At 36.6% G+C, this 64,972-nt stretch overlaps 8 protein-coding genes and 1 long non-coding RNA gene across 11 annotated transcripts in view; 4 read left to right on the plus strand and 5 right to left on the minus strand.

The window, feature by feature from the left end:
• LOC109724732 overlaps positions 1–6,174 on the plus strand; it is an 8,271-nt gene extending 2,097 nt beyond the window's left edge. Inside the window, exons 2-3 of the long non-coding RNA XR_002220057.1 lie at positions 5,300–5,389; positions 5,511–6,174. This is a non-coding gene — a long non-coding RNA (uncharacterized LOC109724732). The remainder of the gene's footprint in view (positions 1–5,299; positions 5,390–5,510) is intronic.
• LOC109724715 lies at positions 8,187–25,748 on the plus strand. 2 transcript variants are annotated; one of them, XM_020253639.1, is made up of 5 exons: positions 8,187–8,366; positions 22,661–23,347; positions 23,847–24,047; positions 24,841–25,036; positions 25,208–25,748. In XM_020253639.1, the coding sequence occupies exons 1-5, from the start codon at positions 8,211–8,213 to the stop codon at positions 25,393–25,395; spliced, it is 1,428 nt and encodes a 475-aa protein (XP_020109228.1). In that variant the 5' UTR covers positions 8,187–8,210; the 3' UTR covers positions 25,396–25,748. The 2 variants fall into 2 exon arrangements, with proteins under 2 accessions (XP_020109228.1, XP_020109220.1); XM_020253631.1 differs by lacking the exon at positions 8,187–8,366 and adding an exon at positions 21,554–21,636 and having other exon boundaries at positions 22,481–23,347.
• Positions 28,118–28,651, minus strand: LOC109706827. The gene has a single exon (XM_020227835.1). The coding sequence runs from the start codon at positions 28,649–28,651 to the stop codon at positions 28,118–28,120; it is 534 nt and encodes a 177-aa protein (XP_020083424.1).
• LOC109726856 (probable E3 ubiquitin-protein ligase RNF144A-B) lies at positions 31,405–34,631 on the plus strand. Its single transcript, XM_020256677.1, has 2 exons — positions 31,405–32,528; positions 34,029–34,631. The coding sequence occupies exons 1-2, from the start codon at positions 31,513–31,515 to the stop codon at positions 34,105–34,107; spliced, it is 1,095 nt and encodes a 364-aa protein (XP_020112266.1). The 5' UTR covers positions 31,405–31,512; the 3' UTR covers positions 34,108–34,631.
• On the plus strand, positions 35,193–38,545 carry LOC109726845 (probable E3 ubiquitin-protein ligase RNF144A-B). 2 transcript variants are annotated; one of them, XM_020256658.1, is made up of 3 exons: positions 35,193–35,559; positions 35,655–36,670; positions 38,439–38,545. In XM_020256658.1, the coding sequence occupies exons 1-3, from the start codon at positions 35,524–35,526 to the stop codon at positions 38,515–38,517; spliced, it is 1,131 nt and encodes a 376-aa protein (XP_020112247.1). In that variant the 5' UTR covers positions 35,193–35,523; the 3' UTR covers positions 38,518–38,545. The 2 variants fall into 2 exon arrangements, with proteins under 2 accessions (XP_020112247.1, XP_020112254.1); XM_020256665.1 differs by having other exon boundaries at positions 35,670–36,670.
• LOC109726863 (ethylene-responsive transcription factor 1-like) lies at positions 40,176–42,814 on the minus strand. The gene is made up of 3 exons (XM_020256687.1): positions 42,422–42,814; positions 40,720–41,535; positions 40,176–40,427 (listed from the first exon to the last, which is right to left on the minus strand). Exons 1-2 carry the CDS (start codon positions 42,690–42,692, stop codon positions 40,760–40,762), a joined length of 1,047 nt encoding a protein of 348 aa, XP_020112276.1. The 5' UTR covers positions 42,693–42,814; the 3' UTR covers positions 40,176–40,427; positions 40,720–40,759.
• Positions 45,500–48,522, minus strand: LOC109704723 (subtilisin-like protease SBT1.5). Its single transcript, XM_020225498.1, has one exon. The coding sequence runs from the start codon at positions 48,247–48,249 to the stop codon at positions 45,850–45,852; it is 2,400 nt and encodes a 799-aa protein (XP_020081087.1). The 5' UTR covers positions 48,250–48,522; the 3' UTR covers positions 45,500–45,849.
• On the minus strand, positions 52,798–59,808 carry LOC109705024 (AT-rich interactive domain-containing protein 4-like). Its single transcript, XM_020225790.1, has 15 exons — positions 58,988–59,808; positions 58,694–58,885; positions 58,399–58,452; positions 58,051–58,139; positions 57,414–57,687; positions 56,943–56,999; positions 56,788–56,819; positions 56,502–56,637; positions 55,922–56,095; positions 54,635–55,225; positions 54,133–54,270; positions 53,941–54,039; positions 53,736–53,836; positions 53,566–53,656; positions 52,798–53,307 (listed from the first exon to the last, which is right to left on the minus strand). The coding sequence occupies exons 1-15, from the start codon at positions 59,111–59,113 to the stop codon at positions 53,179–53,181; spliced, it is 2,283 nt and encodes a 760-aa protein (XP_020081379.1). The 5' UTR covers positions 59,114–59,808; the 3' UTR covers positions 52,798–53,178.
• LOC109705033 (alanine aminotransferase 2-like) lies at positions 61,687–62,980 on the minus strand. Its single transcript, XM_020225797.1, has 6 exons — positions 62,929–62,980; positions 62,667–62,717; positions 62,385–62,450; positions 62,217–62,278; positions 62,033–62,111; positions 61,687–61,957 (listed from the first exon to the last, which is right to left on the minus strand). The coding sequence occupies exons 1-6, from the start codon at positions 62,929–62,931 to the stop codon at positions 61,763–61,765; spliced, it is 456 nt and encodes a 151-aa protein (XP_020081386.1). The 5' UTR covers positions 62,932–62,980; the 3' UTR covers positions 61,687–61,762.

Genomic DNA, 64,972 nt, shown 5'->3' on the forward strand with positions numbered 1-64,972 from the left:
GGTTGCAAGCAATAAAAAGTTAATATAACAACTAAATATTAATGGGAAGAATTGAGATAATTTTTAAATATTCACCTTAAAAAAAAAAGATATATTGAATGATATAAAAATATTTAATAGAAAAAGAAAACATTATTTGTTAAAGATAAAAAAGAATTAAAAATTGTTTTATTACGTTTTTTGTTTTGTATAAGAAAAGGAGGAACCGAATTTTTTTTTCCACCAAAAAATAGGTCTATTGATTGGTCGAAATTTGAAATATGTGCTTTTATATATATAGTGTTGCACGAGTACGCTTATACAATCGTTGGCATCTGTCGCAGATGATGATACTGCATCGTGGCAGGTGATCGAATGCTTTGGTTCTGGTGAGAGGCTGTAGCATACTCGACGCCTCACCGGAAGCCATTTTGATAGATGTCGTGGTTCCCCAGGATAGCACTGAGAACTACACGACAGTGTTGGCGGCTATAGATACAGCACCATCGAGCAGCGAACACCGATATATCATTTACATTCAGAGAGGGACGTATAATGAAGACGTCTCCATCGAGAAGCCGAATGTAGTTTTCATAGGCCCAAGCTATGGCTAGGGTATCACATAATCACTGACCCAGCTGTGGTTGCCAATTTTATAATCACGCTGTTGATCGAGGGAGACTCATGGTTGTCTTCTACTAGGATTAGTTATAAGAGTGGATTGTAGTGAGATAGATTAGAGTGTGGGTGGGTCAAGTGGCTAGGGTATCACATAATCACTGACCCAGCTGTGGCTGCCATTTTCATAGTCACGCTGTTGATCGAGAAAGACTCATGGTTGCCTTCTACTGGGATTAGTTACAAGAGTGGATTGTAATGACATAGATTAGAGTGTGGGTACTTCTATAGATTTGAGAGCTGAGCTGGAGAGAAGAATATGATATCAGAAGATTATTATTTAAGTGAGAAAATATTTTTTGCATAAAAGTGTCCTTTTTTTTTTTTTAGAGAGATAGGTAACACGCTACCCGCTTCGTTTATTTCATTTAGAAATAAACTTAGCTGGAAATATAAATCAACTTTGTATAAGTGAATGTGAATATATTGGCTACTATAATAATCTGCAATAAAACTACATAACAAATACTATATTACTATTGTTTTGTGATTGTAACTGACAATTTTATTTTATTTTTATACTGTGGTGGAAAGCAAGGTTGGTTGTGATATGTTAGAAGCGAGGTGAGAGTGAAACTGGGCCGGGTTGGAATTGGAATAGACATGGCTCAAGTAAATTGAGTATATTTTGAGCCGGACTTTGGCTAAAAATAAAATAATATAAAAATGAAGCCCGATCAAATATTGGGCTTTGGTTAGGGCCATGTAAGAGGCACACATATATATATATATATATATATATATATATATATATATATGGAGCTTTAAATATAAATTAAATAATATAATATCGAATTATTAGAATAATGTTCTATCAGTGCAGTTTTGAGGGCTACTAGGATACATTATACGCCCACTCCTACAAGCAATTCTACCGAGAATGCCGCATCACCGACACATTAGACTTCATATTCGGGGATGCAAATGCTGTGTTCCAGTTCTGTATCATTCTCGCCCGTCATTCTCTTCCTGGCCAGGCGAACACTATTACTACCCAGGGCCGTGATGACATCAGGAGGAACACTGGTGATTCACGCTACAGAACTGCAATATTTCTGCCGACTCAGACCTAGCTCCGTACATCGAGCAGATTCATAGTTGTTTAGGTCGGCCATGGCGGAACTTATCCAGGACCGTGATTATGGAGACCTACATCGGGAGCTTGATCTGGCCCGAGGGGTGGCTTGAATGGAACGGTAGGTTTGCCCTCGACACCTTGTACTATGGAGAGTACACGAATTCCAGGCCGGGTTCAGGACTGCGTGGACAAATCAAGTGGCTAGAGTATCACATAATCATTGATCTAGCTGTGGCTGCTTATTTCACGGTCGCGCGGTTGATCGACGGAGACTCATGGTTGCCTTCTACTGGGATTAGTTACAAGAGTAGATTGTAGTGAGATAGATTAGAGTGTGGGTATTTCTATAGATTTAAGAGCTGATCTAGAGAGGAGAGTATGATATCAAAAGATTGTTATTTAAGTGAGAAAATATTTTTTGCATAAAAGTGTCCATATTTTGTTTAAGCGAATGTGAATATATTGGCTACTATAATAATCTGCAATAAAACTACATAATGAATACTATATTACTATTGTTTTGTGATTGTAACCGATAATTTTATTTTATTTATATATTTTGGATGAAAAGCACGGTTGGTTGTGATATGTTAGAAGTGAGGTGAGGGTGAAATTGAGCTGTGTTGGAATTGGATCATCATAATTCAGGCATGGCCCAAGTAAATTGAGTATATTTTGGGCCTGATTTGGACTAAAAATAAAATAAAATAAAAATAAAGCCCGATCAAATATTGGGCTATATATATATATAATTATTATTAATACACACACATTATATATACTAGTTATAGTACACATGCGATGCACGTCATATTTAATTAAATTAAAGTTATATTTATATTTTAAATTTAAATAATTATTAATGGTTTAAGTTTATTTATCAATTAATTTTTTTTCTAATTTTAATTTTTTTAATGTGTGTCCAAATTTTAAAAATTTGAAGTAATTCAAAACTTTAAATTAAGGAATTCAGATTTAAATTTATGAACAAAACTCAAAATTTTAAGTTAATTTTGAATCTATAATTTGAATATAAATAGTTATTAGAGACATTGATTTATTTATCATCCCATCTAATTTTAAATTTGATATATTTTCAAGTTAATTAATTATTTCGATTTGAAATAATGTTTACACCCAAATATTGAAATTTTAATTAATTTTAAATTTTGGATTAAAATATTAATTCACATTTGAAATTATAAACCAAATTTAAAATTTAACGTTGATTTGATAAGCTTATTTAAATCATTTTATTTTTCAATGCTAATTTTTTTTAGTTAGTTAATTTAAAGATAGTGGATACTAAATATTTCAATGTGTGTTGAGTGAAGATTTTTGTTTTTTGATTATTATGGAATATTCTTTTATAGGGCACTTATGAAAAATATTTTACGGCATATATCCATGACAGAAATTTGGATAATTTTTTCTATTCCCGCAAATGGAATGCAGTATTTTTTTGTACTAAAAAATATTTTACTAAAAAATATTTGTCTACTTTAATAATTATCTCAAATCAATATAAATTTGTGAATCATATCAATCTACAAATTTTAAATTATAAATTATAAATTCATATGTTATATTTTATTGAAAAATATCTTATATTTTAAATATTAGTAGATAAAACTGAGATTATTTTTATATATTCAACTTTTAAAAAATATGATTAAATATTATATATGCGGAAGGTATTACATGATTGGATATTATATAGGTGGCGAATATTACATGTGAAAAAAAAATTTTAAAAATGCATAGATTGTGAATATTATAAAATACGATATAATGTGGGTGGCGGTTATTAGGATATAGGATATGCATATAAAAAGTTAAAGTTGATGCTGACAAATTAAATAAAAAAAATGACAGATTCGTCAGTAATTGGATTAGATCAAATGACTAAGAAGTAATATATTTTATGATAATTTAAAAATAAAATAAAAATTATACAACTGTCATTTATTTCATTAAAGTAGGACCAGCATTTTGGGAAAAAAAAATAAAACTCCCTTAAATTACTATTAATACACACACACACACACACATATATATATATATATATATATAATTAAATTATTATTAATACACACATTATATATAAACTAGTTAAGTGCACGTGCAGTTCACGTCGTACAAATATAAAAAAATAAAATTTTTATAAATAAATATTATAGATTCGATATATAATATTTAATCATTAACAAGATAAAACGACAGAAATAAAAAGTAAAATCACAATATCATAAAAAAAAGAACACAAAATCCATCACGGTGTCATGAAAAAAAAGAATACAAAATCTTTCACTAAACTATCTGAAAATGTCACTATCATTTTATTATTTAATAGATAAAAAAGTTGAAATAAAATGTGAATTTTAATCATTACTTAAAAAAATTCGGTCTCCCTCCCAGTCATGCTTATCTGCAAAGTACACTGAAAGTAAAAAAAAAAATAAAAAAAAATAGTTTTATTTCTTGTGTTTTTGAAATAGGTGGATTAAGTACAATTTTATTTGCAAAATTTGTTGCTAAATAAATTGATCATGATAAACAATTTTAAAATACTACAGAAAGATAGATATCCAATAGTATAGAAAGACAATGTTACAAAAAAATTATAAAACATATACATGCATTATATATATCCTTTTTTTGTAAATAAAAATATAAATATATATTTTTTGGTTTGACTTGTTGACCGCATCCCACAAGGGTGCTCCCGGCAGCCCAATGTGGGGTTGCCTCGTATGGCCCCTAAGGGGGCCGTACATGACCCCTCATGACCGCAATGGGCTTCCATAGTCAGCCCCCAATGGGGCTTGCTTTATGCGGCTCCTGTAGAGGGATCTTTATTGAGGCGGTGCAATTTCATCGATTTCGGTTGCCGCCGTACAAGCGACGCCGTTCCTCTGAACACTGGTCTCGATTGAGGCCGGCCGACATCACGGTTAACACAAATCAATCAGTGAATATATTTATTTATTTTTCTTTAATGAAAAGGAATCTAAAGGAAACGAAAATCCGACAAAAAATTCGTCTCTCATACCACATGTTGAAACTTTATAAGAAACTAAGATCATATCTTCTGTCATGATTTCGATTTCAGTACCCAAATTGTCAATAACAAATTTTCCTCATGGTTCATCCTCGTTCGCGATCTGCAATAGTCTAATTTTCTTATTCCGGAAATGGAATCGTCACAGACAATTGGATTAGGTTTAGACTGGAACTCCCACATGTTACATATTTATATATAATTTAACATAAGAATGTTAAATCACGTCTATTCTTCAAGGACGTATCCAGATATATTATAATCGTAAGATCTAGCGTATCTTTATAGATCGACTTAAATAGATTCACTGTATCTTTATGGATCGTCTTGAATATATCACGTGGGCCACATCCAATAGAGTTAACACACTAGCTACTAATTAATTTGAATTATGATCATTTTAAATTAAACCTTGGATTAACTTGTTCACACCTCCCACGAGCTAGCTAGGGCATTGCATTAATGCATTGATGCTCCATTCACAACTGACCCTTTCATAGCAGGTAACACATGTCACCCTCTCAAAGCATTCACCTTATGGACGTTCCCATTCTTCTTTTGCTCACGTTAGTCGCCATTGGCGCTACACGCATGTAAGCTCTAAATCCTATCGTTTTTTTTTTTTTAACATTTCTATTTATTTTCAAGCTGGAATCTTTATATGTTTTTTAAGATATTGTATAATCTGTAATATTCACCATATTATTTGCACAGGTACCATAGCATCATCGATCATTGAAAGCTCCCGTAGACGATGATACCGCATCATGGCCGGCAGTCGGAAGGTTTCCATGATGGCTTCCAGTGAGAGACCACACCACACTCCACAGCTCACTGGAAGCCCTTCCATAGATGTGGTTGTTTCCTAGAATGGCACTGGGAACTACACGACAGTGATGGCAGCTGTAGATGGAGCGCCGCCGAGCAGCGGACATCAATACGTCATCCACATTAATTCAGAGAGGAACGCACAATGAATACGTCTCCGTCGAGAAGCCGAATGTAGTATTTGTGGGGGACGGGATGGAGGTGACGGTGATCACCGGCAGCCACAGTGTGGCCTATGATTGGTTGACGTCTGACAGCGGCACAGTTAGTAAGTATTTTATTTTTATTATATTTCAAGTTATGATTCATAGCTTAGGGCTTATAGTTTTGGAATAGTAGATATCTCATCAATGTGAAGGAGAATTGTTAAATTTTTTTTTTTTTTTTTGGGAATATTGAATTTTAGAATGTAAAAGGTGTATTGAATTTGAAGAATAAGATTAGGGATCGATGGAATGCAACTATTATGTAGATTGAGTTTATTAGGATCATAAATTGTAAGTTTTCGTTGATGATTAATGTTAATTTTTTCCTGTTGAATTTGATTAAATATTATTGTTTCACCAGTAGAATATAATTCATGAGATTGATGATTATATCCCCAATTCTGTACTTAGGTTAGTGGATTTTCGGCAATATTTCAGGATTGTGTTTTTTTTTTCATCTAAGCTTATACTGATTATCACTTGCTTACATCTCCAATTCTTTTTTAAATAGTATTATAATTTTGTGAGGTTGCTAATTCTGATTTTATATTTGCTCGCTGCCAACAGAAGCATATCGAAATTCATGATAGAGCTCCTTCTCATCGCCTCATCACTCTCTTTCTTTTTTGTTTTTTTTTTTTTTCAATATACACTTTTATCTGAGTGTTGTTGCATTTGTAACATGTTTGAATTATTTTGGATAAATTGCATTGTTACCCCTCGAACTTTTGGCGAAGTTTCACTTTACTTCTCGAACTCCTAAAATGGACATTTAACCCTCTAAACTCTAATATTTCATTCATGTTACACCTTCCGTCAGTTTTCCGTCAAGCTCCGTTAACTGGAAACTGACAAAAGGGGTAAAACGAATGAAATATTAGACTTTAGGATGTTAAATGTCTATTTTAAGAGTTTGGGGAGTTAAGTGAAACTCGCCAAAAGTTCAGGAGGTAGCAGTGCAATTTACTCCTAGAACTCTTGACTGTAAATTATTTTATTATAATATGTTACTTATGGATTAACTACTAACCCTCAAGTTAGTGATCATACTTGATTTTGAATTTATATATATTTTTTATCGTAAAATAAATCATACAATAATTTATTCTACATTTTATTGTAATAAAATAAAAGAGAAAGAAATTAATTAGAGTGGCTTAAAGATTAAAAAAAAGAGCGATACTAACTACCTACAATGATAAAAACACACTACTGTTCTGGTGTATTCGCTAATATGGTTGATTTACAATAGGTGTCTTCACCAGATATAGAGATTTTAATTCTCAGTTAATTTTTTGTAGTACTCGTTTGTCCCTTTTATCTTTAGAAGAATTATTATAAAACATTATAAAATATTATTTTATATTTTTATATTAAAAATTTTTAATTGGCAGAAATGAAGTACAAAAATTTTATTTGAGGCTTCAATAAAATTACATTGCATAGTTTCATAACAAATAAGTGCATTTTCTAATAAAATATTATTTTATATTTTTATATTAAAAATTGTTAATTGGCTGAAATGAAGTGCAAAAATTTTATTTTAGGCTCCAATAAAATTACATTCATAGTTTTATAGAAAATAAGTGCATTTTTTATAACAGTGCTTCTAAAGATGAAAGGGACAAACAAGTATTACAGAAAATTAACTGAGAATTAAAATCTCTATATCCTAGTGAGGACATCTATTGTAAAATTAATCATATTAGCGAGTACACCAGAACAGTAGAGTGTTCGAGCATTGTAAGTAGTTAGTATCGCACTTTTCTTATCGGTAAGCCACTCTAATTTATTTTTTTCGCTTTTATTTTATTACAATAAAATATAGGATAAATTATGGTATGATTTATTTTAGGATAAAAAATATATATAAATTCAAAATCAAGCATGATCACTAACTTGAGAGTTAGTAGTCAATCCATAAGTAACATATTATAATAAAATAATTTATAGTCGAGCCCTACAGAGTAAATTGTACTGCTACCTCCTGAACTTTTGGCGAGTTTCACTTAACCTCCCAAACTTCTAAAATAGACATCTAACACCCTAAACTCTAATATTTCATTCGTTTTACCTCTTCTGTCAGTTTTCGATTAACGGAGTTTGACGAAAAACTGACGGAAGGGATAACATGAATTAAATATTAATGTTTAGGAGGTTAGATATCCATTTTAGGAGTTCGAGGGGTAAAGTGAAACTTCTCCAAAAGTTCAGGGAGTAATAATGCAATTTACCCAATTTTTTTTGAAAATCTAAAGTTGTGCATACTGATATACTACGTAAACAATTTGTATATAATTTGTGATTCTACTCCATAAATTATGCCTTTAAGAAACAGCTCTCTCATAATCTGCAGGAAAGCTACCTCGGCAATCTAGTCATGTCAGCACCAAAAGATTTACTCTCATATGCTTCGCTTACTAAGCTGGGTAAACAGAGCCATTATGATGAGGATTTCGATTTTGAATTTTGGGGCACCCCTCAAAAGAAAGCTGAGCCATCACAACCAACATCCTTAAGGCAAGATCCTTATCAGGTACCCCTCAATTTTGCATTGTTGGCCAAACAGAGTACATGGTGTCTATTAAATCACCCGCTCAACATGCAAGCCTTTTGCTGTGAAATGGCTAAATTACCCACATCTTGTCAGATGACTTTTTTTTTTTTTTTTTTTTTCCTCCAGTGCTGTGGGATTGAATTGATTATATTACATAAGAGTTTCATATGCTGAGCATGTTACTTAAGTAAAAAGATGAGAGACTACGTTGCAAATATCATGAAAGGAAAAGGCCTTTTCACCCATTTTAACCGTTATTTTTCATGTATAGGTTTAACTGCTCTCTTTCTCAAAATTTGGAGCCATCCGAAATTGACTTCTATATGCTATTTCTAATGCTGCTTCAATGACTTTTGAATTGCAGGTGGCCAGATTAAATCCCGAAAAATCTATTCCTCAGGCAATACTAAGAGGTGCAAATGGGCTGGCTATTCTGACCGTTGTGAAAGCTGGGGCACTTCTGACCTATAAACTAGGTACTGGTCTAGTAGTTGCTCGAAAGTCAGATGGGTCATGGTCCGCACCGTCTGCCATACTCTCCATTGGTTTAGGATGGGGTGCGCAGGTAAGGATACGGTAAAATGTTTGTTTTGTCTCCCCTCTTTTTATGAATGAGGTGTTGATGGTACTTTGTAGTCAAGATTTCTCTTCTTTAAGAACCACTCCTATGATGTTAAAATGAACAATAAGGAAACAAAAGAAAGAATCTCGAATGACCTCGTTGTTGAGAATTTTTGTGCAAATTGTATCTTGCTAAAGATGCTATTTGATTTTTGTTATCTCCTTTTGTTGCAGAGGATATATGTACTTCGCAACTCTTCCTNAGATAATTTTTATATATTCAACTTTAAAAAAATATAATTAAATATTATATATGCGGAAGGTATTACATGATTGGATATTATATAGGTAACGGATATTACATGTGAAAAAAAATATTTAAAAAATGCGTAGATTGTGAATATTATAAAATACGATATAATGTGGGTGGCTGTGACACCCCAATAGTCCCACATCGGATGGGAATGGGGTTGTCATTGGGTTTATAAGAGACTTAGACACTAGTAATAATAACCGGGCTTAAGCATTTTGGGCCGGTGGTTTGGCCCAATGAGTTATTATTGCTAGTGGGCTGGGTCGTTACATTTGGTATCAGAGCCGATTCACCAGCTGGACATGTGTGGCGAGTCTCGGCTGAGCCCTATATTTGCACGGCGTCGCACAATTACAAGAGCATAGCCAGGAATCAGGTTTGCAAAAAAAAAAAAAAAAAAAAAAAAAAAAAAAATTCAGACGCTTTTCTGCTACCTTTTTAACCTAAAGGGACCCCGGGGCGTGACAGTGGCGGTTATTAGTATATAGGATATGCATATAAAAAGTTAAATTTGATACTGACAAATTAAATTAAAAAAAATGACAGATTTGTTAGTAATTGGATTAGATCCAATGACTAAGAATTAATATATTTTATGATAATTTAAAAATAAAATAAAAATTATACAACTGTCATTTATTTCATTAAAGTTTTTGGGAAAGAAAAAAAATTTAAAACTGCCTTAAATTACTATTAATATATATATATATATAGAGTGGGCTGGTATGCTTCTGGAAGCACGGACCCCTCTGTGCTTCCAAGTTGTTTTCGATGTTCGGACTTTCGAATCGACGATCGGCTCTGTTAGAGTTGATCGTGAGTATTTGAAGTACCTAGAAAATAAATTTCGCGATTTTTCGATATGATTTGCCTAGTGATCGAAGGGGCTCAAAATCAATAATTTTAACGGCCGTGGTGAGCCGTTTGCAAGTTTAACGGTGTAGAAATATCCAAATCACATGAAATTTTGATAGAAAATTCTTTATACCATATAAAACAAGATCAATAACTTTGATCTAAAATTTTAATATCATATCATCATATTTTGTAAGATTTTTATTTTCAGCCGTTGATTTTGAGCCCNTGTGGGTGGCGGTTATTAGGATATAGGATATGCATATAAAAAGTTAAAGTTGATGCTGACAAATTAAATAAAAAAAATGACAGATTCGTCAGTAATTGGATTAGATCAAATGACTAAGAAGTAATATATTTTATGATAATTTAAAAATAAAATAAAAATTATACAACTGTCATTTATTTCATTAAAGTAGGACCAGCATTTTGGGAAAAAAAAATAAAACTCCCTTAAATTACTATTAATACACACACACACACACACATATATATATATATATATATATAATTAAATTATTATTAATACACACATTATATATAAACTAGTTAAGTGCACGTGCAGTTCACGTCGTACAAATATAAAAAAATAAAATTTTTATAAATAAATATTATAGATTCGATATATAATATTTAATCATTAACAAGATAAAACGACAGAAATAAAAAGTAAAATCACAATATCATAAAAAAAAGAACACAAAATCCATCACGGTGTCATGAAAAAAAAGAATACAAAATCTTTCACTAAACTATCTGAAAATGTCACTATCATTTTATTATTTAATAGATAAAAAAGTTGAAATAAAATGTGAATTTTAATCATTACTTAAAAAAATTCGGTCTCCCTCCCCGTCATTGCTTATATTCAAAGTATACTGAAGGTAAGAAAAACAATAAAAAAATAGTTTTATTTCTTGTGTTTCTCAAATAGGTGGATTAAGTATAATTTTATTTGCAAAACTTATTGCTAAATAAATTGATATGATAAACAAATTTAAAATACTACAGAAAGATGATATCCAACAGTATGAAAAGACAAGGTTACAAAAAAAATTATAAAACATATACATGCATTATATATATCCTTTTTTTTATAAATAAAAAAAAAATTGTTTGACTTGTTGACCGCATCCCACAAGTGTGCTCCTGGCAGCCCAATGTGGGGTTGCCTCGTATGGCCCCTAATGGGGCCGTACATGACCCCTCATGACCGCTTCAGCTTCCGTAGTCAGCCCCCAATGGGGCTTGCTTTATGCGGCTCGTGTAGAGGGATGTTTTTGAGGCGGTGCAATTTCATCGATTTCGGTTGCCGCCAGATAAGTGACGTCGTTCCTTCGAACGCCAGTCTCGATTGAGGAGGAACGACAGTCTCGATTGAGGCCGACCGACATTATGATTAACATAAATCAATCGGTGAATATATATATTTATTTTTTTTTAATGAAAAGGAATCTAAAAGGAACAAAAATCCGACAAAAAATTCGTCTCTGATATCACGATGTTGAAACTTTATAAGAAACTAAGATTGTACCTTCTGCCATGATTTCGATTTCAATACCCGGATTGCCGACGACAAATTTTTCTCATGGTTCGTCCTTGTTCGCGATCTGCAAAAAAACGGAACGTTTCGAGTATAATTTTCTTATCCCCGAAAATGTAGTCGTCATAGACAATTGGATTAGGTTTAGACCGGGACTCCCGTATATTACATATTTATATATAATTTAACATAAGGATATTAAATCCGTCCATTCATCAAGGACGTATTCAGATATATTATAATCGTAAGATTTAGCGTATTTTTATAAATCGACTTAAATAGATTGACTGTATCTTTACGGATCGTCTTGAATATATCACATGGGTCATATCCAACAGAGTTAACACACTAGCTACTAATTAATTTGAGTTATGATCATTTTAAATTAAACCTTGGATCAACTTGTTCAGATGATTCCTCCCACGAGCTAGCTAGGGCATTGAATTAATGCATTGATGCTACATTCATAACTGACCCTTTCATAGCAGGCAACACATGTCACCCTCTCAAAGCATTCACCTCATGGACGTTCCCATTCTTCTTCTGCACACGTTAGTCGCCATTGGTGCTACATGCATGCATTCACCTCATGGACGTTCCCATTCTTCTTCTGCGCACGTTAGTCGCCATTGGTGCTACATGCATGTAAGCTCTAAATCCTATCCTTTTTTTTTTTCTAACATTTCTATTTATTTTCAAGCTGGAATCTTTATATATTTTTTAAGATATTGTATAATCTGTAATATTCAGCATATTATTTGCACAGGTACCCTAGCATCATCGATCATTGAAAGCTCCCGTAGACGATGATACCGCATCATGGCCGGCAGTCGGAAGGTTTCCACGATGGCTTCCAGTGAGAGACCACACCACACTCCACAGCTCACTGGAAGCCCTTCCATAGATGTCGTTGTTTCCCAGGATGGCACTGGGAACTACACGACAGTGATGGCAGGTGTAGATGCAGCACCGCCGAGCAGCGGACATCGATATGTCATTCACATTAATTCAGAGAGGAACACACAATGAATACGTCTCCGTCGAGAAGCCGAATGTAGTATTTGTGGGGGACGGGATGGGGGTGACGGTGATCACCGGCAGCCACAGTGTGGCCTATGATTGGTTGACGTCCGACAGCGGCACAGTTAGTAAGTATTTTATTTTTATTATATTTCAAGTTATGATTCATAGCTTAGGGCTTATAGTTTTGGAATAGTAGATATCTCATCAAAGTTGTGTGGTACGACCATAAGTGTCATGGGTAGAAACTTGAGGTAAAATTTATATCTTTTATACCTATACATTATTTCTCATAAACTTTGCCACATGGCAAAGCCTTCTTCATTCTTGTCTTCTTCCCCCTCCTTGCCTTCTTCTTTATTCCTAATGAACGAATTTATCATCTTTTATCTCCACATGATATTTCGCCTTCCCACGTATTTATTTTTTAATTAATATGTTCATATTTATTGTCATTTAAACAAATTAATTCTATAAAAGAAATAAATAAAATAAAATATGTATTGCTGTGATTAAAGAGGAGCTCGACGCTAACAATTGTGGCGAATGAGAAGTGGGAATCAGGATTCGCCTTCCCGATATCGACAGCGCAATTAAGATGTATATGTATATTTACTTATATTTATAACATATTAGCTAAATATCTTATTTTGATAACTAATGTATCGGCCCAAAATTTTTTCGGACTTAAATTTTTTAGCCAAGCTGAGACCTAAAATTATAGTTTTGATACCCAAAGTCCGGCTCATATGTGGCCTATCAACCCGGGTCTTTTTTAGACCCAGGCCAAAATAGGCCCAAAGTTATTTGGGCCTAAATTTTGAATTCCAGTGCTAGCCCAAAGTCAAATTTAAGGGGTCGAGAGCCCAAAGTCAAATATCAATGTAATTAAGAGGTTTATTGCGATTGGTCTCTATGTGAAACCTATGAGGCTCTGAATTAAGCTGGATTAGAACTCCTCAACAAATGGTACAAGGGCTTATAGTTTTGTAGTAGTAGGTATCTCATTAAAGTTGGTCTGATGGATTAAGATTAATCAGCTAAAACATTGAAATTGGTAAAATGAATTTGAACCGACGCAGGATGAAGGGAGAGAAGAAATAAAAGATGAAAAAAAAGTTATAATCCTGAATATCATAATGACAATTTACTTCAAGCTACAAAAATCATAGCAAATATGAGAACTAGCATTTTATTTTAACGCATAACAAAGCGCAATTAACTACTACGTACCTCGTTCAACTCCACTGTTTTATGCTCCAACTTGCGCTTGGTGCATTAACATGTTTACCCCGCTTTTAAGAAATTCGGCGATATCAAGTGCAAGGTAACTAATAAGAGAAGCTAAAGCATCCTCTCTAGGAATCAAAGATGGGATGTGACCGTCATTAAAAGAGCTCTCACAGGTATCTGGGGCTAAAGAAACACCACCCAAATCAGATGCCGCGCTTGAGAAATCGCCGCTCTTGATCTCAGTGATGGCCAAGATTGCATGTTCTATCCCCGAGCTATATGTTTCATTGCAGTCATTCAAGGCCGCTCGTTGCCAATGCGAGAGGCTTTGGTTCTTCAACAGTTGTTGTACTACACCCAACGTGTGAGTGTAGTTCTTGATCGTCAACTCCGATGCGATGATGCCAAGCTGTGATAGATTGGCGGTGTGGCTCTCGGAAACTACTTGAAAACTTGTAACGCAGAAGTCGTAGCTTTGATAGGGATCGAGCTCGTGTATTCTCCTGCAGTTTTCTTCCAACGAAGCCGATGAGAACGATGAGTTTTGGAGAAAGAGAGCGAGAGCATAAACAATCAAGAGAATGGTCTTCATTGTATTTCTTCTTCTTTTGTATAGTGGTGTGAAAAAGTAGTTTCTCTTCCTAGTATTTATAGAGTTTTGAAACTTTTCTTTTGGAAATATTTTTTTTAAGGCTAATTTTGGTAGAAAATAATAACGATTCTTAGTATTCCAAATATATCTCTCTTTAGAGAGAATTTAAAGAAGGTAATTTTTATATCATATGTTTAAAAATAGAATGCGTAAAATTTATTTATACACCCGGTGCACCAAATAGTATCATTTCTTTCTATGTAGATAAAAAATCTAGATAGCCCCTCAAGTATAATTTTTTTGAATTGAGGCCCACTCAAATTCTAATTTATTTTAATGCACAACGCAGCGAAATTAATTACTATCTAGCTTGTTCAGCTCCACTGTGTTATGCTCCAACCTGCACTTGTTGCATTAACTTGTTTACTCCCTTGTAAGTAATGCAACGATATCAAGTGCAAGGCAACTAATAAGAAAAGTTAAAGCATTCTCTCTAGGAATCATAGATGGGATGTGACCCTCTCTAAAAGAGTCCTCACAAGTATCAGAGGCTAAACCAACAGCACTCAAAATAGATTGCGCGCTTGAGAAATCGCCGCTTTTGATCTCGGTGATGGCCAAGTTCGCGTCTCCAATCTCCGAGGTATATGTGTCATTGCAGACACGCAAGGCCTCTCTTTGCCAATGCGAGAGGCTTTGGTTCTTCAGCAGCTGTTGCACTACACCCAACGTGTGAGTGTAGTTCTTGATCGTCAGCTCTGATGCAATGACAGCGAGCTGCGATAGATTGGCGGTGTGGCTCTCGGGAACTACTTGAAGACTTGTAACGCAGAAGTTGTAGCTTCCATAGGGATCTAACTCGTGTATTCTCCTACAGTTTTCTTCCAACGACGCCGATGAGAGCGACCAGTTTTGGAGGAAGAGGGCGAGAGCAGAAACGATCAAGAGAATGGTCTTCATTGTATTTCTTTTTTCTTGTAAATTGGTGTGAAAAAATAGTTTCTCTTCCTAATATTTATAGAGTTTTGAAAGTTTTCTTTAGAAATCATTTTTTTAAAGGCCAAATTTGGTAGAAAATAATAACGATGCTCAGTATTCGAAATATCTCTCTTTAGACAGAATTTAAGAAGGTATTAATATTTTTCCTTTTTTTTTTTATCTTTCCCTTTTTTCTGTAGTAAAGATGAGAGCCAATTATATAGAAAAAAACATTAATTAATATAAATCTATGCAAATTTTTCGCCAATTATAATATTCTTTCTTCTTTTAGGTACTATGTTTTTTCTACTCTAGAATATTTCAATATGTTTATAAAATATATTTCTATTTTTTTCGACATTTATGCCTCTCTCTCTCCTTCCTACGTTCTCTCTCTGCTTCTTCCCGAAGCATTTCTCTCCTCTCTCTCTTTACTCTTCTCCGATGTCTCTCTCAGGTGCCACGTGGCGCCCTCTCATTACGCCTCTCTCTCTCACCCATGCACCTCTCTCCACCTCTTTTCGAAGTGTCTCTCTTGCCTTTCTCTCTGCCCTGCTCTGATGCCTCTCTCCCTCTTTCCTATGCCCCTCTCGCCTTCTCCCCAAAGCGTCTCTCTCTCCCTCTCAATCTCTACTCCTCTCTGCTGCCTTTTTCTCTCTCTTTGTAAAATACTTTTATAGATTTTGTTCATATGGCAAAATTAAAATCAAGTTAACATATTTTGCCTAGTTTGTTCATTTAAATCAATCAATGTTTGACTATAAATTTGTAAAATGCTATGTTGGTTAGATTCTTGGATCAAATATTTAAGATTACCAGTAAACTTTTTAATTTGTATCCAACCTTTCTGAAGCTTATGTTTAGCTTAATTTGTTCATATGGGAATGATAGTTTGTGAACAAGATGCAAATTTTGTTTCTCGAAAATGTACAAAAAAAAAATTTCTCACATAAAACCTTTTTTTAGTTTTTTTTGGCCATTTAGTTTTAAAAAAACTAGTTTTTTTGAAAAAAAAATTTTTTTTTTTAAATTTTATGGAAAACTCTGTTTTTCGATTTTATTTTTAAGAAAACAAAACACTGGTTTCATTTGGTAAAATATTAAAAAAGAAATTTTCAAAGAAAACCAGTTTTTTTTTTTTAACAAATGCGCGGGAAACTTAAAAAAAAGTTTTTCGTGAAAAAAATCTTCTATTGGATTCTTTTTTCTTTTTTTCACTATCTTTTGTGAATCAATATGATCCGTGCCAGGCCGGGCCGGCCTGGCTCTCTGGGCTATTAAATGTACTACCATATATGTGGGCCAATTTGCAGGACTCAGGGCCGGGCCTTGGCCTGGCACGGCTACTGTATCATCTGCGTTATCTGGGCCGTGCTGAGCTGATACTCTAAGGCCCGTCGGCCCGGCACGGCNGGCACGGCACGAATGGGCCGTGCCTGCCGGGACGGTACGGCCCAAATATCAAAAATGTGCTAGGTGCATAGGGAGGGTGCTGGGTGCATAACAGCATAGGCCTATAAGGCTATATGCTATAAGCCTATAACAGTGATTGACCCAACTTGACCCAACGCCCAAGATTCATGGCAGACCCTTGGGAGGTGCGCCAACGGCCTTTGAGCCGTTGGATTTTTTTAAAAAAGAAATATTTTTTTTGAAAAAAAATATATTTAAATATGTTTATTTAAATATAAGTTTTTATTTTTTAGGTTGTTTAATGTAATTAATAATATAATTAATAGGAACTTTATATATTTTTTGTTATTATTATTTTTTAAATACCAATTTATTATAATGTTAATACAATGAATTATATAAATCATGTAATAAATTTGTTATTATTTCATGTAATTATATAATATACATTATAATAAATTGTGTTATTTGCATGTAATATATAATTACATGCAAATAACACAGTTTATTATAATGTATATTATATAAATAATGTAATAGGTGTATTAACACAATTTATTATAATATACATTATAATAAACACAAGTCAGATTATGGAAAAAATAATTAAGAAAGCAACAAAATTGATCACATGAAATTTTAAGTTCTAAGTCCTAACACTCATCAATACAACAAGCTTCAAAGCTTCATACATGTCAGCCTTATTATTAACTATTATTGCTTAATTTCAGCTTCTCACCGCAGTACCGCACGCAGAAACCAAAAGCACATCAACCAAATCAGAATTGAATTAAAAAAAATAATAACTAACTGACATAAATTTAGGAAAGAAAAAAAAAACTTTAGTGATCAAATAAACAGAAGATTGCAAAATCTATGAGTTAAATCTCAAATTGAGCAAAAAATGTTCTCTAGCTAAACAATCTACTCTAACCATCCGCATTTGATTAAACTAACAATGGATCCAGCTACAGAATCAGAACTCGAAATTGGACAACCATTTACATCAACTAGGCTCTTAACGCATTTCGATCCTAGAAAACAAACATTTACATGCAATTAAAATTGAAACGAATAAATAAAATCCACTTCATTCCACGCAAATTTAGCCCTAATCCAAGCAGTCGCACCTCCACTGGGGAATCAAATCACAGCGTACCTGTAAGGAGCAGCCCTAGTACGATCACGAAACCACGATTTCGCGACGATCGATCCATTTGAGCTCTCCTCTCCCCAAATCTCTCTCTCTCTCTCTCGCTCTCTAGCTTCGAGATGCTTCGATTTGAATTATATTTCTTAACACTATGAAAAATGACCCTCGAATGGGTATTTACACGATTTACTTCAAAACAAAAATCATGGCAAATCACAGAATTAGCATTTTATTTTAACGAATAGCACATCGAAATTAATCACTGCCTCGTTCAGCTCCACTGTATTAGACATGCTCCAACTTGCATTTGTTGCATTATCATGTTTACCCCCCTGATCTAAGAAATTCAGCGATATCAACTGCAAGGTAACTAATAAGATAAGCTAAAGCATTCTCTCTAGGAATCATAGATGGGATGTGACCCTCTTCAAACGTGTCCTCACAGGTATCTGAGGCTAAAGAATTCACCATCCAAATGAGATGCCGCGCTTGAGAAATCGCCGCTCTTGATCTCGGTGATGGCTAAGATTGTGTATTCTATCCCCGAGCTATATGTTTCATTGCAGGAATACAACGCAAGGCCTCTCTTTGCCAATGCGAGAGGCTTTGGTTCTTCAACAGCTGTTGCACTACACCCAACGTGTGAGTGTAGTTCTTGATCATCAGCTCCGATGCGATGACGTTGAGCTGCGATAGATTGGCAGTGTGGCTCTCAGGAACTACTTGAAGACTCGTAACGCAGAAGTCGTAGCTTCGTTCCGGATTGAACTCGTGTATTCTCCTGCAGTTTTCTTCCAACGAAGCCGATGAGAACGACAAGTTTTGGAGGAAGAGAACTAGAGAAGAAAAGATCAAGAGATCATGGACTTCATTGTATTACACTTATTATTATTATTTTTTATATAATTGGTGTGAAAAAGTAGTTTCTCTTCCTAATATTTATAGAGCTTTGAAAGTTTTCTTTCGGAAACTCTATATTTTTTAGGCCAAATTTGGTAAAACATAATAACATGCTCAGTATTCAAAATATCTCATAATTTAAAGAAAGTATTAATTTTTTTTTTTTCTGCAGTAAAATGATATCCAATGATAAAGAAAGACATTAATATAAATTTACGCAAAGTTTTTGCCAATCATAATGTTCCTTTTCTTTTTAGGTACGTACCATGTTATTTTTACTCTAAAATATTTTAATATTTTTATTAAATATATATTTATTTTTTTTCTATACAATATATTTTTTGACACTTCTACGAGCTAGTGGTATTATCTCGTTATGCATCTGTCTCTCTCTCTCTCTCATTCCTATGCCCCCTCTCTGTTTATTCCCAAATTAAGGCGTTCTCTTCATTTACAATTTTTGTTTTAAATGCAGCGCGCTACCTACTTTATTCGCTTAACAAATGATATTTATAATTTAGTTTAAAATTATTTTTTTTGTAAATCAATCAAACAACTGCCTTTGTTACTCACTGGCGAAGCCACGTTCGAGACCACGCTTCAAATAAAATAAAACGAGCCCTAAATTAGGACTTGATTATAGAAATTAGTTGATTAAACTAAAATATCGCATTATTTTAATACGATGATAAATAAATATTTATTCAACTAAATTAAGTTGTCGAACTTAATTATAAAAATTTAGAAAGTTCGCGCCAGTAGTTCTTCTAGATTAATGTTTAAGTACTTATAGAAAATAAGACTCCATTTGGCACTAAATCAGAAGAAAATTTAATTAATTTATAATTCAAAGCATTCTAGTATAACAGGATTTTGGATTGAAAATTCTATTCAAAATGGAAATAAATGGATTAGTTTAATTTCAACTTTTCATTGCTTACTTTCCTATAATTAAGTCTTGTACCATAAAATCTTGTCATTAGTTGCACGCATTTGATAAGTGTACTATAAAATCTTGTCATTTTATATGTACGGTGGCGTGCAACTAAAAAATATATTCACAAAATTTTATTATTTTATTATTTTATATATAAGATGGCGAGGTTAATCTAGTATAAAAAAAATCTTATTTGAAAGGTTATTTTTTTTGTCTTTGTTTATAGTTACTCTTTCAAACTTTCCAATTACAATGCGGCAAATTTGGTTGCATGTAGCTGCAACTGTACTGCATTTGTAACTGTATGTAAATACAAATTTCGTATTTGGCTTGATGTATTTAACTCCAACTGCTGCAGTAGGAATTACAGGAGGAGGCCCAACTGCAGCAGTTCGAACTACGCCCAAATTAGCCACAGTTCCAACTACAGCAGTTGGAGAGAGCAATTTTAAATTAAAGGTATGCTTACCTCCTTAATATTTTTTAAACAAAAATTATTTTTTCTTTTTTTACATTGGAGGTAATCTCATCATCATATATATAAAATAATAAAATTTTAAGAATTATTTCTTAACTGTGTGCAACCAAACAAATTATTTATACTTGCAACGCTTTCTACTACATCGAACCAAACAAAATTCATGTAGTTATAACTGCTGTATTTCCAACTGCATGTATCTCTAATTATACTGCATTTATAATTACATCTAACTAAACGGTCCCTTACAGTAAAGCATGTTTAAGTAGTTCTAGCGGTAATAATTATCAAGATTTAAATACATTCAAATAAATACTTTATTCGAATCTATATATTAATTGGGGAAAACTTCACTAAACTCCCATGTGGTTTCACACTTTTTCATTTTAATACCATGTGGTTTAAAGTTTATCAAGTTAGTATCCTGTGGTTTCTCACTTTATCACTTTAGTACCTTGTAATTTAAAGTGTATCAAGTTAGTACCATGTGGTTTTGCACTTTATGACTTTAGTATCCTGTGGTTTCACACTTTATCACTTTAGTACTCTGTGATTTAAAAAATCATAGGGTACTAACTTGATACAAAATTAAAACCACAGGGTACTAAAGTGATAAAATGCAAAACCACAGGGTACTAACTTGATACACTTTAAACCACAGGGTACTAACTTGATACATTTTAAACCACATGGTACAAAAGTGAAAAAAATTGAAACCATAAGGGGGGTTTTTGAAGTTTTTCCTATTAATTGTAAAAGGCAAGTGGCAAAGGATTTGGTGGTCAGTACTCGGTACCAAGTTCAAATCCTAGTTGATTCATATTTTTACCTAAGTTTATTTGTAAAATGAAATAAACGAAACGGGTAGTCTGCTACCTATCTCTCAAAATATATATATATATATATATATATATATATATNTGGTCAGTACTCGGTACCAAGTTCAAATCCTAGTTGATTCATATTTTTACCTAAGTTTATTTGTAAAATGAAATAAACGAAACGGGTAGTCTGCTACATATATATAAATATATATATATATATATATATATATATATATATATATATATATATATATATATATATATAAAATTGCTCTGATGCGCCGGGGCCAGTTATATGCGGATCTACCCGATAAAAAACACATTCCAACCCGGAAAAAAAAGTCGGGTCAATTCCCATCCGGGGGAACTCGTGCGGCCCCGTTCTGCAGGTTTTGCTTTCCCCTTCTCCCTCCTCACGAGCTATCGGAGAATCGCTGCCCCAATTCGAGGTGTCGAAGATAAATTTTTCTAATTTTCCATGTTAATTTCCCTATACAAATCCCTTTACTGCGATTCTATAAGCTTAGATGATGCTATTCTCTTGTTAATTTGGAGCTTTGTGTAATCTAGGGTTTGCCGCAGATTGGATATAGAAATTTTATTTGTTCTGAAACGGGATTATAATCATGTTAGTGTGTTGTTTTGTAATGTGAAGGAGAATTGTTTTTTTTTTTTTTGTGGGAATATTGAATTTTAGAATGTAAAAGGTGTATTGAATTTGAAGAATAAGATTAGGGATCGATGGAATGCAACTATTATGTGTTAGGATCATAAAGTGTAAGTTTTCGTTGATGAGTAATGTTAATTTTTTCCTGTTAAATTTGATTAAATATTATTGTTTCACCAGTAGAATATAATTCATGGGACTGATGATTATATCCCCAATTCTGTACTTAGGTTAGTGGATTTTCGGCAATATTTCAGGATTTTTTTTTTTTTCATCTAATCTTATACTGATCATCACTTGCTTACATCTCCAATTCTTTTTTAAATAGTATTATAATTTTGCGAGGTTGCTAATTCTGATTTTATATTTGCTTGCTGCCAACAGAAGCATATCGAAATTCATGATAGAGCTCCTTCTCATCGCCTCATCATTCTCTTTCTTTTTTCTTTTTCTTTTTTTTCAATATACACTTTTATCTGAGTGTTGTTGCATTTGTAACGTGTTTGAATTGTTTTTGAAGATCTAAAGTTGTGCATTCTGATATACTACGTAAACAATTTGTATATAATTTGTGATTTTGCTCCATAAATTACGCCTTTAAGAAACAGCTCTGTCATAATCTGCAGGAAAGCTACTTTGGCAATCTAGTCATGTCAGCACCAAAAGATTTACTCTCATATGCTTCACTTACTAAGCTGGGTAAACAGAGCCATTATGATGAGGATTTCGATTCTGAATTTTGGGGCACCCCTCAAAAGAAAGCTGAGCCATCACAACCAACATCCTTAAGGCAAGATCCTTATCAGGTATCAGCTGAGCCCAACTATGCTGATGGATATGATTCCGCCGAAGAGTATTGCACTTCTTTTCCTTCCAAAACTCAACCGGAGGTGAACTTGAAGAATGTTTTGGGTGGGTTAGTTGCCATTCTCACTGGCAGGAATAAGAACAATGGTGGCACCCAAACTCCACCGAGTTCTAGCTCAAATATGTCATTCTTGGGATCTGGAAATGATGGAGACAGCTTCTTGCATCCATCGGTGTATATACCTAGCGCTCCGCCATTGCTAGAAGCAGAAGCTATTAACTATAGTACGTATAGATCAGTACTAGAAGCCGAACCACCAGAGTGGCTTCCAGATAGCTACACTACTATCTGCATGCAGTGCTCTGCTCCTTTCAGTGCTGTTACACGTGGAAGACACCATTGCCGATTTTGCGGAGGCATATTTTGTAGAGCATGCACAAAGGGGAGGTCTTTGTTGCCGGTGAAGTTTCAGCAGCGGGACCCTCAGAGAGTGTGTGATGCTTGCTATGATAGGTTAGATCCTCTGCAGGGGTTATTGATTAGCTCTATAAGCAATGCTACACAGTTGGCGAAACATGATGTTATTGATTGGACATGCGCAAGAGGGTGGTTGAATTTGCCTGTTGGGTTGTCGATGGATCATGAGATTTACAAGGCAGCAAATACCCTGAGGAGTTATTGTCAGGTGCACCTACTCTGCATGTGGTCCTGCTCTTCTTTCGTATATAATTCACCAAAAGTTCCTATACTTCCAGGAAATTGCAGCTTAATGGCCATACTCTTCACTAAAATATTAATGCCCTGAACTTTCCTGTATACATCAATTTTGCATTGTACATGGTGTCTATTAAATCACCCGCTCAACATGCAAGCCTTTTGCTGTGAAATGGCTAAATTACCCACATCTTGTCAGATGACTTTTTTTTTTTTTTTTTTTTTCCTCCAGTGCTGTGGGATTGAATTGATTATATTACATAAGAGTTTCATATGCTGAGCATGTTACTTAAGTAAAAAGATGAGAGACTACGTTGCAAATATCATGAAAGGAAAAGGCCTTTTCACCCATTTTAACCGTTATTTTTCATGTATAGGTTTAACTGCTCTCTTTCTCAAAATTTGGAGCCATCCGAAATTGACTTCTATATGCTATTTCTAATGCTGCTTCAATGACTTTTGAATTGCAGGTGGCCAGATTAAATCCCGAAAAATCTATTCCTCAGGCAATACTAAGAGGTGCAAATGGGCTGGCTATTCTGACCGTTGTGAAAGCTGGGGCACTTCTGACCTATAAACTAGGTACTGGTCTAGTAGTTGCTCGAAAGTCAGATGGGTCATGGTCCGCACCGTCTGCCATACTCTCCATTGGTTTAGGATGGGGTGCGCAGGTAAGGATACGGTAAAATGTTTGTTTTGTCTCCCCTCTTTTTATGAATGAGGTGTTGATGGTACTTTGTAGTCAAGATTTCTCTTCTTTAAGAACCACTCCTATGATGTTAAAATGAACAATAAGGAAACAAAAGAAAGAATCTCGAATGACCTCGTTGTTGAGAATTTTTGTGCAAATTGTATCTTGCTAAAGATGCTATTTGATTTTTGTTATCTCCTTTTGTTGCAGAGGATATATGTACTTCGCAACTCTTCCTTCCTCTTTGATTAGAAACTTTCTCAAGAGATACCTTGAGCTTTGCTTCTGCCATGTTTGAAGATTTAGGGGATAAATTATAATTTTAGTTAGTGCCCTGCGTAATGCAACTACCTAGTGCCTTTCAGAACTGAAATGAGATGACAAGAATAACAACTCTAGTTTATTATGTATCAAGCTGCCAGCATGTGAAAATGTCTCGCACATTTGAAAAGTTCAAGCTATGGAGAGCCAAATTGGCATTCTTTATGCCGAAGACTAACATCCAAACAATCTGATTGGAGAAATTAAGTTTTGTGATGAGTTTGATGAACACATGTATGCCAAATTACTGCTATTGTCCGCCACATGTTGGTTTGTGTTTTTGCAGACGTATCAGAACAATGCCATATTTCTGTGTTTTGCATTTAGGGCTTGACCATCCATCAGAACTATTTAGCCCTTATTCTGAGAATGTTTCACTTTTGTAGTGTCATTGGTGCATTCATTTCTTTCTTCTTTTTTTTTTTGATATCGATTACTTGTGTGTTATCTAGATTGGTGGTGAGCTGATGGATTTCATTATCGTACTTCATGGTTCTAATGCTGTCAAGACATTTAGTAGCCGCATGCATTTTTCCCTCGGGGCAGGTCTAAGTGCTGCAGCAGGACCTGTTGGCAGAGTCTTGGAAGCAGATCTAAGAGCAGGGGAGAAAGGGTCCGGAATGTGTTACACTTACAGCTGTAGCAAAGGTAACGATATGCTAAAATTAATGACTATTTGCAATGAAATAAGCCCATTGCCTGTGGATGATGCGACCCTGCAATAAAGTTTCATCGCAGTTGCAACATGACATTATCTTATGCATATTATCGTATTTTGAATATAATGTGATAATTCTATCTTGGTTTGATCCATTATAGGTGCTTTTATTGGAGTTTCAATGGAGGGGAACTTTGTTGCAACTCGGATGGATGCCAACTTGCGCTTTTATGGGGATCCATATCTGACCACCACAGACATTCTTATGGGGACAGTAGAGAGACCGAAAGCTGCCACACCTCTCTATGTCGCCTTGGATGAACTGTACTTGAAGCTTCAGCAGTGTTAGCTCTTGGTGCGATATCTTTTTCAAAACCGTCTACTGAATCTCTGGATTTCTATGTGGTTGTTCATTATTTGTTGAGCTTCAGTCACTTCAACTTTCGATGGTCAAATATGTAATATAAGAGACTAGAGGTGGCAAAATAAAGGAAAGGAGTAGTAACTGTAGGTTGGTAATACCGCAAAATTACTGCAAGAGAGACTGACATTGATTGAATAAATAATATAATGTAGTTTTTATTGAGCAGCAACAGATGGCCTATGTACATATTACAAATGGATGTACATGTAGCAGAATTAAAGAATCATTCTGTACAGTTTAAGAGCTCCCAAGATTTTAATTACAAAGCAGTCCAGTGACATCGGTGCAATTTGTAGTTGTGCTCTTGTGCATACTTAGAGAACACTTCTGAGAGAAATGCGGGAAGCTCGACAGGAGAAGATCCTGCAAATAATCAACCAATTCAAATTCACATTAATTTCTAAGTTGGAGTCCAAAACAAGAACTTTTTGTTCATTACCTGATGCATCTTTACTATATGTACTCCTTTGCCAACCATGATGTCACTGTAATTCATGCTGATCCTGCAATCAAGTGAAACCTGCATGATAATAGAAAACGAAACGATGTGATGATATGTTCTCTTCGAAAGCCTCAAATTCCAGAAAATGAAGTATATTTCACCTTTAATGTTGGTAATGGAAAGTTCCAGACATGCGGTCGAGCTCGAATTCGGCCGGTTATTCTGATCTCCATGTGATCACCATGCAAAGGAATACTGGCCAACTCCTCGTTGAGAATTCTAGTGATGTGCAATTGGTTGTACAGGGCATGCATCAGAACAGTCAAATTCCGACTATTCGGTGGCTGATAAAACGTCGGAACCTCGATCACGGCTATTGAACTGTTCTTGTAAGAAACTCCGAGCACCGAAGAACTGTATCTAATTCCGAGCTTATTAGGGTTTTGCGTGGCAAACAATAGGGAAACCACCGAACATGAATGATTTACTTCCTTGTCAGAAGTTGTATCATACTTGAAGGGATCTAGTTGTATGGAATGGAGATGGAATATGGGCTTCTTTGGCTTCAGAAATAGTAGTATTACCACAATTGCCGCAGCGAGTATCACCAAAGTTAGAAAGAGAACAGAGAGGAAGCAACAACATTTTCCTGTCGAAGAACCTCGGTCATGGCTCTCCATATAGCTTGAACAAAAACCCTCTCTATTCTCTATGAGTTGTGAACCATTTTTTGAATTCATTCTCTTCAGCTCTTTCTCTCTCTAATCTCTATGCAATGAGACACTAAGCTATGTAAGCTTAAGGGTCCACTGATATGCCATAGTTGAAGGTAAGGTGATGGCTTTTCCTTGGTAAATAAGCCTTGTGCAAGCATCTCTATGACTTTATTCTTTTCTTTCTATGGTGTTTGAGAAGCTCCTTTTAGAGGAGTATCTCTTGGAAACTAGATGACTTCTTATGATGGACTACTTCCTTTGAGAGATAAACAAACTAATATCCTCTTGTATATAATGTTGTAAAAAATAACCATGTGTTCATACATGAGAGTACTGCTGCTGGAGAAAGCACAGAGAAGTTACAGAAATGAATTGCTTTTGATTACCACAGGTAGTAAATTACTAAAATGTTCTCACCTTTTGTAAGAAAATTTTGATTCAATTATACAGCGGAAGCTAATTAACAACTAAGAGATCCTGCCTGCAAGCATGAAAATAGAAATAGTAACTCAAGATCAATAACTTTATCTAAGGACTCTAAATTATATGAAATTTTGATAAACTTAGATCAAATTTCTAATAATTGGATTAGTATTATTAACCAATGGGGACCACTCAACCCTTGGGGTACCACTCAATCCTAGAGAACCGCTATCATCCCAACCGTAGAATATTTAATCCAAAGGCTAAAAAATCGGAAGCACCAACTACTTATACTTCCGATATATAGCACATATTACAAAATTAACATCCAAGTTAACATATTTTGCCTAATTTGTTCATTTAAGCCAACCAATATTTGACTTTAAATCTGTAAAATGCCATGTTGGTTAGATTCTTGGGTCAAATATCTAAGATTACCATTTCACTACAAGAAAATCAACATTTAAGGGAGTACGTTCTTTTAGTATTTAGCTATGCTTACCGTTTAAGAGATAAGCATAAAAATAATGGAACCCAAAATTTTTTTATTTAATATCATTCTAATTTCTTATATCCACTCTAGAATGTGGGGTGTAAAATGCATGCATACACTATTTTGCTTTATGCAAAGCTAGCTTAGCATGCATTTTATTGTATTAAATCTTATATAACTATATAAATCTATTTCTTAGTACGAAATTGCTTATAGCACCATCCAAAATTTATCTAAGGACTCATAAACTTTTCTCCAGGATATGTAGCGAAGTGTTGATGCTAGTGAACAAATTTAGGTTTCATTTATAGTATAAAAATAATATTTTTAGCCATTGCATTATCAAACTAGATGTAACACGGACCAGCTATTGGGCCACTGAGACAATTAGAATAATAAGATACAACACAAGGAGCAAAATAACCGGGTTAAAAATTTTATCAAATTTCTCTATTTGGCAGGGCAAAAGGAGAGAATAAATGAAAGGGAACCAAAATTCGAATACCGTAGCAAATAGCTTAAAAGAAAGTTAACATCATTTTATTTTTGAGGCACACACAACACATAGAAAAATTATCCTTTATAATTAAGCAACACAGCGAGATCACGCGCAAGAGCACTGATAAGAGAAGCTAAAGCATCCTCTCCAGGAATCAAAGACGCCTCATGTCGATCACTAAACGCACTCTCGCAGTTGCCTGGCGCTCTAGCGGCGGCCTGCAGTAGACCTACCGCGTCTTCGGGGTCACCGGTTTCGAGATCAACGATCGCAATGTCCGCGTGCTCGATCTCCGAGCTGTACGTTTCGTTGCAGGCCCCCAGGGCCTCTCTCTGCGAATGCGAAAGGCTTTGGTTCCCCAGCAGTTGTTGTATCACGCCGAACGTGTGAGTGTAGTTCTTCTTCGTTAGCTTCGACGCGATGAGCGTGAGCTGCGAGAGATTCGCGGTGCGGCTGTCGGGATCGACTTGAAGGCTCGTGACGCAGAATTCGTAGCTCTCGTTGCGATTCACCGCGTGCAATCTCTTGCACCCCTCGTCCAAGGAAGCTGATGAGTTTTGGAGGAAGAGAACAAGAGCAGAAACAAAGAGAACAGTGATGATCTTCATTGTTTTTTTGTTTATTTGGTGTATAAAACAATATAGTTTCTCTTCCGAAAATTTATAGAGTTCCTTTTTTTTTAACATATTGAAGACACTGTATATTAATTGGAAAGTTTTCTTTAGGAGTATATTTTCATTGCCAAAATCTTTTTCTTGATTCTTTCATTGAAACCAAATCTCAATAGACAGAAAGAACAACGCACAGTATTAGTATTTTCCCTTTTTGTATTTTTTTTTTTACATTAATATTTATGTTATGCCAATCATAATATTAGATTTTAAGTGGGTAAAAAAATAAAGTTAGAGCTGGTAATGATGATCAATGTAATGAAGTAACTAACGTATAAAAATCATAAAATTTCAAAATTTACCAGTACGTATTAAGTAGTTTAATATGCAGACCTTTTAAGAATTACAAAATACATCTAATAAATTAGATTTTAATTTTGATAAAAACATATAAAAGTTTATTTGAACTATGGATTATTTTGATTAGGCTATCCAACTTTTTAAAATTTTGACTTGAGTTGAATTGGCCGGTAGCAATTTGACTTTCAAAATTGAAGATAATTATTTATTTTAATTAATTTAAAGTTATGAAAATTACCTTAAACATATATATTAAGCCTATAAAGGTAAATGATGTACTCAAGCTTTAAAGCCAAATTACCGTTGACTGACTTAAATCAAATAAATTAAAAAATTAGATAGTAAAATCAAAATTTGAAAGGTTTGGTACGTAGCCAAAGTAAAATAACTTGTAAGTTGAGGTAGCTCTACACGTTTTTACCTTTAATTATTTTTGAATGAATGGTTTTAGAAATACGCTATATATATAGAGAGAGAATGATATTATACTTTTATGAATATAGATTCCTTTATAGTCATAAGTTTTCGATCGTTAGATTTATTCATTTGATCGTTTTCATTCGTTAGATTACACTATTTAACCAACCATCCACTCACCCTTAGAGAGGAACCATTATATATCATTCTAACCGGGGACTAAAATTTATAAGTATAAAGAGATTTATGTATACTTCAGTAGTCCTAACATGTAATAATTATTTTAATTTATTTCAAATCAATATAAATTTGTATATCATATTTATTTAAAAATTATAATAAAAATTATATTTTATAATTTATATGTTATATTTTATTAGAAAATATTTGCATATCTTATACTGTTCTTTCAAATTTTAATTTTAATGTAAAATAGATGGATAGGAATATTATTTTTTAACAGATTGAATCTAATCGTTCACTTTTATTTGAAATATTTTTTAATAAATTGATCATAACCGTTTGTAAAATTGGATATATAGATAGATAGAAATTCTATTTAATTTTTAACAAATTGATCATAACTATTCGTTTTTATTTGAAATATTTGTTTAGGAAATTGATTATAAACGTTCGTAGGAAATATTCTTTTACTATTTTTTTGATTCCATCTGTTATTATAAGAATTTCTATATATTTATATATATATATAGTATAGATATAGATATGAATAATTTTAAGATAAATTATAGGGTTGAGATGACACTAATCTCCTAAGATTTAATATTAGTTCTTTTAGAATTTAGTAGATAGTTGATACAATAGCATGATTTAAAAGATAAAATTAATTAAAGGACAAGTCTAATGACCAAAAACCTAATAGGATTAGGTGCTTCGTGCTATTAAAACTATCCTAGTCGAACTGTGTCTTTCTCTCTATATAAAAGATCTACCTATACATCGTGGGCAGTAATCTCTCAACTTATTTATGGTTATGTCGTGCTTGGTCTACGACGTCGTCTTCTTAATCCCTACCATAATACTATCACCACCTTCTGCGTGCAATGAATCCCCTCGGCCCCGTCTTCTCTCTCGTCTCTGTTCCCCTCGGCCCCGTCTTCTCTCTCGTCTCTGCTCTCTTCGGCCACCGCGACGACGCTGGCCCCGCGCATGCCAAAGATGAATATCGAGTTCGGTTTCGATTTCTCAATCTCTCTGTTATTATTATTCTTAATAAGGGTGCAATGATTGGGACATTACAATCGGAGTTCTCAAAATTACTATTTGGATATTATTTGTGGAGTGAGGCTACTATGTTTCTATAAGTACGGAGTTTTCTGTGCTTTTAGGTCGTTTTTGATATTGAGATTTTCGAATTGACGATCGGCTCCGTTAGACTTGATCTAGAGTATTTGAAGTACTTAGAAAATAAATTTTATAATTTTTCGATATCATTTACCTAGTAATCGAAGGGACTCAAAATCAATAATTTTAATGGCCATGGTGAGCAGTTTGCAAGTTTAACGGTGTAGAAATATTCAAATCGCGTAAAATTTTGATAGAAGATTCTTTATACTATATAAAATCTTTGATCTAAAATTTTAATGTTATATTATCACGTTTTGTAAGATTTTTATTTCTAGTCGTTGATTTGAGCCCCTTAGTTCACTAGACAAATGATATCGAAAAATTGCAAAATTTATTTTCTAGGTACTTCAAATACTCTAGATCAAGTTTAACTGAGTCGATCGACGATTCGAAAGTCGCAATATCAAAAATAATCTGAAAGCACGGAAGACTCCGTACTTCCAGAAGTATAATAACCTCACTCTTATTTGTGATATGTTTTTAAAAACTTTTACTGGGCCCATGGGCCCATTATTTTTTTTTTGTTTTATTTTTTAAATTTTTGAGAAATAACTAATAGATGCATGGGAAATCACCACAGAAATTTATACAGCAGGGTAGACAACTGAAAGGATAAAGCAGCATAACAAACCTTTCGGCTTCCCCGTTCCGATCTCTATAAATTAATTTTGAAATGATTGTAATTCAAATGTAGACTACTTATATAGTTTCCAATGGCGCAGAGGCCCGAGCCTATCGACGTGGAAGCATACGACCACCGGGTCCAAGACCCGGTCTACGAGATCGTCCCCAACGACGACGATGCGTTCGCCGAGGATCTCCAGCTCCAGGAGATCATCATGCTGTCGACCCAGCCCACTAGCACTAATAACAAGGACGGCGAGCCCTCGAGCTCCCGGTCCGGGTCCCTCTGCGGGATCTGTTGGAACACCGGGTGCACGCACTCCGTCTCGATCGAACGGTCGCGAGGCGCCGATCAAACCTTCCGCGTCGCCATCACCGGCGACTTCGACAGCGAAGCGCTCACGAACCTCGTGAACGCCATATACGACGCCGCGCATCGCCTCGCGGGGGAGAAGGGGAAGGGGAAGGAGAAGGTAGAATTCGGAGAATCGTCGTCGTGGCCGATCGTGGTTGAGGAAGAGGTGGCGGCGCCGGAGTTCGACTGCGGGATCTGCATGGAGTCGCTGCCCATCGCCGAGTCGTTCGGCGTCGAGAATTGCTCGCACATCTTCTGCGCCGAGTGCGTCGGCAGCTACATCGCGGCCAAGGTGGAGGAGAACGTGATTTATATCCGCTGCCCCGATCCGGAGTGCCGGGACGGGTTTCTGGAGCCGGAGCTGTGCCGGGGGATCATCCGGCTCGAGGTTTTCGACCGGTGGGGGCTCGCGCTCTGCGAGGCGGCGGTCGGGGCGGAGAAATTCTACTGCCCGTACAACGACTGCTCGCGACTGCTGATCGGCGATGGCGATGGCGATGGCAAAGGCGGCGACGCGGGCGCGATAACGGATGCGGAGTGCCCGCACTGCCTCAGGATCTTCTGCGCGCAGTGCAGGGTGCCGTGGCACGAGGGGGTCACGTGCAAGGAGTACCGGAGTCTCGGGAAGGACGAGAGGAGCCAGGAGGACCTGATGCTCCGGCGGCTCGCGGCCAACAAGAAGTGGCAGCGCTGCCCGCAATGCAAGATGTTCGTCGAGAGGATCGACGGGTGCATGTTCATGACCTGCAGGTACGTAGCTAAACCACATCATCTTTGTCAATTTGTGAGTAAAATGATCATTAAATTAACTCATTAGTATTTTTTTTTCCAAGTAATTGACCAAGATTTAATGCGGTGTAGAATGTTTAATGGTTATTTTGGAAAGCTAATGGTAGAGTTAATGGTTTTTTAACTTGATAAAATAGAGTGAGAGTTTTAAGTGGGGTATATCATGATAATTATGTCAAATTAGATTAATGTATAGATCATCAATTTCCCCACTTCCAATAATAAAAATCAATTTTAGTGCACTAAACTTATCACAATCTTATTTTCCTTTTAAGTTGTTTCAAATTTCAATCCTTACTAAGGGGTAAGATTTATTCATCATTTTTGAATCTATAAATAGTTTTTTTTTTTTCCCCTGAAAAATATAGATATGATGATCTAAGTAAGATTCGCCTTTATATACCTAACACTAGAGAAGCATCCCAAAGTGCAAATACTCAACCTTCTCCCATTGGAAGAGTAGTGGCTTTACAAATCAGCAAAAATGCTCTTTAAATTTATCTATTAATATTATACGTAGTAATCATAGTCAACAAGTCAATAGCTTAGTCCATAATCTGTTATTTTTATCTTTCTTCCTACTCATTGCTTGGTACCTTCTTGTACTTATAATGCTTCGAAACTAAGAAATCCATTTTTAGTATGAATACAGGGACTGCCACTTTTTTCAAAATGATGATATTTTAAGGTGAAAACGTGGAATTTATGTGAACTACAGGCTATTTTAAATTGACTATCCAACTTTTTAATTTATTTAATTTGAATCAGTTAATAATATTTTTGATTTCAAAATTTAAGCTAATTACTTTACTGATTTAATAGTTACCAAAAATTATGTGAAGTATACTAACTAAATTTGTGAAGATAATTGACGCATTAAAATTTAAAGCCTAAGTGCTGATAACTGATTCAAATCAAATAAATTAAAAGATTAGATAGTAAATAAATTTTATGAAAAGTTAGGAGGTATAAATTAAAATAATTCATAGTTTAAGTAAGTTTTGTACGTTTTTACACCGTATATTGATTTAGCCCATGCAAAAGTATCCATGTTCAGTTTCTTCTTGTGAATTTTGTTTGATACTGTGACCAAGATCAAATAATAAGGCCTTAGAATCATCATCTCGGCGCACAAATTAAGAAGCACATAGAATGAAAATAAATTGCATGTCCAGCAATAAATAAAGGTAGGAGAATATGATTGTGTGCATTACTTTGGTAAATTCATGGATCCTATTTGGACCTGAGCCAATACCCTTATGCCTATAAATGTTTGATACATTTTCTCCTGATCAAGTGCATGCAGCAAAGCAATATGCAGAAACATAGTGTCTACATTCATGTTTGTTCTACAATGTATTAAAGATTTCATATCATGAATACATGATTTAACTCACAGATCATGCATTGCTATAGAGTTTCAGAGCCCTACTAATCCTTCATTTGCTTTTTGATTTGAAGATGTGGATATTGCTTCTGCTACGCCTGCGCGTCTCCGATGTCGAAGACAAGCCATTACTGTGCCAAGTGTAAACGCTAATTTGGAGATCCAAAGGTCGAAAGTTTTAACAAAAACTATCAAACTTTATTTGATTTTTTTTTCCCTTGCCCCTCTCTGCAAGTACAAAATATTTAATGTTATCAGTTACCTTAGCCTTGTAAGTATATTCGATTGTTAAAGTTTTGGATTTTTTTTAAGATGGTTTGCACAGAGTGGGGGCTTCCTATTTAACTTTTCCTATAGAAGTTTCATTTTGTTTTCTTCAAGCATGCATGTTTATGCTATCCAAATTGAGGAATGAGTGTAGCAATGTGTGTTGGATCCTTGAACTTCTAGTTCATGAAGCTAAATGACTCCAAATAAATAATTCTGAGTAATTGCTCGTTTTGAGTTTTTGATTTGGTTTTTTTTTTTTTTTTGACATGGGTGCTTGAATTGAGCCACTTTAGGGTAAAAAAGGTTTTTGATTTGGGTTTTGCGTCCACTAATACATCTATGAAGATCCAGATGGTTTATTGGCCCTGCATAGCAGCTCTTCTTTTTTTATTTTGAGAGATAGGTAGCATGTTTACCCGATTCGTTTATTTCATTTAGAAATAAATTTAGCTGGAAATGTGAATCAACTAGGATTCGAACTTGGGACCTCGGGTACCAACCATCAAGCCCTTTGACACTTGTTCTAGGGACGGTCGGTAACTGATTAAAAACTTGATAAGCTTTTGCTATGGCAGTAGAGTTCCCAAAAAAAAAAAAAAAAAATTCTAGCTTCTAGTTTTACAATAAAATTAAAAATAAAAAGAAAACTGAATTTCCAATAAAAATAAAAAGAAAAGTACTCGAGGAATCTTCCTGGACTTACACTATTTTTCTTTTTGTGCATGGATCTTTCCACACTTTCCCACTTTCTAAAAAGCAGAACAAACTATTATCTGGATCCACCATAAGAAATTTGGAAAAGCAAAATTACTATTTTTTTTAGTTAAATCTAGTAACCAAATAGATAAAAAGTATTCCTTCGATTCTTCGAAAAACTGTGAGAAAAAACTTTTAAGAAATTTTTTTTTCATGAAAACTTATTTTTTAGTTTTCGCCCTTTTAGTTTTTTTTAAGAATAAGCCTTTATAATTTTTCTATATTATATAGAGAACTAATATTTTTACTTTTCTAAAAAAATCAGAAAAACGAAACTGCTAGTTTTCATGAAATATGAATAAAGTTTTCAAAAGTTCTTATTTTCCTTCAATCAAATGGGCAAAAAAAAAAAAAACAAAAAAAAGGGCAAAAAATTAGAAAGAAAGAAAAAATTCACCACACTTTTCGGGGGACCAAACCAACCCCTCAGAGAGAAAACTATTATTTAGGATATAATTTTTTAAAACTTTTACTGTGGTCATGGACTCATCGGCCCATTAATCCTTTTTTGTTTTATTTTTTTAAATTTTGAGAAATAACTAAATGATGATGCATGGGAAAATGGAGAAAACTGAGAAGGTAAAGCAGCATAACAAACCTTTCGACTTCCCCGTTCCGATCTCTATAAATTAATTTTGAAATAATTGTAATTCAAATATCTACTTCTTATATAGTTTCCAATGGCGCAGACGCCCGAGCCTATCGACGTGGAAGCATACGACCACGGGGTCCTCGTGGATGCCAAAGACCCGGTCTACGAGATCGTCCCCGACGACGACCGTGTGTACGCCGAGGATCTCCAGCTCCAGGAAATCATCATGCAGTCGACCCAGCCCACTAGCACTAATAACAAGGACGGCGAGCCCTCGTGCTCCCGGTCCAGGTCCCTCTGCGGGATCTGTTCGGGCACCGGGTGCACGCACTCCGTCTCGATCGAACGGTTGCGAGGCGCCGATCAAATCTTCCGCGTCGCCATCACCGGCGACTTCGACGGCGAAGCGCTCATGAAGCTCGTGAACGCCATATACGACGCCGCGCATCGCCCCGCGGGGGAGAAGGGGAAGGAGAAGCTACAATTCGGAGAATCGGCGTCGCTGCCGATCGCGGTCGAGGAGGAGGAGGAGGCGACGGAGTTCCACTGCGGGATCTGCATGGAGTCGCGGCCCATCGCCGAGCGGTTCGGCGTCGAGAATTGCTCGCACATTTTCTGCGCCGGGTGCGTCGGCCGCTATGTCGCTGCCAAGGTGGAGGAGAGCGTGATTTATATCCGCTGCCCCGAGCCGGAGTGCCGGGACGGGGTTCTGGAGCCGGAGCCGTGCCGGCGGATCATCCCGCGCGAGGTTTTCGACCGCTGGGGGCTCGCGCTCTGCGAGGCGGCGGTCGGGGACAAGAAATTCTACTGCCCGTACAACGACTGCTCGGTATTGCTGATCGACGATGGCGAAGGCGGCGACGCGGGTGCGATAACGGATGCGGAGTGCCCGCACTGCCACCGGATGTTCTGCGCGCAGTGCAGGGTGCCGTGGCACGGCGGGGTGGCGTGCGAGGAGTTTCGGAGTCTGGGGGAGGACGAGAGGGGGCGGGAGGACCTGATGCTCAGGCGGCTCGCGGCCGACGCGCGGTGGCAGCGCTGCCCGCAATGCAAGATGTTCGTCGAGAAGACCGGCGGGTGTATTCTCATGAGCTGCAGGTAGGTAGCTAAGCCACATCATCTTCGTATATTAATTCAGTAGTATATTTTCATTCTTATCAGATATTTTTGCATTTTTGCAAGGTTTTATATTTATAGAGAAATTGAATATATATATATATATATATATATATATATCAGTAATTGGCCAAGATTTAATGCAGTGTAGAATGTTTAACGGTGATTTTGGAAAATTAATTAATGGTAGAGTACGTAAATGATTTTTTTCCTTGATAAAATAGAGTGAGAGTTTTTAAGTAGGGTATGTCACGATAATTATGTCAAACTAGATTAATGTATACATCATCAATTTCGGTAGTTTAATAAGAAATTCGATAAATGATTTTTAGAATTTACTTACGTGTGTATAACTGTATATATATACATACATTATTTAAAGCATCAATTATTAGCTTCAAGAGGAAGCATTGATGACTTTTTTGGGTTAAGGAAGGAACTTGGAGTCAATGGTAGTCAACTAAATTAGGAGGAAACTTAGCATCTTTCCCCACTTCCAATAATAAAATTCAATTGTAGCGCACTAAACTTATCACAATCTTATTTTCCTTTTAAGTTGTTTCAATCCTTACTGAGTAGGGTGTGAGCTTTATTCATCACTTTTGGGTCTACAAATAATACTCTTCTTTTTCTTAATAATATATAGAGATCGATGATGATCTTGTAAGATTCGCCTTTATCTGACACTAGAGAAGCATCCCAAAGAGCGAACACTCAACCTTCTCCCATTGGAGGAGTAGTGGCTTTACTAATCAGCAAAAATGCTCTTTAAATTTATCTATTAATATTCTACGTAGTAATCATAGTCAACAAGTCAATTGCTTAGTCCATATATAATCTGTTATTTTTATTCTTCCTCAAAGCTATTCATTGCTTGGTAACTTCTTGTACTTATAATAATGCTTCAAAACTAAGAAATCCTTTTTTAGCATGAATACAGGGACTGCCACTTTTTTCAAACTGATATTTTAAGGTAAAAATGTATGAAATTTATTTTATCTATAAACTATTTTGATCGACTATCAAAATTATAATTTTACTATCGAAGTTTTCAATTTGTTTGATTTGAGTCGGTAACGATACTTTTGATTTCAAAATTTAAGCTAATTATTTTACTAATTTAATAGTTGCAAAAATTATATGAAATATATATACTAACTAAATTTGCAAAGATAACCGACGCGTTCAAAATTTAAAGCCTAAGTGTTGTTGACTGATTCAAATTAAACGAATTAAAAGGTTAGATAGTAAATAAATTTTATGAAAAGTTAGGTATAAATCAAAATAATTCATAATTCAAATAAGTTTTGTACGTTTTTACTGTATATTGATGTAGCACATGAAAAAGTATCCATGTTCAGTTTCTTCTTGTGAATTTTTTTTGATACTGTGACCAAGATCAAATAATAAGGCCTTAGAATCGTCATCTCGGTATACAAATTAAGAAGCACATAGAAAGAAAATAAATTGTCTAGCAATAAATAAAGGTTGGAGAATATGATTGTGTGCATTACTTTGGTAAATTCATGGATCCTATTTGGACCTGAGCCAACACCCTATGTCTATAAATGTTTGATACATTTTTCTCCTGATCATCAAGTGCAGCAAAGCAATATGCATAAACATAGTTTCTACACTCATGTTTGTTCTACAATGTTTTACATCATGAATACATGATTTAACTCACAGATCATGCATTGCTATAGAGTTTCAGAGCCCACTAATCCTTCATTTGCCTTTTGATTTGAAGATGTGGATATTGCTTCTGCTACACTTGCGCGTCTCCAATGTCGACGGCTAGCCATTACTGTTCCAAGTGTAAACGCTAATTTGGAGATCCAAAGGTGTTTCGATATATTTAGTATCTCATGGTATATTACGATCCTCTATATTATTATCATATATAGAGTAGAATTATATAATATGCAATCATAATTGTAATAATATTATAGTAGGCAATGTTACTATAATAGACCTATATCTCTTTTACTATATATTTTCATCAGTTCAATCCAAGAGGGTATGCTTTTTTGCCCTTCTTAAAAAAAGATCCCAAGTTTTAACAAAAACTATCAAACTTTATTTGGTTTTTTTTTTTTCCTTACCCCCTCTCTGCAGGTACAAAATTTTTACTGTTATCAGTTACCTTAGCGTTGTAAGTATATTCGATTGTTAAAGTTTTGGATTTTATTTAAAATGGTTTGTACAAAAGGGGGGCTTCCTATTTAACTTTTTCTATAGAAGTTTCATTTTGTTTTCTTCAATCATGTTTATGCTAATCCAAATTGAGGAATAAGTGTAGCAATGTGTGTGTTGGATCCTTGAACTTCTAGTTCATGAAGCTAAATGACTCCAAATAAATAATTCTGAGTAATTGCTCGTTTTGAGTTTTTGATTTGGCTTCTTTTTTTTTTTACATGGGTGTTTGAATTGAGCCACTTTAGGGTAAATTAGGTTTTTGATTTGGGTTTTTGCGTCCACTAATACATCTATGAAGACCCAGGTGCTTTATTGCCCCCTGCATAGTAGCTTCTTTATTGCAGCGGATAGAAACATTCAGAAAAGCAGACATTTACAGATTAAAACTTGACAAGCTTTTGCCACGGCAGAAGTTGAAAATGCATTTGTTCCAAAAGAAGAAGCTCTAATGTAGCATCTAGTTTTACTTCAATGGAATCTCTCGGAAAAAGCATCTGCATCTTTTCTGGCGCTCAAAATTGAAGCTTCTGATTTGGGTACTAAAAATCCATTTCAATTCTGACTGCATCGGAAGTCGAAAGCAAAAGCAGAAACGATACCAAACAGAGACATTGAAGATATTTATCAGTCCAAAATAAATAAAGAAGTGCCACTTGCAGTGTAAAAGGATAAATACAGCCCTGCACTGCAACTTCTGAATGAGATAAGGTTACAGGGGCAAGTTGGTTGCAGAAAAGTCTAAACAAGCACACCAGAATAGTTTCATCTCAACATCCTCATAATGTAGGTTCATTGCATTTGGAGATAGGATAACAAAAAGAAGATCACAAACAACCAAAGATGTACCACTTTTTATAATGCTTCATTTACTTTAGCCTAACTTTGCCTACAAAATGGGCCCAGAAAATGAAATAAAGATGGGTCCCCAGTGCAAAGTCTTGATTATCTTATCATATTTCCGTACAAGGCCACATAAGTTCACTGACCACTAATCAAGATATAGAATAATAATAAACGCGCAAACCAAGTCATTATTCGGCTAATGTTCAGTGGCCAAGTTAGGTTAATTTGGACACATGAAGTTTCATGTCAAGTTTATCGAATCAATTTGTGCTGTCAAATCATAAGATAACCTAATGACACCCTAAAAGACAATTCCGACAATGTTTTCGCATAGCTGATATTTAAGAATAAAAAAGAAACGTTTCAGCAGAGGAAAACACAGATTGTTCAATGAACCAAATTGGCCGCCTTCGCTTTCTATCTACTACGTAAATTCTAAGAGATCTAAAAAAAGATTGCTCTGCAGGAATATTTTCACAAGCATCTTATAAAGCAATAATAGAGATGCATACATCCAAAAGCAGTTTCTCAATCGGTCCACAAGAAACCAAAACAGAAAAGGAACCAATTCCAGGACAATCCAAGGGAGTACAAACCAGAAACAAAGTACTTAAAAGATGATACATAATCAAAGTTCCACATGATTCATGATTCCTCATACTAACCTCCATTGTTCTCCGTCTCACCATCGGCATTCCTGAAAAGAAAACGAGTGGGGGAAAAAAAAGAAAAAAAACTTATCAACAGTTTGACGAATGAAGTCTAGAAATTTTGTTGTGTCGAAAGCTGAAAATAAGCTTTTGAGCTAGCTTCAAAAGTAGCAGCTCTAATTCGAAACTTCTACTTGAGAAGCTATTCACAGATTTTTCCCAAGAAGGCTTACTTAAAATACTGGTATGGCATTCCATAGAAGCACCAAATGGCACCCAACGGACATATAGCTCCATTTTAAGAATACAGAAAAAGAACTAAAAAAAGAGATTTCTTACGCTTATTTACAGAACGCTAATTGACAGAACCCATGATCCTTCAGTAAACACTGCTGAGAGTGCGCAGGTCATCGAAGCCCCAAAGATTGGCATCAGTCACTATATCCTGAGTCACATCGTTACTAAGAATGCTGCCGATTGAATCATCTGAGCTCTCCTCAAAATAAGGCAGTTGCAGAAGCTTGATGTATGATTCAAATGCATTTGTATCCTCAAAGAGTTTTACCGATATGTTCGCCTCATTGACAGGCACAGCCTCGCCAATACTACTCTTCATTTTCTCTGCCTCATTCTCCCAGTCATAGTATGAATCAAAAGAGTTACTTCCAACATCGGATAATGGTGGTGAAACAGGTTTTATTGCAGCGAAGCTGCTTGGGTTCTCAGATAGCTCAATGATCGGCGCCTTTTCTTCGATGAAGTCGAAAGTCGAGAAAAAGCAGCTATTTGGGTCATTTGGATGATTTAAAGCCGGATTGAGGTTAAGCTTCTCTGGCGGAACCAAGTTGGATGAGCTTATGCCAGTAGGTTTTGGAGAGCACTTTTGGGCACTTGAGGGTGACTCATCAGGAAAGTTCACCTTGGCTTTCTTGCCACGGATCCGACGCGCTTCTGCATCGTAGGCCCTCGCAGCTTCCTCAGGAGTGTTGTATGTTCCTAGCCAAACACGGACGCCTTTGCGAGGATCTCTTATTTCAGCAGCCCACTTACCCCACGGGCGTCGGCGAATCCCTCTGTATTGGTTCTTCCGCTTCCTTTTGGCCGATTTAGCAGCAGGCCTATGGTACTCAACTGCTTTCAGAGCAGCTGGTGCATCTACAATCCAACAACAACACAGCTACAAATTAATCAAAAGCTTTAGAGGGGAAAAAAAAGCCAAATTTTGGATAAAAATGAACCCTTTTTTTTTTTTTTTTTTCTTTCTCTTCTCTCAACACCATTAAATCAACATATGAATGCTAATATATCTCTAAAACAAACCATGTTCGATTGCGCATTTTGAGTTGTTTCTTCTTGCGACATTGGTAACAACTTCTCAATCCATAACAAAGCCCAACTAGAGGGAATCACAACTTTAGAAACACAAACCCATTCCCCATTAAACCAGTAAAGTCTAAAACATTAGTGAAAACAAATATTTCAGCTCACACACAAAAAAAGTTTCAATCTTTTGATTTTTTAAAGGAGTACAACTCAGGAGAAGCAACGCCCTTTTATGGACGTATAATAATAGGAGGAAAAAAGAGAGAGGAAAAGATATATATAAATAAAAAACAAAGATACTAAAGATCTGATTTTTTTTTTTTTTTTTTCATGTTAGCATGTGTTCCGATCTTTCCTAACGCCATTTTATGATCTATAAGAGGAGGAAAATATGGGGAAAATGGTACAAATGCCACAAAAAATGGAAAATATATTAAGAAATAGCACTAAAAACCCCCTTTTTTTTTCATGTGGGCACCTCGGAAAAAGGGGGATTTATACGCAGAAAACTCCAATCTTTTCTCACTGCGGATAACTCAGTAGAAGCTACGCCCTGTTACAATAATCTATAACAATGGAAGGGGAAAAAAAGGGAAAAATTCCAAAAATATACTAAAAAACAAAAACAATCCAACCTTTTTCAATGTATATGATCTATAATGCGAGGGAAAAAGAAAAAAAAGGAAAAAATCTAAAAAGAAAAAAAATACATGGATACCTCGTAAAAATGGGGCTTTGAAAGTGTCGACGAAGAATGGCTCGTCCTCCGAGACCTCGCCGGGCTCGTCCTCGAACTCGGCAAAGTCGGCATCGAAGTCGAAGTCGAAGTCGGCGTCAAAGCCGAAGTCGGCGCCGACTTCGGCCGGGTAATGCTTCTTCCCCTCCTTCTGAGTCGTCTTCTTAAGACCCGGCCACATAAAGTCGGCGTTGGTGAGGCCCCGCGACTGCGCCGCGGGGACGTAACCGGAGATTATCGCTCCGCCACACATTTTTGCAATAGTATACAACAGGAGTAGTAATTATAATGAAAGAGAGAGAGAGAGAGAGAGAGAGAGAGAGAGAGGCTTCTTAATTTGAGGAGGAGAAAGGTAGGTTGGGCTGGGGTTTTATAGTACTTTGGCTTTGAGAGAGAGAGAGAGAGAGAGAGAGAGAGAGAGTGTAGCCTTATAAAAGATGTACATCTTACACTCTTTTCTTCTAAAATTATTATATTTTTTTTCATCTTACACTCTTTTCTTCTAAAATTATTATATATTTTTTTACAATTTTAGTAGAAAAAATTGATAAAATTAACGAACTAATATTAGGAGTAAAATTTACATCCAAAGAGTTAGATGTATAAATAGTATTGCTCTTTAAGCATACAGGAGAAAGCAAGATAAGTGCTTTTGATCACTTAAAAGTAAATATATATATATCAGTGTTTTGTAAATTGCTTGCATAAATGATTCAGATCCTTGCCTTCATGTACGTTTATGAATAACCTACTTATAAAGATATAATTATAAAGATTTATAGCAGTACTCAGATAGTAGTATGATTACAAGTGAAATATTTATTAGAATATTGTCTTTACAATGAAATATTTAGAATATTGTCATTACAATTATTATTATTTTTTAGAAAGACATGCAGGGGAGTGAGGATCATTCTTTTGTTTTACTTGATAAAAAAATCAGTTTCGCATCAAGCTCACCGAATACTACTGTGCAAGCAAAACAAGGTTGGAAAAAAAAAAATTTCTGTGTGAGACTATACAGAATATATGATAATTAATTTATTATGATACACAGAGCATAATATTATATAAAAAATAAAAAAAAATTTTATTATTTTTTACTATATGTAATGTAATCTTTTTATCATTTCAAACGGAACACATTATAGTGGGTGGCCTTCCTGTATCAGTAGAGAGAAAGTCTACTGTAACATATTTGTACCATCAATAACAAGTCAGTTATTTAAAAAAAAATAACAAAAATATTTTTTAATTTATCATAATAGGACGTATCAACCCATGGGAGGTAATATATTCTATTAGTTGGAGATGCCACGTCAGTAATATATCCGGTAGATTCGAATTTTGTTTCATTCGTATGTTCCTCTTTTAGAAGAATGGTTTATCTAATTATTATCTTCATAATAGTTAATTAATTTCGTGTGGAAATTTTTGCTCTAATACGACAAAAGAACGTGGGCCTCAACTGTGAGGCCACAATAATTTCGAGTTGGTGTGGGGCGCCCATGACTCGCCCGCGTCACGGTACGAGGCTCGAGAGTGACATATGATTGGTTGGATTTATTATTGGCATAACGCTATTGTTAGGAACATTGAATGTAAAGCATACGCGCCATTGCTCGTCACTCCGCTAATAAGGTTTTGGGCGCACTGAGAATGTATTTTTAATTTTATTTTCCAATAATGTTTGTTGATTCGCGCACGAATACAAACAAGATTGATCCAATCAAATTCACAAATTGTGCGCGTTACGAAATACCTTACCAGCTGGATTATCGGTGGACCCGATGATTGCTAATAGTGTTGGGACACCTTTCCACATTTTGAATTATTCTAAAAGTACTCCTATGTTTATCTTATAATATGACAAATATATTATTATTATATCTATCTAATTATTAATTACTATACTCCAAATACCTAAGCGCAATCATTATATCCTAAATTTTATATTAGAATCCTTCTACATATGTAATATCAACTCATCAATAATATAATAGAATATCCAAAATTAAATACCCCGAAGCATTTCTCTTGAATTATTGTCTTAAAAATGTGTAATCTGCTTCTGATTTTAGTTAAAAATTTGAGATAAATAAATCATTGGTCTCAAACTGCTATTTCTGAATCCACACTCCTTTTTTTTTTTTTTGGGTTGATCCATTATTTTACAATGTAGGAATGGAGGGTCCAACATGGAAACTAAGTTGAGACCTCTTTGGGCCTATATCTATATCATGGTGCTAAGCTCCCAACCCAATTGTGCTGTTTTAGAGACCAAAGCCGGGTCGAAATTAAGCACATTGCAATGGGCCTTTTTTAGACCCGATCCAATTCTAGGTCTATCATATTTTTAGAAATATACGTCAATAATTTTTATTTAAAATTTATCCAACCAACTACTCTAAATAATAATGATAATAAAAATAGATTTAATTAGAAGTGACCGTGGACACTAATTTTTCACATAGAATAAAAAGTACTATCAGGAGAAAAGGAATAATAATAGCACTATAATACTAATTCTTTTTCTAAAATAAAAAAAGCAAGTAAAACTACATAACCATCATTATTCCAGTAAAAAGTGCTGTGAANTAATATTTAATCCTTTTTACCTGTTCAGTTACTGTTCTTCTACAAATTCACAGCACTTTTTACTGGAATAATAATAGCACTATAATACTAATTCTTTTTCTAAAATAAAAAAAGCAAGTAAAACTACATAACCATCATTATTCCAGTAAAAAGTGCTGTGAATTTGTAGAAGAACAGTAACTGAACAGGTAAAAAGGATTAAATATTATTAGCAGCACTTCATGCTACTCAACAGCAACACTATTTGAAGCAGGATGTGTAGTAAACAACTGGTGCTCTGTTTACCTTCTCAGACTCTCCACCATTCATTATACTTTTCAGATACACAGTTCCTGTCCCCGCTAAATACCAAAAACAAAACAAAAAGAAAACAAATACCAACACAACGAATCAAACCTACTCGCGCCCACTCGGTCACATGATTTTGCGCAGGTGCATTTGAGAGCAAAACAAGACAGAAAATAGAAGAAAAAAAGAAAAAGGAAGAAGAGTTTGTATGAAATTAAACAAAGGAAAAAACAAAAACTTAGTTTCATTCACATTCCCCCATTGATCTTCTCCACCAGTTCCTCTTTTTCCTTCAGTAATTTACACCAACCAACCACCACTCTAACCAAATACTTTATATATATATATATATATATATAAAATATGCCCTTTAAAAGCCCTTATCTTATACAATTTAAACCTGGGAACTTAACTTAGTTTAAGGCGAAAATAAGCACAGGGAGAACGAAGGTTGAACCAAAATCAAAGAGCCACACACTCAAAACCCTGCCCTGAGAAAGGAAGCGTTTGATTTGATCTAAATCCTAATCCAGCGGCGCTTGCAGTGTGATGACGATGGGGCTATTGACAGAGTGCCTCCCGTCGCGCCACGTAAGCGCCCCGCTCCGCACCGTGGAGCTCCCGGGCTCCATGTTCTTCGCGGGCGCCGCCGCGCGGACCCTGAGCACGAAGCTCAGCTTCTGCCCGGGCCTCCGGAACGCGAGCTCCCGGGGCTCCACCGTCACGGTGCTGCCCTCGGGCGCCCGGATGGCGGCGCGGTACACCGCGGGGCCGGCGCCCACGTTGGTCGCGGTGCGGATGAAGTGCGTGGACATGCTCCGGTCGCCGGCGGCGGCGACGAAGTTGGCGGCGAAGGAGGGGTAGTTGAGATTGGCCGCGTGGCCGGCCCGGCGCGCGCCGGCGCAGTCGGCGGGGCGGCGGGTGATGGCGCGGATGTTCTGGCGGGTGTAGTTGAGGTTGCAGAGGAAGTGGACGTAGTCGGCGGGGGCGGCGTCGTAGACGAGGCCGGGGTCCATGGCGCGCAGCGGGTCGACGTGGCCGGCGCCGAAGTCGAAGGGGCCGGCGGGGCGGGCGGCGGACTCGTCGAGCATGGTGGAGTTGCTGTTGTCGAGCGCGTAGGCGGTGGTCATGAGGGCCGACTTGATGGCGGCGGGGCTCCAGTCCGGGTGCGCGGCCTTCAGGAGCGCGGCGAGGCCGGAGACGTGCGGGCAGGCCATGGACGTGCCGGAGAGGATGTTGAACTCGGTGCGCCGGGTGTCGGCGGGGATCCCCGCGGGGCCCACGCCGTCGGGCCACGCCGCCAGGATGTTGAGCCCCGGGGCCACCACGTCGGGCTTGAGCACGTCCGGGGACTGGGGGTTGGGCCCGCGCGCCGAGAACGCCGCCACCACGGGGGCCGGGCGCACGCCGAGCCGGGTCCCGCGGAAGCGGATGGTTGCGGCGGCGGAGCCGGGGGAGGCGATGTAGCGGCGGAGGGCGTCGCCGGCGGCGGCGCCCACGGCGGCGGCGGGGAGGACGTGGCAGTCGGCGACGAGGCCCTCGCCGTCGAAGGCGCCGTTGGCGAGGATCATCCCGGCGGCCCCGGCGCGGCGCACCACCTCGCCCTTCGCGGCGCGCGGGCTGACGCCGCGGTCGCACACGACGATCCTGCCGCGCACCGCGGCGGGGTCGAGGGAGCCCTCGAGGCAGAGGGACGAGGCGTACCCGTCGGCGGCGGAGGAGGCGTAGGCGAGCGGGTAGAGGCGGCCGGGGGCGAGGCCGGGGCCGCCGCCGTAGACGCCGACGCCGGGGAGGACGCGGCCGTCGGCGAGGACGACGTCGGCGGGGAAGTCGCGGTCCATGGAGCCGGCGCCGACGGTGGCGACCCAGGGGGCGACGTTGGTGACGGTGAGCTCGCCGGGGCCGCCGTTGCCGGCGGAGGCGGAGACGAAGACCCCGGCCTCGGCGGCGGCGAAGGCGCCCACGGCGATGGCGTCGAGGTAGTAGGGCACGACGACGCCGCCGACGCTGAGGGAGACGACGTCGACCCCGTCGCCCACGGCGGCGTCGAAGGCGGCGAGGATGTCGGAGTCGAAGCAACCCCCGTCCCAGCACACCTTGTAGGCGGCGAGGCGCGCCTTGGGGGCCATCCCCGCCGCGACCCCGCGCGCGTAGCCGAGGGCGGAGGCCGGGAACACGTAGCGGCCCGCGGCGATGGAGGCGGTGTGCGTGCCGTGGCCGTCGGTGTCGCGCGGGGAGCGCAGCTCGGCGGAGGCGTTGATGGGGCCCGAGGTCGCCTCGTAGCCCGCCGAGAAGAAGCGGGCGCCGACCAGCTTGCGGTTGCAGGACCCCGCGGGGAAGCCCGGCCCGGAGTCGCAGGCGCCGCGCCAGCGGGCCGGGGCTGCGGAGAGGCCGCGGTCGGAGAAGCTGCGGCGGGAGGGGGAGATGCCGGTGTCGAGGACGCCGATGACGAGATCGGACCCGAAGTCGGAGTCGGCGAGGATGGCGGACGGCGGCGACGGGAGCAGCCCCAGGAATTGCGGCGACCGCGTCGTGTCGGGCCGCCGCACCAGCTCGGGGACGACGGACACCACGCCCGGGGCCGACGACAGCGCCGCCGCCGCCGCGGGCGAGAGCCGCGCCGAGAACCCGCGGAAGATGGTCGAGTACGTGTGTATCACCGGCCCGCCCGGGGGCCACACAGCCGCCGCCGCCGCGCCATCCTCTCCGGCGGCTGAGCCATCGGCGGCGAGGACGGCGCTCTCGTACCAGTGGGCGTGCGTGGGGAAGATGGAGGGCTTGGCGTCGCGGTCGACGCGCACGATGTACGTGCGCTTACCATCATCTTCGACTCCGCCATTGATGGGGATCGGAGCAACGAAGAAGAAGAAGAGGACGACGAAGAGGACGAGGGAGGATTGGGGATTTACTATTACTATTTGCATTATTACGGAAGGGTTTGCAGTTTCGTGTTGAAAAGAGAGAGAGAGAGAGAGAGGAGTGAGAAGCGAGAGGGGGGAGTGAGAGAGAGAGAGAGAGAGATTTTTGGGTACATAAAGGATGCGAGGAAATGAACGAGTGTTTTTGTTTGTTCCTTGCTGGACAAGATTCACACAACTCACAAGATGCGGTGTCTCTTCGCTTCGTGAATCGTGAGTTCGCAACTCATTTACACTTTGAGCTAATTTAAGTAATCAAAATTATAAAATTGATTTTTTAGATAACAAATAAATCCAGCCCATTGATACGTGCTATTTTATCGGGTTTTACGGATCACATTAGATCCAAATTCTTTGCACCCAAATCCGAAGCGAGTAATAGGCTCGTTCATCAACTCTCCAAACACCGGTAGAAATGGGTGAAACCACACCATCCCATGCGCCAGGTGCTTGGTGGTGGACCCGGTTTATGGGTCCACGTGCGAAAGCGACGGGCTCGGAGCACGCGTCTTATTTGTCGCCAAAAAACAAAGTGCAGCAATCGAGCGTTTGGGCGTGAGAAATTAGTCCGTGAACCAGGTCCACCACATCAGCAGTGAACCAGCCTATTTATCAAACCCTTCGTCATTATTAATATTTTCATTTATTACAGCACTACTGATATTTTAAATAATTATAAATAGTTGAGAGTATATTATAGGTTTAACTATAGATCAAATTTTTAACTTGATTTGCCTTTAAACGTGTTCAATTATTTCAATGGAACTACAAATGAAACTATAGTTAATTTACATTATAATCTTACTATTTTTTTTTTTCAATGAGAAAAAAAAGTTATATAATTTTAGTTATATTTAAATATTATCGTGTACTTTGTATAATCTTATCATTTTAGATATAAGTAATAAAATTTATAAATATTACTATCAATTAATTTTTAGTTGAAAAAAAAATTATATATTCTACTAGTAGTAACTAAAATACAATAAAATAAGATAATTAGAATTTATTACCGTTGATATATTTTTTATAACTATATTTATATTTAGTCACGCAAAAATACATAACTATAGGCATAAAGAAAAAAATCATAATTTTTTAATTTGATGAATAAAAATAATTGAATATTTTAGTGGGTCTTAAGAAAAAAAAATGATGGAATAAAGGGCAAAACAACAACCGGTCCACCACTGCGCGTGTGGTAGACCTGGTCTAGTTTCTGGTTTTCAATGGCTCCACCCGTGACCACGGCCACGCGTTTCCACAGAGTGCTTATTTTCTCTTCCTCCGACAAAATGGTCGGTTCGCATCACAGCCGTCCATCTCGACAACACGAATTTTACAGCTAGCATAATTATCAGGGTTGATTATTTCTTCTTGTTGACACCTGTACTCCCTGTATTAATATATCCACTAATTATTTTGGCTACTATAATACTATCGAATTTTTTATCGTTAGATATATTTTTTGATTATTTTCATTCATTAAATTATATTATTCAACCAATCATAACCGTAAAAGATCACTATCATTCTAATCAGAGACCATTATCATCCTTACTGCACATCCTTTCAGATGTATATATATAAGCATATATACCAAGTTTGTAAAATGGATTTGGATTATCCTATTTGAAACTTGGATTGGGTTAAAACTAGAAAATTATAACATAATCACCAATAAATTTGGATTGGGTTGAGATTAGAAACTCGATTCTAATCCAACTTCAAATAAACCCACAGTGATTCGCAAATTTACTGCATTCTCCAAAAGCTTGATCTAGTAGAAAACATCATATATTATTTCTTGTGTTTTAAACCTTTCAATTTTTCTTTTCTTCCATGATGAATACAGCTTGTAAACTTTTCCCAGTAGAAGTTACTTCAACTTTTCAACTTTATTTTTCATAAAAAAGCTAAAGAAACTAAAACATCACCATAATGATTCTAAAGGTACCCCAGAAACTCAAAGATTGAATTCTTTCACATATCACAAAGGGAAAACTTCGAAAACCCCCCCTGCGGTTTCACACTTTTTCATTTTAGTACCCTGTGGTTTAAAGTTTATCAAGTTAGTACCCCGTGGTTTCTTACTTTATCACTTTAGTACCCTGTGGTTTAAAGTGTATCAAGTTAGTACTCTGTGGTTTTGCACTTTATCACTTTAGTACCCTGTGGTTTCACACTTTATCACTTTAGTACCCTGTGATTTAAAAAACCACAGGGTACTAACTTGATACAAAATTAAAACCACAGGGTACTAAAGTGATAAAGTGCAAAACCACGGGGTACTAATTTGATACACTTTAAACCACAGGGTACTAAAGTGATAAAGTGAGAAACCACAGGGTACTAACTTGATAAACTTTAAACCACAGGGTACTAAAATGAAAAAGTATGAAACCACAAGGGGGGTTTTTGAAGTTTTCCCTATCACAAAATATGAGAAGGGACCACCAACATTATTATGTACACTATTTAGAGCTCTCCTCTGTAACATTCTCTTTCAGCATGTTCAAAGCAATATTAAGTCTGTGAGCTGGAAACACTTTTGGGGCCCTCTCCATTTCACTAATCAATATCCAAAAGGGGTGATTTAATGGGGCATGAGTTTCTTTTTTTATAAAAAAAAAAAAAGAAAAGAAGAAGACACATACAAAGATGCTCTAGGAATGGACAAGATAAAAATGGCCAAAAGGAGGAGAACAAAGAAAGGGGAAAAGATAAAGCAGAGACACTGCCATGGCCCCAGCTGAATTGCTTGGGAAGAGATGAATATAAAGATGGTAAAAAAGTATTTAAGACCCCTAAACTACAGGCCATTTTCTCAACTTTTAACTTTTTTTTTTAGATGTGAATGATTTAGTCAAATAATTTACACTATTTGAAATTTATTGGTGATTTCATATAATCACTTTTTTTTTTGGGATCAATTAAGGGTTAGAAACTTAGTAAATTTAATACAATGTTTAGTTTAACTAATTGCAACAATGATCTCAATCAAAAGGAAAGTAGTTAAGGGTCAATTTCAAAAAGCTTATATGGCTGAGGATGTTTGTCTCCATGTTAGATAAGAGTAGTGAGAGTAGGTGTAGGTCACATGCTTGGATGAGTCTAGTTGTTTAAAGTGGTTTCATGATGGGAGAGAACCACAAATGGTTTCACATATTACCTTCTTGCATTGGAACCATTGGAACATTGTTGACTTAAGCCATGTTGGGTAAAATTTTGTTTGGGTCTCCAAAAATATGCCTAATTAAGATTGCATTAGAAAAAACAATTTTGTTAGCTGTCACTCATTAACTATAAAAGTGTTCAGAACAGTTAAATCCAACAAAATCACCATCAAATCCAAAAAAAAAAAAGTAATTTAAATAAAAGAAGTAAAGAGTTACCTGTAAGGTGAGGAAGGAAGTTCTCTTCAAACCTCCTACAGTTTATTGACCAACATCCTGTTTGAAGCTGTGTTCACTACATAACCATTTCACACACACACACACACACACACACACACACACACACAAAAACAAGCAAATAATCCTTCATATTTACTTCATTTTCACTTGTATGAAAAGACAAACTAAGCCTTCAAATTTCAAAGCACCAAGAACTCAAATTTACAGTAATAAGAGATGTTTTATAAAGACTCATTTTGTGAAATGTAATGTCCCTTTACTTCACAAGGCTTGCATGAAGAATGTGAAAGTTCATCAAAAACTTTTTTTTTAAAAAAAACTCCTTTTTATAATGTGTACTTGTGCTTAATAAAGAGGAGGGTGCAAGAATATGTACGTGAGAAATGAATAATCTAAGCAAGTAGTTCCACATGTCACCCTTTTGGAGGACTATGCCTCTCTCAAACCAAAATTAAAGATATGGCAAATGTGTCCCCTCTCTAGACACTGCAGCGAAATCACATGCGGGATGAGACACCAAGTAAAAGAGTTAATCTTTGAGTAGCATACACAACCCATTTTGTTTTCTCTGCAGATGCATTTTTTGAATGCTAAGCAAGGACCACTTCTTTTTTTTTTTCCTAGACTAATTTGTTCTCATTGTGGCTGTGAAGCTGTGGTACAACTCGGTGTCTTGTGACTCTACATGCTTTGACTAGTTAAAGAAGAAATCTAAATATAATGACCAGTAATGCTTCTCATTTTCTGTGTTATATACTTTCATAAAGTTTTTCTTTGTTGCTTATATTTTTCTTAAAAAATAATTAAACAAGGAGAAATAACTTACCGATGATAAGCCATCAGGTGATAATACTACGTAATCCAAATTGAACGTAACTACAAATTAATAGTTTGGGCATTTGGTAGGTTAATAAAGGGACCCATATTTAATATCCAAACACCATAGTTAGATCCTGTGGATCCACTTGACATGTAGGTAGTAGTTATCATCTTTGTACCATATGTTCTTTCTTTACTACATTTAGTTATCCGATTTTCATGCCTGGTGCGCTTTGAAAAAATTATGACACAGCAAACATCAAAGAGAAGAGAGTCGAATTAAAAAAGATAGTGTGATCTGAGAGGGTTGATCCAACAGTAAGGATTAATGGATAAAAACTTTATATGAGATGATAAGGATCATGTACAATTCCATCCTACGAGTGTAAAGACAGTGGGCACCAAACCCCCTTGTATAGTGAGGCATTGAACAGTGATCCGAGAGGTTTGACTAAATTACAATGAATATATTTCTCTTTCCTCTGATGTCTCAGGATATATAAGATTCTGGTCTACACAAAACCTTACTGAACAACAATTAAACTAATACACATTTTTGCCCCTAATCAGATTGAAGCACTTCCCTGCCTCCCTCCATCTCCCTCTGCTACCCAACTACTGCCCAAGCCGCCTTCTATCTAGAAGAAAGGGGGAGGAAGAAGGGGTAAAAGGAAGAGAATGAGAAAATGAGAAAAAAGAATTAAACGTGTCGTGATACGGTCGTCGGAGTATTAGAGAAGCCGTTAACTAATTTCTGCGGCTTTTTCTTATAGTTTGTCAGGCTGCAGTGAGGGCATATGTATTCTAATCCATCCGTCTTGGCGTAGTCCTGTCAATATGCCAAAACAGATCGGGAAATGAGATGCAATACTGAGAAATGTCTGAAAATTGATTTACTGCTGCATGTTTTCATTGTCTTGCAAGTGAGAATACAAAGTAGCGTTAGATTCTTAGGCACAAGAATACTAGTTGCCATAGATTAAAGAAAATGCATACATAAAATCTCACTGAATGACTGAATTTAGTGAAGTGGTGGACAATGAGATCCCAAAATAATGGTTGATTTTAAGAGGTCACTCACTATTACCTTGAAAGTACCGAGGCCCTGCCGTCTATCACAGCCGAAGTGGGCCCACTCGCCGCATAAGCCACAATTTACCCAATCGCCTGGTGCACTACTGCAGAAACACTCAGCACCCAGCTTTGTTAGACATGATTTTGTGAGCAAAACACAGATAAGAGAGGGGGGACACAAACCTGTGGCACAGCAAGCAACACTCTCCGTCCACATCATCATGTGCTAACTCATACTCTAGCAGGTATGTTTCGTAATGTCTTTTGAGCGTGTTTCCGACACCCTGAATGTTGAGCGCAAGAAGTGTCAATACACAACCAGATTCGGGCAAATAATAGCCACACGGAAAATTAAAATAAAAAAGACAATACGGAAAAAGGGTCATACAGTCATTCTATTAGTTACAGTATGGTTGCGCATCTTTGAAAAGACTTGGCCTTTCCAATTGATGCCATTTCCAACATAAAAACCGCCTCTTGAAACAACCTGGCAAAAGAGAACTTTGTCAATACTTTCAACTAACTGTGAACAAAATACTTAAAAACAAGATTAAGAGAAGTAACAGGAGGAAAGAATAACCTCTCTATACAAGTTGTGGAGGTCGAGGCGTTTTGCATTAAGAATGGCATCAGGAAACTCAGATAACCCTCCCTGAGGAACAAGCCGGCTATGCCCCCTTTGAATTAGAAACTGCATTACGTCCTTCAAGAACTCTTCCTACAAAACAAAATTTACAAAGATGAATCTCAATGTTGTAATTATATGTTAACCCTGTAAAATCTGAGTTTTTCATATGTGCCCTTTAAAAACTCTACTTATTAGCTATATTTCCTTGCACTTACAAAAATGCCCTCTCTACAAAGAATATTTCGTACTACAAAACCAACTTCTCCCTACAAATTGATCAACCCCACAGCTGACAGAAACTATACTTTCGAAGGGTATACATAAATCTTAATTTCACAGGGGTATACGTTAATAAATATATAAATAGATGATTCAGCAACTATATGTATATAAAAGCACCAGGAAGTTGATTACAAAGCCTGTCACAACCAGAGTTATGGTCGAAGTATCATACCTCAGAACAAACTTGAATCGGTAATCGGCTGCATCCGTGTTTCTTCATTGGAAGTGGGTTCAATGGAATTATCTGCTGAGCCTGGAATCCCCCTTGACTTGACTTTCTATTTGTTGGTGGAGGTGGAGGAACTGGGTTATGCTTCGCAACAGGAACTATAACCAAGTTAGGTTTCGGTTGACTTCCACCATATGCCTCAGTTTCAGGCTTCCCGAAGAAAGGAAGTATTTTGTGCTTTCGAGAGCGAGGGATGGGCCTCATTGCAGCAACCTTTGATCTTTGCTTCATGGATGAGAAGGGAACAGAAGGTCCTGCCGCTCCATTCTCACCCAAAAGAGAGGACGAGGACAGGAGCAGTTTTGATTCTAGACCAGGCTTTGATCTTTCCTTGGAAAGAGAGGAGGACCATCTTGGTGGACTAAAAGTAGCACTGTCTTTGATATGTGAATCTTTCAGCTGCCTTTTACAAAAGAAGAGAAGCCGATCTGCATCCTGTCTCTCAAAAGAGGCGACTGGAGTACCTTGGATACTTGCAATACCGAGTGTAACCAAGCTATGGTAAGAGACTTCTGGGGCGAGATGCTTCAGAACCTACTCATCACAGGACAAATATTATTAGTTAGGGATGGGGACTTCATAGAAGAACAGTTAGGCTTGTCGCAAAGGTGCTTGTAAGCAGAGACGGATTCAACAATCACTTCCATAATAAAGGGGTAGTTACAAATTTATGAAGTTTGACCTCTATTTAGTTTCATGCTCGTAGTTTTAATTACAAAGATTTAAGTCCTGAAGATGGTTCTGTGTAACAATTTATTCGTCCTCAACTACACTGTAGAAAAGGTACCATGTAAGAATCAGCATCAGATTTTGGTTAGTTAAAAAGAAATATTTTAAGTTAATTAAAGTTGGGGTCAAACTTCAGGAGTAAATTGCTAACTGAAACTATGAGGATGAAATAGGAGTCAACTAGTCAAGGTCAATGTTCAGGGACTAAATTATTACAGTTAAAACTCTAAAGACAAAACCTATATTTGCATCAAATTTCAGGGAGAATTTTGTACTTAGCCCCACAATTAAATTAGTTGGGGTGCTTTACAAGGACCATATTTCTTGAAAAATTTACTCTTTCAGCCCCCGTTATGCAGAATACAAGCAAAAAGGCTTAATTCAATTATGTCATGTAGGGATTCATAAGTACTGGACCAAACCCAGAATAACAGATATTAAAGCAAACCACACACACACACACACACACATATAGAAAACAAATTGTGAATGACAACCAACCTGTGAAGCCCATGCAGGGACTTTCAAGCAGACTTCGAAGACAGAGGCCCCACAAGCTATGGATGCAGAATTCAAAGGCTTGAGCGAAGATAGCAAGCTCTCTTCAAAATTTGATTGGGTGCGGACAAGCTGACTCTTCTCAATGAGTTCATTCTTGATATGGGATTCCAAAAGCTGCAATTTACTCATGCATGAGTTAGAAGAATCAAATTACAACATAAAGAAGTGGCTACAAATTTAGTTCTTGAAGTTTGACCTAAATGTCAATTTCATCCTTTAAGAGTTTCAATTGTGACAATCTAGTTCTAAAGTTTGACTCTGATCTCTAACTTCAATTTCATCCTCAAAGTTCTGATTTTAACAACACAAAGTCTAATTAATCCACTTATATGACAATTTACATGACAATATTCTCAGATGGTAAACTAATGGGACTTAATTGTTATGCAAACTTCAAGATCTAAATTGATCAAGGTAAAATTGTGAGGATAAAATAAAAGTTAAGGTCAATTCTAGGTATCAGTCAACCCAAGAAATTTTAAAAAGTACAGAAAAAAGGTAAATTAATATAAACTCATACCTGATCATCAAAACAAGTTTGTGCGCTACCAGAAACTAGAAGTGAAATATGCGCAGAACTGCATGTAGTGATATCACATCGCATTGTCACCACTCCACGCGTGAATGACCCAGCTTGAAGAGGAGGTGGTGCAGCACTGTCAAAAATCAATACAATGTGATAACATCCAGCCTTCATAGATATCGATAACATGGGAGCACATCACTAGGCATAAAGAAAAAACACCACAGGCAAAAATACAGAAAACATTACAGCAACAAAAAAGAAAAAGAAAAATGTGACTTACCTGACACGATTCTGAAGTTTACACCCGCGAATCTGCAAACAAGAGATTGAAGTATCCGAAGAGCGATTAGTTTCAAAATTTCGAATGTCAACAAAAACAAATAAATGGGGAAAGCAAAATCATTGCCATAATGGAACTGATTTTTGATTACTTACTTCAATATTCAAAAGGGCATTCAACCCATCTTCCAATGGACCCAACAAACTTGCATCCTGAAAGAGAAAAGCAGCATTTCCATTAAGACATATAACATCAAAAGGGCATACTATCGCGTGCCGTATAGTCACACCATCATGTAGGCAAGAGAAGATTTATGAAGAATAAAATGCACGCAATCTCCTTGGAAATATTGTTATTTGCACTTTACCCTCTTAATAATCAAAATCTACAGATAAAACTCCATAGTTACAAGATGGTAGCACTTTACCCCAACTGGAAATCTGATAATACTCTAACAAGGAAATTCCACAATTTACTCCCCCACAGAAAGGGGTAAAGAGCTAACATTTTTTAATATGTAATGTTATCTAGAGATTTTGACTATTGAGGAGGGGTAAACTGCAAGTCACAGTACATCCGGAGGATTTTATATTTCAGACAATTCAAAACTGTAAGCTCGAGCTCACCAATGTGCAAGGCACTCCACAAACAAGAAATCTCAAGTCCACATCCTCATCATATATTTTTATAGCAGGAGAAGCTTCAGATGAGTCTTCTTCTTCAACCATATCCTTCTCAGGGGGGGCTATATTAATCTTTGGGATATCTCCTAGTAATCGAGGGCCAATTTTACTGCTAGACTTTTGACTATTATCTGGCAGAGCATGGATGCTCTGTAGACAATAAAGCCGGAAAGATGCAAGTGCTAGTTGAAAAGTATCCCAAGCATGGCTACATGAACTACAGCAAAGAGGTAAGCATTAGACGACATTTAAACTAAGCAAGTTGCAATTAGAAAAGAGATAATTAATAATATATACACCTCCTTCGAAATCAGCTATCTAAATGTAATTCCTCGCGAAATCATAATTTACATTTGTATCCTTTAAAAGCAAACTTTCTTGCATATATACCCTTATAATTACAAAATGCCCAGATTTGAAGTCACTCTACACCATTATTGGATGACTACTCAACTTAAGATTTAAATATTTTTCGTAATAAACTGAATTTTCAATGGTTATATATGAAAATTCAAAATTTGAAGGGCATGAAAATAAACAATTTTGTAGAAGCTCCATGAGAAAAAAAAAATGCCAATACCTCTGAACGACTGACAGCAACGCTAGGCGAAAATAAGAAGCTGCATAAGCTGTAAAAGCATTCTTCCAGTATATTATGTACGGAACTCCCTAGCAACATAGAGAACAGGAAGAGCTCAAAAGGCCTATTCTAAAATAGAGATAATATGCATTTTCCGTGATAAATGTCTACTTGCAAAGTTCAAAATAACGAAAAGTAGAATTCAAAGAATAAATGATGTAGTGAATCTCTAAGTATGTAACGAACCCCTAAGTAATTGCACTCTTTACTAATACATGCTATATGAAAAAAAAAGGCAATGCCAAATAGCAGATATGACCATGCTCAGTTGCAGTTCTAAATACTCACCTTATAGTGAAGTGCTTGCGCCATCTTTTCACTATTTGGAACCTCCAAATAAACCTGTGCGAATGTTCATAGACGAAAAGCAAGAGGTTATGCACAAGCATATAGATTGTATACATGCAATTGTCACTACGGTGCTAAATGCATCAAAAAAAAAAAAAGAAAAAAGAATTCAAGATTCCAATAATCAATATCACTCTCTCCAGACAAAATTATTTACGTATCTAATAAAGCCGGATTATGGAAGCAGAAATTAAAATGAGTGGAATCATGAACTATGAAAATCAAATTCTCTTACTATGGTGGGCAATGGAGGGCTAATCAGCGAGCTAAATGTCTCTGGATCCGAAGCGTCGATTATTCCCCACATAAGAGAGCCAATTTCTTCTGCATTCTCAAGCTGCTCGCCTTGACAATACAAGAAATTCGGCTGCAATAACCTCTGAGCTTCCGAAAACTTTTCGAAACTGGGATTAACAAGTACATGAACCTGCATATAAAACGACGACGAAAACAAAAAACTTCAGTGACACTCCTCAAAATAGATAAACATACATAGAAAGGAAACAAATTCACCAAACTTGGAACAAACCTCTAATCGCCCCGACGAAATAAGCTCCGGGAACGGATATGAAGATCGAAGCTTTGGCTCCCCTCTCTGTTTATCGGCAAACTTGCCGCATAATACCGCAAGAAGGCTACAATTTTGCCGAGCCATTGCATACACATAACACTAAAGAAAATAACCCTTTAACCCAAGTATCCCAATTTCATCATACCCCAGAAGCAATCAAACCACTCAACCAAGGCGACATCTATCATCTCAGCTTCAAACCCTAAAAGAGGGAAACATCCCCCACAAGCTCAACTAATTCAATGAAAAAAACAAAAACCCTCTCTAATTCCCCTTCAATGTTACTCAAACAAAATCAGAGCCACCAAATCCGAACTTTACCAAAAACCCACCGTGAAAACCGATCGAAATCACCAAAAATCGCCCAAAAACCTCCTCAAATCGACCCAAATCGAGGATTTTGGAGCATACCCAGGTGAAAAATCGACGCCACCTCCACGAAAAGAGCCCCAAGGAGCTCTCCCCAAACACCGCAGAGACAGTGAAAGGAACAATTTTGCGAAGGGGCGAAAAGAAGAGTAAAGTAACGATGAGGGAAGCGGAACCCTAAATCGCACACCGACCTCTCCTTACAAACCACGAATCAAATTATAAAAAAGAAATATAAATAAATAAATAAAAATCCCTCTTTCGAGCGAACCCATCGATCGCTCGCTCGATCGATCCAAACGCGATTAAAATATCAAACCCAAACACTCCGAGTCAAAACGAAACCAACAAAATCGATTAAAACCACATAAAAAAGAGAGGAGAAAAATAAAAACAAAAATAAAAATAAAAATGAAAATGAAAAGGAAAAGAATCCGTGTACTAAAAGCAAATAACAATAATAATAATAATAAAAATAATAATAATAATCACATATCACAAATAAAATTTATTATGCGATTGTAGAGAGAGAGAGAGAAAGAGAGAGACCACAAGATTCTCGGAGATGATAACAATTACTACTACTACAACTACTGCGATTAATCCTTTGATGTGTACTAAAAAAGAATCAAAGAGGAATTATAAAAAAGAGATAAGAAATAAAAAAAAAGAAAAAAAGAGGACGTAAATGGGTGGGAAGTGGAAATTGTTAGAAATTATGAGATGGGTATGATTCTTTTTTTTGTTTTTTCCGGATTGGGTGTTGGGTTTTTTGAATATTATTGTGTGGTTTTTTTTTTTTCTTTTTTGGTTTTTTGATTCGATTCATGATTAATAACAGCTACTTACTACTGGAGCTGTTATTGCACGGAGCCCAATCCCTCTCTCTCTTTCACACACACATACAAAAAAAAAAAACAAAAAACCAAAAAAAAACCAAAAAAACTCTGATTGGTGAAAATGCGGTTCATGAGAGAGTACTCGTCTGCAGAGTTCAGAGCGCACGTGTAGGAATTGGAGGTCACGTGCGTGTAGGGATGCAAACGGAGCGGATTGCGAGGTGGAATGGGTCTCTCACTACCCGCTCCATTTTCGATTACCGCATCATTCCAAAAAAAATTTCTATCAACATCATCAATAATTCTTTCTCAAAAAAAAAAAAAAAACATCATCAATAATTTTTTATAAAAAATATTCCTTTTTTTAAAGAAAAAATTATTGACTTAAAAAAATTCGAGATAAAAAAAATTTTGAGAGATAAAAAAAAAAATTATTGACTTAAAACACAGTAACATAGTCTCATTACTACATGAAATACCATTTCTCATTCGAGATGGATTGGGATGAAATTAAATTTTTTGACAAATTTTTAGTTGTTCGGAAGGACAAAAGAAAATAAAGAATTTTCTGCTTCCCGCTCTACTTTCTGAATGAACCGAGAAGCTTTTTTTTTAATGTTTGGTCATCATTTGCTTTTTTATTTGGAGCGGATGCAAAGAGAGCAGATACGCAGTTAAAAGGAGTCCTCTACCTTTTACTCCACTTTCTTGACTGATCAAAGCGAATTTGGACCAGATTGACGCCGATTATATATTTTTATCCTCACTAACTGTTCCATTCGAATAAATGTTTTAAAATATAACAGTGACATCAACATCGTCTATGATTTTTTTAAGAAAAACATGTTATCTTTTTTAAGAAAACAAATTTAATTGACTTGAGATACTATGATGTCGTCATCACTATATAAAAGGCCACATCTCGAGATGGATTGAGACAAGAATATATTTTTGACAAATATTTATCGGTTCGAAACGGATCAAAAAAAGTAAAAAAATTTCAACTTCTCGCCCCATTCTTATGTTCGATCATCACTCTATTTGCATCCGTATACTCTAACCCGTTAAGCTAATGGAATTTATTTCTAAATTAAGATATAATTTATTCTGTCATTTTCAGGTGGGCTTTATTTTTTTTTTTGACAAAAGACAAAATCATAATCAGAGAATATAATATCAGGTCACATGTGTGTCTTCTAGAATTTAGTTCATAGTCAACGATGATTTTTCAAAAAGACCTTCAAATTTGACTCTATTGAGAAATTCTTAAACCAAATATTTTAATTTTAAATATTATTTCATTTTGTTTGGTTTAAAAAAATGAATTACTGATATTGAAATAAAGGAAATACTTGACACTATTTTTTTTTCATATTTGCGGAAATCGATGACACGAATCAACAACATTTTCATCATATTTCTTCTAGCATCTTTTCAATCTAGCAAAAATAAAAGTTTCAAATTGAAACCATTGCTTTTAAAATCAAAAAGTCATCTTTGCTTTTCACTGTATTTTTTAAAAAAATTATGAACTATAACATCTACTTTTCCAAAGAATCGTAGTTGACTTAGAACTGGGGGCATCAAAACCAATTGTTGAAAAATTATGAACTATAACATCTACTTTTCCGTCTGTCAAGAAGATGTCATCTGCGTCAGACGGAAAACCGTCACGAGCGGCGATTTCAGCTGCGATCGCTTCGCACAAACCTTTGATGCCCTGGTCACGAAGATCAGAAACATCCTGAAATCTGAATACAATCTGAAATCAAATTTACCCACAAAATGTTCTCACCTGACTATGACTGTATGCACTGGTAGCTCTCCCAGGAATCAGGTCCAGAATCTGCCAGGCTCTAGCTTTGGCATCTGAGCTGCGAAAAGACAACTTAAAATGAATATTGCAAAATTAAATAGTAATGTCCTAAGGTCATAAGTAGATTTTGCCGCCAATATAAGAGGTTTAGTTGATCATCAACCTGAACAATGCAGAGGTCTTATCAGTGTCCGAAAGAGCCGGATAGTCGCATAAAGCAAGAACCTGATTGTAGCAATTTGTAGCAAGTAAGACACTTAAGATAATAAGAACAATAATAATAATAATAATTGCGCATATCGTAGTTACATCAGCTATCAATAGAAAAAACCTCGCGGAAGAACGTGATTGGCTGCCGATCGCGAGCTTGGGGATTCCCAATGTTGCAATAGATTATCTGCCCAAAGACAACCAAAATGAAACAAAATTGAGAAATTTTACATGAAACAAAAGAAAAAAAACAAAGAGCGCATAACATTCTTGTTATATCGAAACATTACAGAGATTAAAAATGTTACAAGGTTCGATTACATATGTAAGCGGCAACTTAATTTTGCAATCCAATAGCATCAAAGGTGTTCATCAGAAATTATAGAAAAGCATCTTAAAGTACCTGTGCATGGCTAAAGATCTCCCCGCGGACGGCATTTTCACATCTCCTAACCTACAAAAAAAATGTCATTGTTACTGCCTTCTAACCACACAATGCATTGCAATGAAAAAGATGCATAAGGCCTAAAATTCAGTGAAGATCTAAGGTCTCGCTTTTGTACGCATTTTCATTAAAACATATAATTAGACCTAAGCATTTGCTTGAGAACGAAGCATTTTGAGTTGCGAATCAATATGAACTGCTATCTATGAACAGAACCTACCATTTTTCATACTCCTATTACGAAATTCGATGCTTAGGAAGTTCATATTTAGTATAACATGTTTAGCAGTGTCGATTATATCGCTCCATCGTCCAATTAAAATGAGGTGACAGTAAATGATCCTGTTTACGTCTAGAAGTGTCCTACCTTGACTTCTGATACCTAACTTTCAACCAGCCAGAAAATATCTCAGAAAATAATTTTCTGGACGGAAAAATATTTTCCGTCTGTCTGATTCTTAGAAATAGCAGTTTTCCTTAGAAAAGTAGTATTTCTGTCTTTCTAATTTTTTATCTAAAAAATGAAAACGGTAAAAAACGATATTTTCCGTAAATTTTCTTTCATGGAAAGTAGTTTTCCACGCTTTTACGTGGAACCAAACACCTCCTAAGCCATTCTCCTATTCATTTCCACATGGACGTACATGTGCTGGGGTTGCAAGATAATTAACTAAAAATTTTTCGACATAAACAAATCCGCAAATTCGAAACTTCACAGGGATACACATGCATTTGCCACAGACACCAAAAGACTCAAGTGATGATATTAAACCAAAAGGAAAACAAACACACCTTTGGATTGATTGTTTAATTCCACACTAAGAGCAGGTGTTTGGACATACAACATGGCTGTGGTTGGATTAGTAGAAGATGAATAAGAAGAACAATAAGAAGAAGATGATGATGGTGGAGATTTTGAACATAGAAAGGTGAGAGAGAGGAGTTTCTTGGCTCTCTCTATAGAAAATCTCCTCTTTTTTCTTTTCTTTTTTTTTTTTTGTTCTTTCCTTGGGGGGTCCAGAGCTTGAGAGGCAAACTTAAATGGTGACCGTTGGAGTTCCCTCTCGAATCTTCCGGTTTAAATGGGTCGACAAATTAGTGGGCCGGGCTCATGCAAGTTATGTAAGTGGTAGTTGAACTCGCGTCTTCAAAAAGTCGTAGATGTTTATATCTATCTTAGGCAAGAACTTTCAATTATAATTGTACAGAGATCGGCCTTTCAATTTTAATAAAGTGGGGAGCGAAGTAGAGTTCATGAAACTTGTAAGTTTCTTGCTCTCTGACTTTCCCTTTATTAAAGTTAGAAAAAGGTTAAATTATAGAAAATCTCTCTGTTAAAATCCGATTTTTTACTTTTCTCCTCTGATATTTAAAAACCTTCACTTTGCCTTTTTGTAAAATAAATAATATTCACAGGGAATACGGTGTGAACTGTGATGATAAAATGACCATTTTATCCTTCACCATTTTGTCCCTCACTATGTTCACAGAAGAAAAGGCTGAGGGCATTTTGGCATAAAAAATATATAATAATATTTTATAAACGGAATCCTAACGAATTACTAACGGCAGGGGGCGAAGTGAATATTTTTTATTTTACAATGGGCAAAGTGTAGGTTTTTAAATGACAGGGGGGAAGTGAAAAATTAGGTTTTGACATGAGGGTTTTATGTAATTTAGCCTTAGAAAAATGTATGCTAGCTGTCGACCCAAAAAAATTTCGATTATGTATAAATGTACTATAGAAGATCCCAAGGGCTCAAATTACTCGTATATTTGGAATATACGCATGTGGTTTGAACTTCTGACCTCGTACATGACAATTTTTATCTAATTATTTAATCTGTCAAACATCTTATCTGCTTCTCGGACAGTAAGATTGTCAAACATTTTATCTACTTCTCTGACAGAAAGATTGTTCTAAATTGCAAATCAACCAAATATTCTATTTGAGATTTGCATATGTAAAATAGCTTTCGACATTTTTTTTTCTTTTTTCCCCATAAGCTAGACCTATCGGCTTTTTTTTTTGAGGGATAGATAGCACGCTATTCGCTTCGTTTATTTCATTTAGAAATAAACTTAGCTAGAAATGTGAATCAATTAGGATTCAAATTTACCTATCAACTTTTAAAGCACGCGCACGAAGGTTCGAATATCTGACATCTTTGCGTGTAGTTTTCTTGTATAGTAAAAATTTCATATAGCCAAGCTCCTAGTCTTTTTTTTTCTTTTTTTTTTTTCTTTTGACAGTGTTTTAAACT

The sequence above is a fragment of the Ananas comosus genome, linkage group 2 (genome assembly GCF_001540865.1).
Source record: "Ananas comosus cultivar F153 linkage group 2, ASM154086v1, whole genome shotgun sequence".
Lineage (NCBI taxonomy): Eukaryota > Viridiplantae > Streptophyta > Magnoliopsida > Poales > Bromeliaceae > Ananas > Ananas comosus.

Excerpts from the sequence above, each read along its gene's own strand:
- LOC109724715 (XM_020253639.1), top strand. The coding sequence starts at position 8,211 with ATGTCAGCACCAAAAGATTTACTCTCATATGCTTCGCTTACTAAGCTG. Across the intron at positions 24,048-24,840 it reads GTTTAGGATGGGGTGCGCAG|ATTGGTGGTGAGCTGATGGA; the intron begins GTAAGGATACGG and ends TGTGTTATCTAG. Across the intron at positions 25,037-25,207 it reads CACTTACAGCTGTAGCAAAG|GTGCTTTTATTGGAGTTTCA; the intron begins GTAACGATATGC and ends GATCCATTATAG.
- LOC109706827 (XM_020227835.1), bottom strand. The coding sequence starts at position 28,651 with ATGAAGATCATCACTGTTCTCTTTGTTTCTGCTCTTGTTCTCTTCCTC.
- LOC109726856 (XM_020256677.1), top strand. The coding sequence starts at position 31,513 with ATGGCGCAGAGGCCCGAGCCTATCGACGTGGAAGCATACGACCACCGG. Across the intron at positions 32,529-34,028 it reads TGCATGTTCATGACCTGCAG|ATGTGGATATTGCTTCTGCT; the intron begins GTACGTAGCTAA and ends TTTGATTTGAAG.
- LOC109726845 (XM_020256658.1), top strand. The coding sequence starts at position 35,524 with ATGATGATGCATGGGAAAATGGAGAAAACTGAGAAG. Across the intron at positions 35,560-35,654 it reads AAATGGAGAAAACTGAGAAG|TTTCCAATGGCGCAGACGCC; the intron begins GTAAAGCAGCAT and ends CTTCTTATATAG. Across the intron at positions 36,671-38,438 it reads TGTATTCTCATGAGCTGCAG|ATGTGGATATTGCTTCTGCT; the intron begins GTAGGTAGCTAA and ends TTTGATTTGAAG.
- LOC109726863 (XM_020256687.1), bottom strand. The coding sequence starts at position 42,692 with ATGTGTGGCGGAGCGATAATCTCCGGTTACGTCCCCGCGGCGCAGTCG. Across the intron at positions 41,536-42,421 it reads CAAAGCCCCATTTTTACGAG|ATGCACCAGCTGCTCTGAAA; the intron begins GTATCCATGTAT and ends GTTGGATTGTAG.
- LOC109704723 (XM_020225498.1), bottom strand. The coding sequence starts at position 48,249 with ATGCAAATAGTAATAGTAAATCCCCAATCCTCCCTCGTCCTCTTCGTC.
- LOC109705024 (XM_020225790.1), bottom strand. The coding sequence starts at position 59,113 with ATGGCTCGGCAAAATTGTAGCCTTCTTGCGGTATTATGCGGCAAGTTT. Across the intron at positions 54,040-54,132 it reads TCCACAACTTGTATAGAGAG|GTTGTTTCAAGAGGCGGTTT; the intron begins GTTATTCTTTCC and ends CTCTTTTGCCAG. Across the intron at positions 53,837-53,940 it reads CTGTAACTAATAGAATGACT|GGTGTCGGAAACACGCTCAA; the intron begins GTATGACCCTTT and ends CTCAACATTCAG.
- LOC109705033 (XM_020225797.1), bottom strand. Across the intron at positions 62,112-62,216 it reads AAGACCTCTGCATTGTTCAG|CTCAGATGCCAAAGCTAGAG; the intron begins GTTGATGATCAA and ends GTCTTTTCGCAG. Across the intron at positions 61,958-62,032 it reads GTGCATACAGTCATAGTCAG|GGCATCAAAGGTTTGTGCGA; the intron begins GTGAGAACATTT and ends CTTCGTGACCAG.